The sequence below is a fragment of the Corvus cornix genome, chromosome 1, assembly GCF_000738735.6.
Source record: "Corvus cornix cornix isolate S_Up_H32 chromosome 1, ASM73873v5, whole genome shotgun sequence".
Classification (NCBI taxonomy): Eukaryota; Metazoa; Chordata; class Aves; order Passeriformes; family Corvidae; genus Corvus; species Corvus cornix.
The window spans coordinates 113711549-113774323 of NC_046332.1; the positions used below are offsets into that span (position 1 = coordinate 113711549).

Genomic DNA, 62775 nt, shown 5'->3' on the forward strand with positions numbered 1-62775 from the left:
ATTATGTTTATATGTTTATATATTTATTTAGTTACATTTATGTTTTTAAATGGTAGAGATGTCAATATTGTCAGCAGCCTGGGCTGCAGTGACAATGCCCTCGTGGGTTTCACAAGTCTGAGGTATATGGGCCAGGCAAAGAGTCAGAACATTGAATTTTAGAAGAGCAAACTTGCAGTTATTTAAGGAATCAGTGGATGGGACCCCCTGGACACCTTCCTTCAGTGATAAAGGAGCTGTACAGAGCTGTCCACTCTTTAAGAACATATTTCTGCAAGCAAAGAACACTCAATTCTTCTTTTGGAGCACCTGTCAGAACTGTGCAAGTTAAACACCTAGGGAGGCTGGTGTGACAGTAGCTTCAGATTGAATCACCACGTCGTTGCAATGCATTGCAATAAATTGGACTGGGAACATTAAATATTCATTTGGTTGTCTGCTAAAAAGCATGAAAAAGTATGTTTACCCTTTGTAAAGATGAAGAAAAAGACCCTTAGGAAGTACATGTACGTAGTTGTTGGTAACTACAGTCCACTGGGGTTTGGATAAGGTCCTGTGTCATGTTTTCAGTGATGTCTGAACATTATATTGATACTTGAATGGTTCAGAAGCTGCCACAGCCACCAAGAGCATCATCCTAATACCTGTGACTAAATCGCACAGGAAAACATAACAGCACAGAAGTCAACAATAAGTTACAAGACTGCTTTTATTAAGATACCAAAATTCCTATAAATAGACTCAGATACAAATAGCAGTTTCTACTGAGCATGCAAGGTATCAAATACAAGCAACTGGTTCACATTTAATCCTGAGGAGTAGTGCTCAGCTTTTGTAAATGGCACAGCTCCACCAAAATAAACAGGCAGATCTCTCATCCTGTCACCTCCAAGAAGTTCAGGATTGTAAGTACTAAAAACTAGAAAAATATTTATAGTAAAATAGCTGATCCTGTCACTGAGTGCAGAAGGCAAACACAGGTCACATTTGACAGCAAGCTGAGCAGGAGTTAAGAGACTCCCACATAACAAGAACTAATGGTTTTGTTGTTGCCCAAAGAAGTTGTGGACTCCCCACCCCTGGAAGAGTCCAAGGCCAGGCTGGATGGGGCTCTGAGCAACCTGGGATAGTGGAAGGTGTCCCATGGGATGGTCTTTAAGGTCCCTTCCAACCCAAACCATTCTATGATTCCACGTTCATCAGACTAAGACTGAGAAGATAATTTACAGTTTCACCACTTACAACTAAATGGATTTTTGGTTTTTTAGATCGGGATCTGGTAACTCTTATTTCCACAAGGAAAAGGCAAGTCAGTGTCTTACTCCTTACAGAGTCCCTTGAGTCTAAAGCAGAATGCAAATGATTACTCTGAAATTTATTGATGTATTTAAAAGGTATATATAAAAGCTCTAAAATCAATCACTACAACCTTTTGCAAAATGTGAAAGTCTTTTACCCAGTAATCTTACTACCTAATAGAAATTGGACTAGGAAGATAGAAAAGCCACTTTCTTGTGCTATTCTGTACCAAAAAATCAGCACTTAATGCTATGCCCACTAGAAACATTCATGGCTTCAAGCTAAGGACCAATTCCCACTAAGAGTTAGTTATAATGGTGTCCACTGAGCTTAAGGAGGAATTAGTTTGTCTATAAATTACTGAGTTAGATGTGACCCAGGCACAGCAGATTATCACTGTGTAGGAGGAGTGAGTGCAGCAAACAGAACCAAGGGGTGGTGGGACAGGTTGCTGACTCCTCTTCACCCCCCATCTTCCAACACACTCGCTGAGGTGGAGATTTGGGGCAGCAGGGAAGAGCAGCCCAGGAAAGAGCCCTGCAGGAGATGCTGACTGCATGGAAGAGATTTTTGCTCCAGTTTATCCAGCTGAACAGACTGTGGTTGTACCCAATGGACCATGTAAACTGAGCCTGTGCTGCTGCACTGGTGGTCTTGCAGCCAGGAAAAACCCAGGTCAAATTTGTAACTCTTTGTTTGCAATTGGAGAGCTCTCTCTTAGGTGGGCAGCACTGTGTGGCCTGACTGCACAATCATTAGGGTTTAATTAAGCAGAATACACAGGTACCAATTGATTTATCTGGAAAAACATAAGCTGCCAGCAACAAAAATAGTTTCTTTTTTCTTTTCTTTCTCTTCCATTGAGTCCTTGTCAATTACAGAATGAATAAAATTTAAAAACTCATGCTGAAGGACACCCTGAGTAGGTTAAGCCCCAAATCCACAGTGGCTTTTCCTTACTTGGTGGCAAATCCAATGCTTGTTTCCCATCTTCTGTATACTTAAGGCGTTGCACAATTAGGTCTTCAACGCTGTTGCAGCTCAAAGTTTCAACCTCACCCTAAGTAAATAGTTACAAACTGAAAAAGAGATCTTTATGGGGGTTTGCTGATTTACTTTCTCTAATATCTATGGAAACATGCAGCTTGTCAATATTAAGGGCACAAGTGATGCTAACATGGGCACATAGTGATGTGTCACAGTGAGAAGACAGATCTTGGAACTTGAAGAGAGAACCAGAGGTCTTTGTTTTCTTCCCTTCTATTTTATCCATGGACAAACTACCAAAATTCACTTCAACCTGGAGCTGTTGTCACAAAGAGTTCTTAGGACACCAGGGAAGAACCAGATTGCTAAGAAAAAAGAAGTGGAGGGGGGAAAGGGGGTATAGGAACCTTTTATATATGACATTAATTTGGAAAAGTCAGTGTTGTGTAGAGCAAGGAGAGCCAAATGTTGAGTGAAGACAAACTTCAGTTCTCCATGTGATGAGACATGATCCCCACTAGGAAAAAAAAATAAAAATCAAATTAATCAGGATTGAGACAGGTGATCAACTACCTCCCAAAGACAGTAAATACAGAGGAAAGAAGAGCTGAGCAGCTCCAGCTCCTAAAGGAGCCGTTAGCTGAGACTCCAACATGATGTATAAGCGTTATGAGCCTGCTAATTCCTTTATGCTACAATCTCTTTGCACAACTCCAGAATTCCCATTACTATGAGGTATTACTCAGGAGAGCAGAATGATGAATGCAGGAGGAGCCATTCTTGCCTCTGGGGAGAGACTTAGAGGTTTCATGTGTAGGTTTTAATTTAATGAACCTCGATATGCCCTTTATGCTGGGTTTTGGCTCCATGGTGGGATTTGTATCCCTGATGGAACTACAGCTGCTGGAGTTGTACCAAGGAGTCCCAGGTACCTTCCCTTGGGACTCCTGACACATCCAGCCCTTGGGAAGCCACCAGAGCATCACCCTCACCTGTAGCCATCTCCCAGGAGCTGCCCCGAGACGGATAATAGGGTGGTCTGTGGGATGAAAGACAGGGAAATACAGCTAAATGTGACTATTCAAGATTTACAAGCAGGAAGCTGGGACAGCATTCCCTGCCCTTTCCCTGTGGTGTATATAAAACATTACTGTGCTCGGTGAATTGAAATGAAATATCTGCAAATGCCATCGTGATGAATCCAGGGCATTGTCCTGTGTGAGGCCAGCACCAGGGAAGGGTCACTGACTAACTAACTCTGGCAATAATGGCAAATAAGCCCGGGAGCAGAGTCCGACCCACAGCAAACATCCTTGAGCTGTGAAGTAGCGTTAGGTGTTGTTTTTCAGCCTGCCAGCTTCCTCACTTCTCTCTCCTCCTCTTAAAGACACAAGCATGCAAATGATGGTGAGCTGCCAGAGCACACTAATTTTACAGAAAAAGTGCTGAATCCTGTGGTATCCTGGAAAAGTGTTGAATTCCCAGGTTTCAGAGGCAGAAATGTGGCAGTGGTTAAGTCTCCTCAGAGCCGTCTTTTCAGACTCTCTGCAGGCACACGTAAGCACTGCTTATGCATCATCAATATTTCAAGCTCTCTATATTTAACATCCCACTACTTTCTCAAAAAATCTCAAAAAATAATAATTAAATCCCAGCTTTTGCAGAAAGGGATAACTTCTGAAGAAAATTTATAAAGAGAGTGGTAAAGTTTCTCTCCTTTATTATACTAATCACTGGTTTAAACCCAAAAATTATATGGGTTTTTTTTTGTGGAAATGCTTATTGGTGTTTTCTAAAGTGATGTGTCATTTACTCAGACTGAGATCAAAGCCATGAAGGAAGATGAAGGACACAGTGCTGTCTTCCTCCTCTTACAGTCTGCAGTATTTGAAAACAGGGAAGAACAGCAGGAATTTCTTTCTTACTTGTATGGTCTTTACCCACAGCAAAAAGGACAGCAGGTTCAAACACTCAAAATAAGGATGATCATCTACAAGTATTTCACCATTTCAGGAAGAGATAAACAGGTAAGAAATGTAACTGATCATAGTTCAGTACTTACATGTGGTAATCTGTGAATCACTAATCATAGAACACTTGGTAGCTGAAGTTGTCAGACTTGATCCTGAAGTTGTATCTTCCCATCTTTCGCTGGTACTGGAAAATGAGAAGGGTCACAACTCCCAGCACAAAACCAAACACAGCAAGGGCTATGAGGATGATGTACCAAATTCCCATTCCAGCCTTCTTCTCTCTCTTCATACCAGATGCTAAAAAAAATAATAATTAAAAAAAAAAAAATTAAAAAAATCAAGAGGTGAAAGAAAAAAGCTTTGAAATTCCTAAATCTTTTACTGGGGAGAGAAACAGTTGCCTACAAATTGGCCAACATGCCAGTACAGAACTGTGCTACAGAAGTGTATCAGCCTTCTGGGGAGGGTGATTCTCTTGGAAAGGGTGTGAGAACAGTCCCTGTTCTCTTTTTGCATACAAGTGTAGAGTCCTTGCAGACATGAGTGTGATCTTCAGCTAAAATAAGAATTAAAGAATCAGCGCTGGTGACTTTTTGAAATGCTGCCTTACCTTCAGAAGGACTTTAGAGGTGAAGCATTCTCCTACCTTAGTCCTGCCTCCATCCATCTATGATCATACAACTGACTGGATTTGCTTTTATCATATATGTAACTGCTCTTCAAACACAGAGTATTGGGGGAAGGATTCTCTCTGTGTGCTGGGTCTCTAAGCTCCCAGCTGAGCCAGCAGAGGTGTGGCTGGGGTGGTCACTGGAGTCACCCTGGCTTGGTCACCACGGGTTCCACTCTGCACCTGAGCAGTTATTTAGAGCCAACTGCACAGCCCAAAGCTGTCTGCAGTGTCTGCACAAGTCTGGCAGACAGGGCACAGGACCTGCAGGAGACCTGTGCTCTGCTGGAATAGCACCCAGACTCCGAGGGGGAGGAAAGAACAAACACCAAGTGCCCCAGTGTGGGCAAGAGTCAAGTCCCACGTTGCCAACTGCCTCCCAAGGCACCACAGACCACAGGCAGAAAGTGTTCTCCTGGTTCCCTTTTAGCCACTTCCATATGTTTGTCCAAATCTGCAAGCAGAAACCCCTCTCCCTTTTTCATTGTGCCTCTCTTCATGTTTGTGCAAGTTTTTGTAATTCCTTCTTGCAAAGGCTCGATGCACCTACGAAAACATGCATTTGTTTGCTTACATTTTCAGGACAGCACTTGTTTTGCCAGGCACTTGTGTGGTGCCTGAGGTACACAAAACAAATACCACTGCATACATGCCTACAATTAGGAACAAGATTTGTGGCCAAAGGGCACTGCTAGCAACCACAGAGGTCAGTAAGAGCAGTGTCCAAGATACACAACACCCAGGGCATCATTCTAAGACAGGGCAAAGCAGTGCTGTGTAATATATTTAGTCTTATTTCTGAATTTCAGCATAAAACAAAGGAATAAAGCAGAACATGCACAGTGGAAATGGCAGCCTGTAGCCAGACACAGACAGAGCAGGCCCTCCTGAGGATGTGGAACAGTGGCTTTTGCTGTAACATGTGACCAGGTGTTGGCAGAGCAGGTAAAGCTTTTTCATGTTTCACTGCAGCAGTTACACCTGTTTTACCTGACATCATAATTCACGTTGTCTCCTTCAGCACAGAGATGTAGATCACTTAAAATGTGGTGTGAGTATCCAAATTGGACACAGGACACAGCAGCCAGTAGTGCTACCTTTGCCTAGAAATCAACATAGTACAACCCAAATAAAGCTCCCCTCACCAGAGGCCCTTTAGGCAAATGGCCATTTTTCAAAATTAGAAATGCATCAGGATCTCCAGCAAAAATGGGAGTGAGAGCTACTTGTTGTAAGAGCTAAACAAAGAAAGCTGCATTAATTACTTTTTTTTTTTTAATAACTAATTCAGAAATGAGCACTGAGGGCCTATTTGAACAGACCGTGTAATGGAAGAAAAATACATTCTTTTAAGTCAGAGTCAGTTCCTAGGTCCAAAAGAACATTATGAACTGTCTACTCACGGTAGCCACATGTTAAGACTCTGATACTGGTGAGCCAAAACACTCTCAGTGAGTGTTTTATGTTAATAAGTTATAAATGTAAAGCTGGAGGGGACCAGATGACTGAAAACATGAGAGACCTCAGGTGCCCTGGAAAGCATCACTCAGATTAAATGCAGAAAAGGCAGGTGCATAACAAATTAGACTGTGCTTGTCCATAGTGCTGCTGTTTGCCCTCAATTAACCTGTGCTGCACCAAATTAACCAAAGGTGCTGTGCATCAGCTGGGCTCTGCCACTTCCCCTCACCGTGGTAATGAAGTCAATACCAGGGAGCCAAAGGAAACACAACAATGAAATCTTTTACATCCTCCGATCTGGGACTTCAGAGCCCAAAATAATCGCAGGCTAACAGCAGTGTAAACACTTGGAAAACCGATTGCAATCTGAAAGATCGATGCTGCTTTCACACTTCACAATTGAAATAATTGTTTCATTTTGTGGTTGTTGCACTTGCTACCCTGTGCAAACAGCTACACAAAGGCACTTTATCTTCCCTTCTACATTCCCTTGACAGCCTGACAGTCCCTGCTCCGAGGAGGGCACGTGCTTCTCCACGCTGCCACATGGCTCCAGCAGGAATGCCTGCTCCCAAGGAATAGAGAGGGGCAGAAAAACCTTGTGTATCACAGGCCTTCAGGTTCCTTTGCCAGTACAAAATAATCTTGGCATGATAGTTATGCTGTGCCCCCCTTTTGAGGCATCTATTCGCAACTCACCAGCTGATTTACACAGGGGTCCCCAGGATGTTCTGTGCAGGGCGATGGTTTCTCCAGCCTTCAGGAGTCGAGCCCTTGCATGGCATCTCTGCAATGATCAATTCAAACTCCAAAAAGTCATGTGGCTTACTAATTAAAAATACAAAGCCTTCTGATGAGCTTGCGAAAGCCCAGTGCTACTCTCACCATCGGGCTTTTGTTTCTTAATGTTATGCTCTGTTAAACTGAAATTAGCATCAAAAGGAAGTCCAAAAGAAATGGCATCAGGGAAAAATCAGTATAAAATCTGTAATTAATCACACTGGAACACACTGCTGTGAACAGACATTTCGCACAGACAACCTTTTCATTAACTTTCTGTTTATTTTAGAGAAATCTTATGGGAGAATAAATTTATCACTAATGCCAGGGTTTTGTAAGCACTTTTGTTTGGATGTTTCTCCTGCCCATGGCAGGCACAGCAGATACTGCAACCAGCACCAGCAAAAGCAGCAGCAGCTTTCAGACCCTGACGAGCCACATGTCATTCTGAAGCTACCCACAACTTCAGTGACATGGGAACAACTAATCTGGGAACTGCAACTCTGGAGTCCCTGTCCTGTGGGATGTTGGGGGTCAGCTGCTTTAGCTCTGTGTGAACAGCACTTGCACATGCATTTTTGCACACTTCCTTTTTTTGTTTGCTACCTTATCGTTTTAAGTTGCAGCCTAAAGGTCTCTGATGGGAACCAAAACCTACTGCCATTATTCAAAAGATACTTTTGAATAATGGATACTGGAAGGGCAAAAAATCCCCAGAGAAACTGCAGCATCATACCACGATCAGCAAAACCAGCGGGTGTCTTACCAGCTTGTGTACTCAAGAATGTCTCACCAGTGTTACCAGTCTGGCACTGGAAAACCTCTACAATCCACTGCCAGCAACAGTGCCTGGGTCAGCCCCCAGAAAAATACCCATGGGGTTATTTATGACTTTGGCCTGCCCTCAAATAGCTTTCCCAGGTAGGTGGGTCTGTTAGAGAACACATTTATGGAGTTGCTCCCTGATGACAATGATTTTTTGGTTCCACATGGCCATGGAGCAGCCACGTTCCACCAAACATCTGCATGGTGGTGGCACATCCCTCTTCTTCCCATTCAAAGTCATGTTTCTTACTCATTTCTTACAACTCTTCAACTTGTCTATTTTTTTAGCTCTAAACTTTAGAGCACCTTACTCTCTTCCACAGAGAAAACAAAGAATAAATAGACTGAGTAAGAGGAAATAATACAAGATGTAAGTCTCAATTTTGTGGGTAAAGAGCTGCATGAACTAAACCTGCCCTGAATGAAGTCAGTCTTCCCCAGAGTAACAGATAAGAAGGTCAGATGCCAGACTCAGGGCACTTTCCCAGCCATTTTTACATTATTTACAAATATCCTCCGTTCTTGCTCATCTTCCTTGATCTTTGCATCTTCTGCAGCTCCTCTCCCCTTCTTTGGAAAGCCATTGCTCACCCTGTGTAGATGTGCCTGGTGCTTGTCTTTCCCTCATCACAGTTTAACCTCAATCTAAGACGCTGAATTCACTGACTTTTCATAGGGGTAAATTTTACATAGGAGAAAGAACAATGCATCATATATATTTATATTCATACTCAGCTGCAAAAACTGGAGCCATCTTACCATTGTCAGTCATGTTTCCTGTCCCTACTTTTTTTGGTTGTTTTTTTTTTTTTTTAATCTGGAGGAAGCCTTATACTTTGAGAAAGGAAACAAGCATCTTCTGGTAGCCTTTTTTAATCTTTTAGGAAGAGATCATTTGCTTTATAATTGGTTTGAACTGTGTTATTTAGAGGTAGAGGAAAGTGTTAAACAATGGGGGAACACCAAACTGCTAATGAAAACATCCTTGATAGAAAAAGAGCCAGGAAAGTTGGCAGAGGAAGAGGAGAATTCCCAAGTGTCTGCTAGTAAGAAAAAAAAGCCACCAGTAAAACATATTTTTTCTTACTTCTATGTTAGCAACACATTTTTAGATAAAGTTGTGTATCACTTACTTGGAAAAGAAACAAAGCAATGCTTTGTAGCACAGACAATTAAAAACTGCAGTTCTTATCAGGACATGGCTTGGTTTATTGCTTTAAAAAGTACTCAGGCTTTAAAAAGCCATAGTAAACTCTATTAAAGTCACAGCCCTAGAAACTTAAAGACACTGAGCTTCCTTTCCTGGCACCTAAACTCTCAGCTGAAGAAGCAAATCTGCAAAGGGAAAAAAAAAAAAGACAGAAAAATGTATAAATTTACTCAGACATTCTTCTGACACCGCTACTCTGGGAGTTCCTATTTTATGACACATCCATCTCAGCTGATACTTTTCCAACCAGCCTAATTTCATGGCTTTTTAGTCATCCCTTTGTGCAGAGGTGAAAGGTCCAGTTCTCGGGTTCCCCAGCTCTGTGCAAGCTCCATGCTTTTATCTAGGAGGATGAGGAACGGGAAGGAAGACTGACACTTCCATATGGCTGTAGTGTTTCCCCACTCCTCTCTGCTCTCAGCAGAGAACAAAGGAAACCTCAAGAGTTGTTTTAAACCCTGTTTGGAAACATTACTCCTTCCATTGTTTTGCAGGACTCCATATGGCACTGAGAAAAATATATTTTGGGGGGAAAAACGGTGTATTAGAGCAAAACACTTACAGTCCTGCAGGCACTTCCTGGTGTCTCCATACAAATACGAATCCTGCAGTGTAAGTAAACCACAGAATTGTTGACAAAGGAAAAGATTTTAATCTTAAATTGTGCTTTGCTCGAATTCCCATTTTCCAGCAGTGTGGTATAAGTATTGGGGATGGGACAGCTGAAAAGGGAGACAAAAAACACACAGAGCAGTTAAGGCTAGAGAAGGCAGGTTGTGGTTATAGCACAGAACTTGGGTTTCAAGGCTTTCCTTCCTCTAGGAAGTCAGAGCCAGACCCTCCATGAAGCAGTTCTGGCAGTGCAGTGGTGATAAGGGGCTGTCTGCTGCTTTATTCTCACAGTAACCAAGTAGAGATTTGAGAAGTGGTTGGAGAGTTGGAGAAGAAGGGAAAGAGTAACAGAAAGAAGGATTTAAACTTGGCTTCACCAAACACAAATTGAAAGAACATAATATTAAAAGAAATAGGTTTTTTTATTGAGCAAAAGGATTATCCTATATTTTAAGGTGGCAGGTGAGCCCAAGGAATATGACATTGGGGTGAGATCAGAGATCAAGACAGGAACAAACCTCCTCTTTCACCAGAGGCTGTGAAATATCATGTGTGAGGAATCAAATAACCTATTTCTTCATTGACAAGAGGCACATAAGCTCTTGGTAAAGCTGAAACCAGAGGAATCTCTGAACCACAGAGAAGGAGACAAAGCACCCACTTTTCAAATGCTCTTTCACTACTGACTGCCAAAATCACCTTCAAGTGTTTTCCTCAGGTTAGAAGCACAATTCCCTGATAAAACTGTAGGGAAGACAACAAAACTCAAGAAACTTCCACATGGCCCTTCAAAATCCCTTTTCATATCTACCTTTCTTGCTCAAAGAAGGTGTAACCAGGCCAAATGCAAAGGGACCGTGCATGTGAATGATGAGAACACACGCAAAAGGCATTTAAAATATAACATGTACCACTGACATTGCTGTACCTGTTGCTGATAAAAACAAATGACAGGGGATCCACTGAATTATTGGTTGGAGTGGCCCAGCAGTCAGTGAGAACCACCTTGAGCTTGCTGTCTGCCCTCTGCATCCCCACTTCGATCAGCACGTCCTCACTGGCAGAGACGCTGAAATTTTGGGGGATTGGGGAGTTTCCAATAAACAACTGCATTTCTGTTCTGAAGTGTCCTGATCCGTGCAAATCCTCAAAGATGGTGTAAAGTCTGAAAAATCAATGATCCTTCTTTAAAGACCAACAATTTGACTGTAAGTTTCAGCAAGTCATAAATCAGTGCCTGTGACTCCACACATTTAAATAGCGAAGGGTTATCTGCAGTCCAGGGTGTCAGGACACTGTTCAAAAGGAAAGGTGAAAATGCATCGAGTTTTCAGCTGGGAAGGTAGAGAGCATGGAAACACAAGTGGGAAAACCCAAAGGGTAGAATGTCTCAGCAATTCAGATAGGGCAGAGAGAAATGCCTGAGCGGAGCAGAAGGGGAACAAGACTATGACCTCTCTGAAAGCTCAAAATAAGGACAGTAAAAGCTTTGTGCAGAAGAGAAGAGCCAAAAAAATGAGACAGGGCAAATCTGAAGAAAAAGTGAAAGGCATGAGAAAATGATAGAGCTCAAAGAGAAGTGGCCTGACAAAGACTTTGCTGAGGAATAGAAAGGAAAATACAATCTCTGGACAGGGCTAGGAAACAGAAACTGGGTTTGGTGCCAAGAGTTGAAGCACGATGATAGGCAAGAGAGGAGGTGCACTTGTATGAAGGGAGAACACTCCCCACGAGAGCAAAGTTTGTGGTGTCACATTTTTCTATGAGCACGGCTTTGATTTTCTGTGAAGTGTGGCTCTGATTCCATCTTACTTGAAGATGGGGCTTTCCACAAAAAAAAAGTATTTGCATGATGTATCTTCTGGTTTTTCAAGTTGACCAAATAAGGATTTGTGGGGGGTTAAAAATTGCCATTCTCAGAAGCCACACAGCAGTCTGCAGGCCCCCATCAGTGAAAAGATACATGATATGTTCCAAAAGCAGGAAAATGCTGTTATTTCTACAAGGGATTGCCCAGGAAGGCAAAGAGGAGTCAGGAATTCTGACTCCTGAACCAGCAGTTCCCAAAGCTTTATTTTCACCTGTGGTTTAGCCAGGTAAAGGCCAAGCTTGTTGGAACTCCTGGCACATTAGTTGGAGTAGGAGAGAAGCACATAGCAGGGATCTCCTGAGCACAGCACTCTCAGGATGGCAGACTGATCCAAGAACTGTCACTGGATACAGCTACAGTCCCTGGGAGTTTTCCCAATGCAGCAGCACTTCAAACAGAGAGAGTTGTTCCTCACCTTTCTGCAGTGTACCCAGAGGAAGTCAAGACATCATTCTGGAACACACAGTGAATGGGACTGGCAATGTTCAAGTGGTGGGTTATTCCCTGAGCAGAAACCTCATTCCGAAGGGTGGTTTTCACTACTGTAGTAGTCATGTTCTGCAGCACAGAAAGGAGAAAGCACAGCTTGTGAACATCAGTGTTTCCAGGGAGGTAGCAGAGCTTTCCATCTTCAGGTGCTTGGGTGTTCCCCACTCTCCTGACGGCAAAAATCAAACAGATTAAACCTCCAGTATCTTTCTTGCTGCACAGGGAGACAATGAAAATCCACCAGTCTTCCCCCTTTTCCTTTTTACCATATCACAGAATCATACAATCACAGAACAGCTTTGGCTGGAAGGGACTTTAAAAACCATTAAGTTCCAAACCCCCTGCCATGGGCAGGGACACATTCCACTAGACCAGGTTGCTCAGAGCCCCATCTAACTGGGTCTTGAACACTTCCAGGGATGGGGCAATGATCATTGCTTAGCAATGGTCATTGCTCCAGAAGTGAATTTCTGTACCTAGGCATGATCTGAGCATAGCCAGTGGTTTGGGGTCTGAAGAGAGCTAGCACTCTTTGTCCCCATACCTGGTAGCAACTGAAGTATTTGTCAGCATGAGACGATGAAATTGCTTTTAAGAAAAGACAGCTGCAAAGGGAACCCAGAAGAGGCATGGTAAGTGTCTCTCAGTTTGGAAAGGCCCTTGAGTTTTGCTGCCTGACCTCAAAGAGTCCCCTTCTCATTCGTGCTTCTCATCACACACTGAGAGGTAATTTTCCATCACAGGAAGGGGATTTCTTTCTCCAAAGGAATTTCAGCAACTAATAGACTGTACACCCAACTAAGGGTCTGCCACTGCCTCTCCCCTCCTGAAAGAGAAAAAAAAGTGTTCCAGAGCTTGTTGGCATTCCCTTGATCAGAGGACTTACGGTCTCAACTTGGGTGCCACAGTCGCTCCAGCCTGCCTGCAGCACAATGTGGGTGCCATTGCTGGTGCTCACATTGCAGCCAGGCTCCCCCAGGAACAGGGAACTCTCTGGGATAGACTCCTGCTGCAAGAATCTCTTCTGGATGGTGAGGACGATCCTCTCAATTTCACAAAACACACCCACTGCCTCTTTAATGGAAACCTCCTGGGCGGGTTTGACAAGGGGGACTGGAGATGCTCGAGGAGAAACATCAAGAGTTGCCATGGGATCCATGGTGAGAGGAGGCAGCACTGTGCTGGAGAACATGGTGTCCTCCAGAGCTTCATGCTCAGCAGGATAGAAGTCCAGTGAAGCAGGGGAGGAAACACGAGTTGAGGTTTGCAAAGATGTCACAGGCAGAACTGTGCTGCTCACAGGTTTCTCATCCGTCACTGTTGCCTTCTGGCTGACGGGAAATGCTGAAGAGTGCCAAAAATAAAGGAACTGTTGTAATTTACAAGTTCAGATTGGTCTCATCAGGCAAAAGCAAACTCTTAGGAGGAAACTCACAGTTACTGGCAGGAAACTAGCTTCTTTGGTTCTTTTAACCTGCTCTACTTACTGCCAAAGCTGGGGCTTTTTTAAAAAAGGAGCCCAAGAGACACATAAAGTGCCCATCAGTAAAGCTGAAGTGCTTTATTTCCTGGCAGCTGCAATAATTAATGTGTAACACATGTACATATAGCTTTTGGAAGATCAGTACTTGCACAATACCCCCCACTGGAAGTTGCTCAACAAGTGCTTGTATGTTTTTGCCTGGAGCTGTAGTAAACTGCCCAGTTCTGGCTGGGGGCATAGAAAGGAGTTTGATAAAAAACCTGGCCTCGTTTGTGACCAGTTACTACCCAAAAGATGGGACCTTGAGTGCTTTGGAAAACCCATTTTGGGAGAAGTGTGGGACAAACCTCCTGTGGCAGCCCCATATTGCACAAGTGTCTCCTCAGACTGATGAACAAATGCAGCAATCAGTAATGGTTCCAGGAAGAAAAAGTGGGCAAAGAGGGAAGCACAGGTTCAGATCAATGTGTGTGTCCAACACCCAACATCCAGCACAGGTCTGGGGTAATTCCCTGGTTACACCCTGAGTATTCACCCATTACTGACTGAGAGAGAATCAAGATAATAAACTCAATTTTCAGGGAAGCATGAACAACGTGTCTCATCGCTCAAAACTTCCCTTAAATAATTTTAGTGGCTTAAACATAAAAATACCATCTCTTTCCCAAACAATATATAAAATCTGTACACATACATAAATTCTTCTGGAACTGCCCAGCTTCTAGAAATGCCCCGAATGAAAAAGTTGCTGATTTGCACAATAGAGGAAAGAAAATAAAGTTGGAGCTCCTGCAGAGCTGGATCTCCCAGAAACTTGCTATCACATTAATATCTTAGTTAAACAAAACTGAACAAAGGCTGGTGTCAATTGACAAATCGCTGTGGCTTCAGTAAAAACGTTCTTTATCGCCGTGGTTACAAAACCAAATATAAATTACTGAAGAAGCCTAAGAGAATTTAGGAGATTAAAGACCCATCATACATCAGCTAACAAATGGCCTGAGGAAAGAGAGAAGCCAGAGGAATCAGCTCATACAAAAAGGTAGTTTGTAATACCAGCATTTCCTCCCTGCTGCCATACAGAGGTCAAGCCACCTATCAAGTACTTTCTGTTACCTTCTCTATTACCTCCTCTGTCCCCTCTGCCTCTGCTAATGAAAATCAGCAATAATCTTGGCAATCCTGTCTATTTTTTGAGGCAAATATGAGAAACAGAACTGTTAATAGAACCTTACAGCATTAAATATTAATATAGTACATTCTCATCCTGAAGTGATCAACAGCCCAAGGGGATGCTTCTAACCCCAGGGGCCTCCTCAGTTTTTCCCCATTTCACACTCCTGAGGAGATGCTGAGTAAATGCCCAGCATGAGTGAAGTAGAAAGCTTGTGTGACTGGTCCAGGTTGCAGTCTAGTTGCTGTCTTAATTTTTACCTGGCCAAAATTTTCATTTTTGAGAGGAGAAACATGCTTTTACTTCTCTTTCTCTTTCCAAAGTCTAAAAACCAGAGCAAACCTTACCATAGGCAGGACTCAGAAAGCAGCACCAACCACTGCTCTATGGGGACCTGTCCTTGCAACAAACCCTTTATTTTAGCCCAGGTTTGAAGGAGGCAAGCACTCTACAAAGCACTACCACAAGATAGTTGTGATCCTACTAATTCCCACGATAGGTAATTTCCAGATTTACAGCTGTGAGTGTAGCAGGCAAAAAGAAATATAGAGCAGAGCATAAACATGTTTCTGAAGTAATTTTGCATGAGATTCTTACTGACAGCTTATAACAACATTCTTTGGAACAATTGGGTCGTGTCAGGGATTTGGTAATTTTTTTGGAGGTGACTTGTGAAACAGAATTCAGCAGAATTCTCTTAGTCAGGAGACTAATGTTTCTTGTTACTTACCTCAATTACATACAAAAGGAAAGAAGTTGTAAAATCAGCCATCATGCTGGGCTTGGCAAAGTGTGGGCTTTCACCTGAAGACCCACAGGTGTGTGAGGGAAACAACTACTCCCACTGCAGAAGAATTCACATGTTCATTTACTTCTTGGGATTTCTGTCTCATGGAAAAATTATCAGTGCAAAGCACAGGATAATGTGTTCTTGAAGGATTTTAAACAGTGCTAGTTACAGCTGTGTTCAGGGACCCATTTCCACTGGTAGCTTATAAACCCCTCAAGTCATGACCACTTTTTCTAACATCTGATGCCATTATGACTTTTTGCCTTTTCTTTTATACCCCTGTTGTACCTTTTTTACAACTTCTGTACTCCTAGTGCTTTTTCCCTACATTCTTGGACTTGTTTGTCAAGCTTAGGAGAGTAAACATTTTAGAAGCTTCGTATTTAGGGATCAGTGTGCCCCAGACCCCAAGGTCCTCTCCAGAACACATTCTGTAAACCAAGATAGAACCATCCAGGGGAAGGTTCCTTGGGGAGGGGGGCTCACTCGAGCCTCTCATTGGGGAATCTTCGATAGATCTGCTAATTAGTAACACCTATAATGTTATACCTGATCTATTGTGTGTGTGCACTGCAGTGTGCATTGGAGTGCATTCAACCTGGACATGTGCACCTAAGGATCCTTAAAATAAATACAAAGATAAAATCCCTTTTTCCCTCCTAACCGTGTTTGATTCTTGATTTTAAGACCAGGAAAAGGCATCACATCCCCTTACCTTTTTCTCTCTAAAACTGATTCTGGATATAGGCAAAAAGACCAGTTGGTTTTATCCTTTTGGATCAGTGGTACCTCACTTCCTACATCACCTATGGGTGTTCTCTGAAAAACTTATTGGATAGTTTTCCTCTTATAAAAGGAGTCTTATAAGGAGAGAGAAAGGCTTTTCATCCATGTGTTTGACAGATGCTTTCACCTCAGAAGATACAGATTAATAATAGCCTTTGTCATCTGTCTAGTTCTGAAGAGCTACTGGGGCACAAGCTGCTCCTTACTGTGCATGGAGAGGCTGCTCCTGTCGATGGTGAAGTAGGAGCTGTGTTCCAAGGCCTCACGAAAAGTGGTGATGACGTGGTGGACATCCACATCTTCTGCAACCAGCAGATTGAAGCTTACCACTGTTGTCCCATTAGTAACACCCGTTACCAGCACTTTAATCAGACCAGCATCCATCTGCTGAAGCACCTCAAGGGGCAGAGATTTATGCACCTGGAATAAAAACAAAATGTATGTGGAGGTGGGCAGATGGAGCAATTACATTTCAGGCTGTGTACACTGCCCAGAAATGAGTGTTGTGCTTCCTTCTCTGGAGAAAAGCAGCAGAAAATTGACCTTTCGGTTTGTAACATTTTCATTCCAGAGCAGCTGAAGGATGTGGTGCATATTTAAGCATGAATATTAAACAAGCCAAGTGATTAAGCTATCTCATCTGTCATTTGGCACAAGACCTTGCCTCTGCTAACAGAAAGGGAGGGAGGAGGCTGCAGGGACGCTCCCATGTTCAGCCTCTCACAACGCCTCTGGGGAGAGGAGCAATCCGGTACAAGGAATTGCTGGTGGAAGTAAAGATTCTCCTGACACTCCACACTGCCTCAGAGGGCTCTCTCAGCCCAGAAGTGTTACAACTTAGAGCAGGTAACCTTCAAGCCTTGCTTTAAAGCTGATTTCTCACCAGAGCCAAGCAAAACCCACCTCTTTTTAAATGCCCAGACCAGGGTATTAAGGGGGCAGATGGGGGCTACACTGTGGCCACCTCCAACCACATCTTCCTCTGCATGATTCCTGCAGGAAATCTCTGGAGCAGCAGGGCTGGATTTCAGCCATGAGTTTAAGGCCAAGTTTATTTCAGTGGTAATGCTCGGGGATGCCAGCAGTGATTCCCACCAGGAAGAGCCCAGGGAAGAGGCAAGCACTAGGAGGCATCAGGAGAAGCATCCTTGTTTGCCTTGCACCCACACACAGAGCCTGGTGCATTTAATGCTGGATTCTCACAGCTTCTGCACCCCTGGTGCCCTGCCTGCTGTGCTCTACCCAGCCCTGACTTCCCTGCTGTCTGATACCCAGCCCTGAGGTGGTGCCAGGATTTGCAGGTGTCCTGCAGCCCTTTCCTGAGCCCTTTCCTGAGTCACCAGAGCTGATGTGTTTCTCGTGCTGGGTGCCAAGGTAACATGGCACAGAGCAAACCCCACGTGTGCCCCTGGAAAGGGCTCCCATGTGCCTGCAAGTCCCACACAGCAAAGCTTGGAGTGCCCCACGGAGCACGCAGGCAGAGCTGGGAGGATGGAGACAGCTGACTCCTGTCTAAAAACCTGGGCAGAATGTAGGCTGGCCTTGTCAGACCCAAAATCTCCCATTTCACTAAGACAGGGCCTCTTGGGCTCCTTTGACTCTTTCTTTCTGCTGTTTCACAAGCAGGTACTGGAATTTGGAGGTCAGACCTAAGTTTTCAGCTTTCATAGTTTTTGTCTGAAATTCTCAACATTAAACACAGACAGCTGTGACATCCTCTTAGCCCACCCTGATTTCATCCTCTTTCACTGTCTATCCTGAAATTTCATTTCATCAGTTCTTTTTTTTCACAGAATCACAGAATCACTTAGGCTGGAAAAGACCTCTGAGATCATCGAGTCAAACCTTTGGCCAATGCCCACCTTGTCCCCAGCCCAGAGCACTGAGTGCCATGTCCAGGCCTTCCTGGGACACCTCCAGGGATGGGCACTCCAAACCTCCCTGGGCAGCTCTTTCCAAGGCCTGAGCTCCCTTTCCATGGAGAAATTCCTGCTGCTGTCCACCCTGAGCCTCCCCTGGCACAGCCTGAGGCCGTTCCCTCTCCTCCTGTCCCTGTTCCCTGGGAGCAGAGCCCGGCCCCCAGCTGGCTACAGTGTTTGTTTGTTTGGTTTGTTTCTGTCCTTATTCCTATTTTTCCTCCCAAAGCAGGACTCGGAGCTTGAAAAGCGTCGGGGCACATTCACAGTATTTGTATTTAGCCACTAGGTGACACTACAAAACCCTTTAGCCAAGAGACTCCAGGATTTCCCAACAGGTACCACACCCTGGGTTGTCAAAATAATGCTTGATGAAGCAGGGCTAGAAAAAAAAGGGGGGAAACTGAACTTTTGGACAGAAATATTCAATATATAATACCCTTGAGTATGGGGTTTTCTTACAAGAGAAATTATCTTCAGGTCTGTCATTGTACCTGCAATTTCTGTAGCACACAAAGGAAACCTAAGCAGGGAATGCACTGATAGTCTGGTAACTGGGAATAAGTCAGTAAAAGGTAAATTAATTTGAACAGAAAACTGCATGAAGCCTGTTTTTTCACTCAGAGATTAAAAATCCCTCCCCACTGCCTGTGGTTTGGCTGCACCTTCAGGAAGAAGGAACCAGAGCAGACATCTGCCCAGCCACCATCACCAGCAGCTTCCAGGATGTGGATGTGGGCAAACTCAAACTAAAAAAAAAGGGTGAAATTACACTGGAATAGTGAAACTTCCTTAATCCCTGTACCAACACTCATCCCATATTCAGATGGCTTTAACTGCAATCATTTTAGGTGCATTCAGCTACACAAACATAGGCTTTGTGCCTTCCAAATGAGGTGGTCACTTTCATAAGGCATTATCATTTATTAGTTTCACACCTCTTGTCACTCAGCTAAGTTTAAGACACCCAAATTCAAAACAAGCTTTCCACTTGGGAATTTATTGCACCTCAGTGAATGTGTTTTCAACTCAAACCTTTTGCTTTCCCGACTGATTTTCTTGAGGACAAGCCATGGTACTCTTTTTGGGGTGTTGTAAAACACAAGCTGAATGAATCCCAGGACTTAAATACTCTTTTACCTTTGGCCATGTTGTTTTTTAAGTTGCATTACAAGGAAGGTGGTGGAACTGACCTGGACAATGACAGTGCAAGTTGTAACATCAAGTTTTTACCGCCTTCTCATCTACTCATTATTTAAAGGATGATGTTTCCATTTGCTGTGCTGCCAATTTAACCACATGGCACTTAAGTGCTGGGGCTAAAGAACATTATACACATTAGGATTTATAAATCCTCTGAATTGTAGATGGTGAGTCCAAAGTTTAAAAAAAATCTCTGCCAAACTGTATTTAACTGGAACCTGAGAGTGCTTTTAAAGCTCATAAAACTTTCCTCATTTACGTTAAAAGACCCATTTCTGGTCCTCATAACCTGAAAAGAAAATATACAGATTTTTCTGGTCTCCTGAATTTTCTTTGGCATCTAGAAATGCAATATTTGTAATATTATTTACAGCAGCTATGCAATTATAGCCCATATACAGTGGCTCAGAGGTGGAAGGAATCAACACTAACACATCTCTCCAGCTGATCCACAAAACCAGAGTGCTGGGAAAAGGAGTTAGTTCCTTATAATCACAAGCAATCACTTTCTGCATGAAAACTTGAGACCCAGGTAAAACTGACAAAAAACTTCGTTTTGTTCCTTTACGCAACCATTTTACAATTTTTCCTAACTACATTAGTACTCCTGATTTTCTGGACTAAGATACCTGACTGAACGAAGAAAATATATTAATTTCAGTCCATTTCAATACTGTGCTGTTCTGAAACAGCCTCGGGCAGAGCCTGGTGCTGAATGAGAGCGAGGTCAATGGAGAATTGCTCCCTTTTCACTTTGCTAATCACGTCACTCTCGTTTTGTCACAGTTTTTCTGATGTGACAGCTTGGGGCCAAAACAGCTCCAGGAAAGCTGTGCTCTCCTAACACACCCAGAAAGGTGCAAACCAGTCAGGACCAGTGGGAAACTGATGTCCAAGAAGGATAAATGGATCACCCTCTTCCCTCCCTGCAGCTGTCTGTGACCCCAGGCTGGGCTGGCCTGTGCCCTGTGCCCCTGTGCCAGCTGTATTCCAGTGGCACATCGTGGCTCTGTCCCCAGTAAGTCTGGGGAGGCTTCTGCAGGATTTGAAAATCCATAAAATTGCCAGTGATGGATTTATCACCACACTTATCAAGGCCTCTGAAAACACAGACAGTGAAGGGGAGATAAGGAAGGCAATAAAGCAGCCCAGCATAACCAGAAGTTTTCCAGGCATGGGTGTGTTTGAGGGAGCACCAGAAGGAGCAAACTTCTGATAAATTCACTACAATATTAGATTCTGTCAAAGGCAATGCCCGAGAATCCTGAGAGGGTTAAAGGCACAGCAGATATTATGTTGTGCTTTGATATCCTGCGCTCTAGTTAGAAGTGAGGGCAGAGGTGACTTTTCAAGAAACCACTCCCTTTCCAGATATGGGGCTACAAAATCCAGGATGATTACAAGAACTCCCAGCCTGGAGGTACTGCTGCAAAAGATAACAACAATCATTCAGCTAATTAGTATAGTGCTGTTCAGGGCAAGGGTATCAGAGCACTCTGTGAGTTCCATTAACTTTCCACCACACCCCTGGAGGAGATCAATAATTCAGTATAACCAGGCATGAGAAGCAGAGGACATGGAGGCGCCAGAGAATCCCAAAATCCTGATCTCCCTCTAAAGATTCACACTCATCTCAGGCAGTCAGGGGAAGCCAGACCCTACAGGTGTGTCAAGTGACACACGAGTTATCCAGGCTTTGGGGGAAAAGACCATACACGGGGTTTTACTGAGACAGGTAACAGGTCACGTCCTCCTTCCCCACTTACTTCATCAACAAAGAGCTGTGCAAAGGTCTGATATTCCTCACTGCTTGTATTGCTAAAGCCTGGAAAGTATTCCATGTTTGTTATCCAAACTGTGCCACTAAGCTTCTGGAAGGCTGCAAAGTAAGAAAAAAGACAATTTAAATACGTGTTTTATGGACTGTAGTGCATGGACAGGTGTGTGACAGTGTCCAGCATTCCTGGCCACACGCATCAACTCATAGCAGCAGAAGGCCAGCCCTCTGAAATGTAGCCAAAACCCCAAAAGTCTAAAAAGAAGACATCCAGCATCTTAGTCTGCCCTGTCAGAGCCCCAGATGATTCTCAAGAAAGGCACTGACCTCCTGTAGGTCTTATATCTGCCAGCTCTGCCTTGGATGCTGCTCTATTTGGGCACTGGAATTGCTCTCCCAGGCTCAGCTGGTTGTCCCACCAGTCCCTCCAGAGGGAAACCACTGCAGCACCAAGTCCTCCTTGCAGCCTCAGAGGAAGGCTGGGTGGCTGCCTGAGCTTAGACATCCACACCTTGGACAGCTGTGGTGGGACAAGATGAATCCCAACTGGGTGTACACATCCCCATTAATTCACAGCTGCTGAATGGCATTAAGGCAGACTCAAACATTTTAGTTTCTTTCCTGATTTCTCTGTGTTTCCCAATATCTCTGGGTTTGGCATTGTTACTGTGGACACTGGAGGTGATCAGAGATGAGAGAAAGGGCTTCTCAAGGCATGGCTTGTACCCCTGGCATCCATTTAGTGATGACTGCTATCACCCAACACTGTGACCATTGCCAGCAAATTGCCTTCACTCTGCCCCCAGCTCCTAACAAATCATCACTCCTGGCACAGCAAGACCTGATGTTTCAATGGTTTATATAAATATAGGATAGTCTTCACCCAAAACTTCAAGAACTCTGCCATCTGGCTAAGGATTCAGTTTAAAATCGTGAATCAAGTTACCAGTCTTTACTTTCTGATGTAGCAACCTGCTTTCCTCCCTGCACACACCTGAGTGCATCTCCACAGGATACCAGGCACCAGGTTCCAGCTCTGACACTGTCAGACTCCTATATTCAGTTTTCATCTCCCATTTTAGCTGCTTTCCTTGAAGCAGCAGGAATTATACAGCTCTGCATAAGCTCTGTGGATGACTTCACATCAGAGTTCTACTCACACTGGAAAAATAATCATTTGAACTGGGACAGATACTGGAGAAAAAGAAATAATAATCAGGTAAAGCTTTGCAGAGGAGGGGAGAAATGCCTGCTTGAAGCAAGCCACTGAAGGAGGGTTCCTTTATCCCAGCATAATTCTGATCCCAAAGGAGCCCTCACCACCACCAGTCAGATCAAAGGATTTGGGCAGGGTTTTTTGCCATCGCTTGTCCTGTCACATGAACACAGGTATTTAGGGGATAAAACACATCTCAGGTGAGAGGGGAAAATGTTCTGAACAATTCTCAAATAATAATAAAACCCCTGGTATTTAAAAGACCAGACTACGAAAAATTGCCTGAGGTTGAGCCTCCAGGTCAGAGATGATGCCACAAGGAGGAGCTGCATATGAAACTTCACCAAATGTGGGCATTTGCCCTCTGAATTTGCTGCCCTGGGCTAGTGAGATGCCACTCTGGTGGCTCTTGCTCTTATTCCTTAGGCATAATCCCTTCACAAGCTTCTTTCCCAGCAAAAGCTCTTGGATAAATATTTGACTCATAAGGAATATAAAACAAGTTTTTATAAACGGAACTTTTTTTTGTGTAGAATCCTTCCGTTTGTTTTCCAGCTGGGAGAAAACAACCTTTATGGGGGTTTTTTGTCAGTTACGATTAGCAAATTTTATACTTAGAACAAACAAACAAACAAACAAACAAACCCCAAACTCACTTTGTTTTCATTTAAAAAAAACCAAACACATTTTTTTAGGAGGAGACAAGACAGGAGCTGAACAGGGCATTGGCACAGCTGCCCAAGGCAGGGCAGGGTGGCAGGAGGGGAGCAGGGCTGGGGGAGGAGAGAGGCTGGAGAAGCAGCAGAACTGGCCTTACAGGGCTGAAAAAGGCATTTTCCAGGGAGAAAGGAATGAAGGAGAACCAGAAGTGGGGCTGGATGAGTGGAGACCACCAGGAACACGAGATCACAGGGGAGGGGAGAGAAAAGAGCAGAGTGAAGTGTGACTTGGGATCAGAGAGATGTGGAGGGCATGAGAGACACAACAAAGACAAGCAGAATCAGAACTGATAGAGCCAAACTGAATAGTGACACACTACAGAAAAAAAATACATTTAGTGATGGGCAGAGACAGCAGCTGTCCTATCCCAAACAAAACCATAATTTTAAGACCAAATCTGATTCTTTGAAATATGATTCAGCTCCAATCAACAGAAAAATCCCCTCATTAGCTGCAACACATCTGCCCAAACCCAAACAGATGAAACCTTTGCCAGCCTGGTTGCTCTCAATTACAGCTCCTGAAACTGTGTCTCACAGGTTTCCAGGCAGCTCCTGCCTCACAGGGGATTTGTGAAGGACTCTGATTAATCATCCTCTGCTGAGAGGAATGGGAAGGCAGGTCCTTTTCCTCCCCAGCTGCCTAAGTTAACTCCATAGACAGCTGCTGCTGCAGTGCCCTGGTGCCAGAGGCTGCAGGAAAAACCAGGATGTGTGGCAAAAGGATGAGCAGCAAATGTTGCCATGAGCCACTCGCAGTGCACTCTTTGATGTGCTTCCTCCTCTTTGAGCTGAAGAAATGTAACATCAATAAAAGCAACTGCTAAATTGCCAGGAAGAGGAATCGTTTTCACAAGCTGATTTAGAAAAGAGAGAGTGCCAATTCCTGCAGAAAATATCATTGATATAGAAAAAATTGCAGACAACAAGAAAATTATTTTGACATTGAAAAAATAGTTTTAGATGCCTTTTTCCCAACTCTGGGCGAGGCTTCGCTTCTCCCCCAGCTGAATTCCCACATGTGCAGATCCCGTGGGATGTGTACTCACTGTGGTCCGGGCTGGGGGCTGCAGAGGTGCCAGGCAAAGCAGGTGACCCCAGGGCTCCAGTGTGCTCCTCAGACCAAGAGCTCTTCTCTCTCCCCACCTCTCCATCTGCTCTGAGAGTGGCGTTGAGGGTGGGAATGTTCCCTGTGCCCGGCAGAGCTGTGTCAGGGCCACCTCCTGTGTGAGTCCTGGTGGCAGCAGAGGCTGTTTGATTTGGAGACAGCCAAACTGAACTGAGTTGCTCTTGCCTGGCCGTGCCCATGGGCACATTTGGGAGAGCAGCCTTGGCCACGGAGCTTTGCTGTGATGGACTTGTGGCTTCTGTGCCCATGGCCAGTGCCCCGCTGGGTGTGACCCCCGTGGCCGTGGGGCTGCTGTCCCTGCTGAAACCCATCTGTGGGGCCAGACCTTTTTTCCCAAGGGGTTGGAGGGGCACTGGTGGGACTGTGGGATGCTTGTTTGTCACCCAGGGGCAGCGCAGCAGGGAGGAGTGTGACGGTGCTTGACTCCGGGTCTGCAGCAGCCACTGTCCCGGTGGTGGCAGTGGGAGCAGGGCCTGCAGGGCTTCCTTCTTCAAGAGTAAAGTCTGTGCTGTTTCTTATTTCAGGAGCCATGGTTTCAGTGAGAGGATCCACAATCTCACCTGCAACACAGTAAACACTCCTTGAAACGGGGCCTCAAACTGGGTGAGGAGGCACCAGGGCCTGGCCTGAAAATGGCCCCAAGGCCACTCAAGCACCCGTGGCAGCATTACAAAAACAGGTGCTGGATGTTCATGAACGCATTGCAGAATTTGTGATTTTTATGGGGTTGAATCTGATTTTTATGGGCTTGTGCTGACACAAAGAAGCAGAGTTGATTCCTGGGTCTCCTGGGTCTGGTTGGCAAGGCCGTGGATCAACTCAACAGGAGGAAATTAGCCACAGACATAGCAAAGAGGGAAAAGTACTCCTTGAAGTTATCAGGCTTATCAAGGAGGATCTCAGGGAGATTTCATCTGAAAATATAATATATATATATAAAATAAATAAATAAATAAATAAGTAAAGTTACAGATCAGTCATATATAACCCCTCAGGCACAGACTGCAAAGGTGCAAGAATATGAACAGATGCAATAAAAGCAGATGTGAAAACCCACAACTTATTCCGATGTTTCATGGCAAAGAAAAACCACATGCCAGCCTTTTTCTCACCCTCACAGTTTCTTCCAGGTTGGGATGGATTGGTATCCATGGTTGTCTTGCATCTGCACAGGTAGGAGCCCATCAAATTGATACACTCTGCAAACACAGAGCAGTCATTCTCAGCTTGGGAAGCACATTCATCCCAGTCTGTGGGGCCAAAACAAGAACGTGGGTCAGAGAGCCTCCCTGCTGGCTGCATTAAGCTAGAAATAATCATTAAGTAGTCCTTTTTAAATGTATTTATGTGGTCTTCCTTTTTCATCATTTACCTGTCAGCCAAGTTCTGAGTGATGCAGAACACTATGTTTTGTTATTCTCTTGTTCTTGTACTCTGAAAAGTATTTTCTCTGAGTAAAGACTTTTTAAATAATTGTTTTTAGAAGTAAACACATTTAAAGTGAAAAAATGCTCGAGGTTTGTACTACAATTTTATCAAAAGCACTCACTATACCAAGCTCTGTGTACAGCACCTCCAGATGTATCAGGTAATTAATAGATCTGTTACCACTAGCTACCAGCAGATACAACGTTAAATAGAGACTTAATCCAAATAATCTTCTGCTTCAAATAAAAAGTAAATGCTAGTAACTCCCACGGGAAGCACTCTTCTGTTCTTAACAGAGGAAGTGCTAAGGGCAAAATCTCTTTTTATACAATTTTTCTTCTCAAAAGTTGTACTGTAAAACTGTGACCCTCTTTCTGGTAGTATCAGAAAAGACATCCTGATTCATCAATGCATGAAGATGCTCTAAGGGTGTTCCTTATGTTTGATTTCAGCTGCTCAGAATCAGTTAGAGATGCTTTTTCACACAGTTGTAGACCTATTTTATTGCTGAGTCTCTTCTCCTTTGAGGAATTTATATCTGGAGTCTTGTGTTGCCATTCACACCCTGTTCCAGAAAAGTTGCAAAGGCTGAGTTAGTCCTTTGAACAGGAACAATGCCAGTGAATCCCAGGTGAGCCCTCCCTGTGTGACTCCCTCGTGCACTCACCTTCGCTGCCTCAGAGCCCTGAGAGAGGGAGAGCAGCAAATGAGGCTAAAAACCGTGTCTTGGGACAAATCATTCTGATCAGAGCCTAGAAAATTGTTCTGAATAACAAATTAACATTAAGTCCTCGTCCTGCAAACCTGCAGATTAATGAGGATGGTTATTTCTCTGAAACAAAGGAGTGCCCCATTCCCTGTGTATGCACATACATGCACTCATCTTGCTGCTTGCTTTTCCTGCCTTCCAGCTAGTATTTCAATTCTTTTTACTCTTTTTGTCATTGGGTAATTGCTGTGTCCATGATAGTTTCCATTAGACAATTTCATGTGCCTGTGGCCAGCAGCTGCCATACTACATTCCAGCCTAAGCCACTTAGAGGGAATGCAGAAGGGTGCGGGATCGACTGAACACCAGAGATGAAATCTCATGAATTCCTTACTGCGCTATGAAGTAATTGTGACTCTTGCTGGCTTCCAACACCATCTGAGAGATGCTAATTGCCAAATCATTTACATTCACTGCCTCCATTGTCTCTGAGGGTTTCCTTTCTCCTCACTTAGCACGGCTTTTTAAGCAAATTCCTTCACCTCTGATGGCCACGTTCAATCATGCATCGAGTCAAAACATTGGTGCTGACTGGTGCATCACTTGTGCATGTCCACACACACACACACACTGCACTTTTTTCCCCTCTAAACCATCACATCTCAGCCAAGATGTGTTTTGGATTCTCTTTCTGCGCTCTTGGCACCTCTCTGGCCTTTCACCTTTGGCACTTCTCTACACACACACCTCAACCAACAGTCTTAGTCCAAAAATTTTTTTAAAAGCCACCTTTGCGTACATTCTGATTACATATTATACCTGTAAGGGGTATGTGCAAAGGGTAAAAATCTGTGAATTCCCTCCCAAATGATGTTGCAGATGCTAAAGATTTGTCTGATTTCACGGGGGACATTCATGGAGGAGAAACCCAAAGAAATCCCTCTGGATTCAGGGAGTACTGGAGCTGAAAACAGTTGTTGGCTAAGGGATTATTAGTGGTAGGCGATGCCTCTCCAGGAATTGGCTCCTGGCTGGTACTGAGGATGTGACATTGTGCTAGAAGGATCTTGGGCCTGACTCAGCACACATCCCTTTCTCTTCTCTTACCATGCCCCACGCAACAGATTTTATTGTTTCTCTTCATCATGGCAGTCAACTTAATAATTTATGAATCTTCGAAGAGATCTGGTCCACTCCCTTCTGTTGTGCTGTCCCTTCTGACTTCTCATCCCTGCTTTTGACAGATAAATGGACTGTCACTAAACCAAGCACAAAGCCTAGTGGTGGCCAGGCTGCAGGGAGGATCCAGGGGACAGGATCTGGGTGGGTTTATTGCCAAAGGTCATGTCCTGAGCCTCTCCGGGGTCAGGAAGCAAAACACCCCATTATACAAGTCCTTCCTTCGTGTATTTCACTCCTTATTTTCCACTTAGGAAACTCACGTTGAAGAAACTCTTCTTTGGTTAGACCTAAGAAATAAACCCCTTTTTGTGGTGGTCTATTTACCCACTGCTTTTCTTATTCCACATTGTTCCTCCCCTTCCCCTTGTCCCTAGCCCCGGCCACTCCCTCGGGTTCTCCCTGTTGGTTCCTGTACCCCAGCTCTGCCCATGTACTGCCCCTGGGCCCCTGAGAAAACCCCTCTGCTGCCCGACCACGAGGCCTCTCTTGGGCACTCTGGTTCTGGGAACCAGCCAACAACAGGAAACAATAAAGGTTCCCGATAGAGAGACCCTTCTCGCCTCCTCTGCCATCACTGTGTTGCAGAGCCCAGCTAGCCAGAGCAGGAGCTCAGGGAATCCAAAAGGACTACAGGAGGGCAGAATGTCTGCCCTGCCCTAAGCAGCCCAGCTGTGCTCTCTGGGAAAGCTGCAGCTTGCTAAACCAAACCTAGGACTGCAACACCTTTTCTCAGCCCCTAAGGAGGAGTGGAGGTGTTGGCTGTGCTCCTGGATAACTGTGGAAGCCACTTGGTTTTCTGCAGCTAAAGTGACAGTCCAGAGCTATTGCCTTCTTCCTCCTCAGCCTTTTGGTCCCAGGATCAATAGCATTTATAAAGTATTTTGGCACACATCAGCATCTTGCAGTTCAGTCTCTGTTGCCACTGTGATATTTGTAGGCTTCGAGTGCAATTTGTCTCCTGGTTTTTTCCTGTCCTGTTCTCCTTAACCTCCGTATGCTCTGCAACTCCAAAGGGAGTTTTTCCTGCTCACAGTAACTAAGCTTTTAAAGGCTTAATACACAGAGAGAGAAGAATAACCCATTCTGTTGGCTTAGGCAACTTTCTGAACTCTGCTGTCTCTGCCAGCTGGGAAACCTGAGGACAGAACTCAGTCCTTTGAAGATAAAAGTGTTGATTACTGAAGATCAAACAAAGGCCTGGTTTAATGTAAATTCCATGCATGTTTCTTCAGTCCTATTCACAGTAAGGACATTTGGGAATGTCTCTGGCTGGGTTTCTAGAGTGAAGATGTTAGATTTCTTTTCTTAAACCCTGGCCCAGATACAGTCCCCCAGTCTTGGAGCACAACACTGTCTAGAGGGTGTGTGTATCTAAAGGCTACAAATATTCCACAGTAATCCTGTCTGCCATTCAGCACCAGAAGATATGGCAAACTTCCAGCCAGGGACAGAGAGGAGAGGGAGGAAAATGAATAGGGAAGCCCAGGGCTCCACTTGGGTTAAACACAGTGAGGGGAAGCAGTGCCTGCAGGTACCTGGGGACAGCCAATGTCCCTTTGGCTGGCCCTTCTGGGCTTATGGATAGAACCCCTGGAAGAATTCTCGCACCATGGTTTTCTCTTCAACTAACCACATCCTTTGTTTCTCTATTTTGTGAAGAATACTGGTGATACTGCACGTGATCAAAACACAAGCCTTGCTTTCTTCTTTGAAAAAATAATAATAAAGATTACCTTCTACTGCAGTGTTTTGCTCATCCACCACAAGCACAGAGCCATTGTGCAGGTAGGAAAGCACTGGGGCAAACGTGGAGGCATCCACTGGAAACTCAGGATCCTGCACGGTGATCCTGAGCCTCACAATGATGCTTCCTGCTGCCAGGGATTCAATCTTCATTTTCAGCTTCCCAGATTTGTACAAGGCAGAAATATTGGGTGGAAATGAATTCTCAAGCTGAACAAAGGGAGAGAAGCATTGAGAATGAGGAAGCCAACAGGTACCTCTTTAAATATTTATATAAACAGAACATAGAAGATGCTGTAAAAAGAAAAGTTTCAAAGTGTTTGAGAAGTCTTATTTTTCAGAGATTACTGTGGCACAAAGTAATATGAGTCTCCTTGGTGCAACCCTGCTGAGAAGGACTTGGGGGTGCTGGTGGATGAGAGGCTGGACATGCCCTGGCTGTATGTGCTGGGACCCAGAAAACCCCCTGTGCTGGGCTTCACCAAAATCAGCCTGGGCAGCAGGAAAGGGGGGATTGTGCCCCTGTGCCCCACTCAGGTGAGACTCCACCTGCAGAGCTGCCCCAGCCCTGGGGCCCAGCACAGGAAGGATGTGGAGCTGCTGGAGGGAGGCCAGAGGAGGCACCAAGATCAGAACAGCTCTGTTGTCAGGAAAGGCTGAGAGAATTGGGATTGTTCAGCCTGGAAAACAGAAGGCTCTGGGGAGACTTAATTGTGACCTTCCAGTACCTGAGGAGAACTTACTGGAAAAATGAGGCAAGACTATTTACAAGGGCCTGGAGTGACAGGACAAAGGGGAATGACTTCAAACTGACAGAGAGTAGGGTTAGATTAGATATCAGGAAAAACTTCTTTACTGCGAGGGTGGTGAGGCCCTGGCACAGGTTGCCCAGAGAAGCTGTGGATCCCTGGAAGTGTTCAAGGCCAGGTTTAACAGGGTTCTGAACAACCTGGTCTGGTGGAAGGTGTCCCTGCCCATAGCACAGGTTTGGAACTAGATGATCCTCAAGGTCTCTCCCAACCCAAACCATTCTGTGACTATATGATTCTATGACACCTTTGAAAACTGTATCCATCTGAGCACTGGTCCCACAAACCAAGTTCCACATTTTGGCTCAAGGGAGCAGAATTCCCCCTGGACCTGTTTGCGTGCAACAGAGCTGAACTGTTCTGGTAAGTGCATGCAGCAGAGCCTCTATATGTCACATACACATTTTATTTACAAGTGTGGGCATGGCTTTAGTTCCCAGGGAGCATTTGAAGCTCCCCAGTTCAAGTTCAGCCTGCAGCTGAGTCCAAAACCAAAGAAATCTCAGGATGAGAGACCAGAAAAATGGAGGTGGGTAACTTAAAAAAAAAAGTGTTTGAGACAGCCCAGCTTCAAGGCAGTATCACACTTACATCATGGTTAATTACCAAACCAGTGAGCAGACACTTCAGCTGAACAAATGGCATTACTCTGAAAGTTAAAGCTGGCACACTGCTGTCAATATTTGAGCTGTGCAGGAGCTGGCAGTTTTACCTTACATGTCTAGAAGGCAGCTCCTTGCTTGAGCCTTTTGTTCCTGCATACACCTCAGAGCATGCCTTGGAGCACGAATCACAGAGCCATAAATCAGCACAGCTTTGTTCCTATTCAGCCAGAGCTTGCTCAAAAAGATTCCTACAAACAAGCTGTTTAACTGGTCCAGGCTCATATCAGGGTAGGAAGGCAAGAAAATGAGGAGAGAAGAAGTGAGAAGGGGATGTTGTGCTCCCCAACACCCAAGGAGGCAGCAGCAACACAGATGGGTGATGCTCCTTTTTCTTCCCAACCCGATGAAGCCCATCAGGTCTGCATTAATCTCAGAGAAGACTCACTCACCAAAATCCTCCTACACAACAAAAGTGAACACTTCGCAACTATGGGAAATAAAACCACGTCGGGAGGTTCAACTTGCAATTTCTTTAGGGCAAATGCCTCTTCTCTGCTGCCCTTGAATGTAAAGCTCCATTATTGTTTTGGGGTTTTCTGTTGCATTTAAATTCACACATGATTATGAGTCACCCTTTGCTTTGGGGAAGCCTTGTTTTGGATGGAGATCCCCCCAATTCCACTGTATGGGCCCTGTTCTGTGCAACAAAACTGTAGGAGATTGCTCCAGCTTTTTTTTTTTTTTTTTGGGAAGCTGAGAGCTGGTATTAGACTTCATGACTCAAGTTTTGTTTCTGGCTGATTACACCTGACTGTGGACAGTGGCAACATGTGTGCAGGCAAGGAATGGGGCTGGAGAAGAAAGCCTGGTCCAGACACTTTTCCTAAAAGAAGAAAGAGCTTTGAGAGAAGTAAGACATTTATTGAGAAGACTGTGCTGAAATGAGTGCCAGGAATGCCATTTCAATAATCCATTAAAAAGCCTCAAGTTAATTTACTGGTAGTTTATTGCCAGATTAAAGATCCAAGGAAAGGAGCCTCTGTTGCATGCCTGCATTTATAATTCCTTCACTCTTCTGTAGGGGAAAATTCTCACTGGCTTCATTGCTAACAAGGCCAAGGGCTTGATCTGTCTAGTCAGTTGAATTTTGTTTTAATTATAAAGAAAGGTCACAGGAAACAGTATGATGATTTTGAGGGAATATTTCATCCAGGCATGAAGTCCTCTGTTTGATTAAATCAATTGTAAACTGAAAAAAAATCTGCATCACCCAGAGATATTTTCATTTTACCTCTGTAAGCAACAGTCTTGAAAAGTCCTCATATGCTGAGCTGCTGGAATTATGGAAATCATCAGTGAAGTTGTAGTTGAGAATCCTCACAGTAACAGCAAATATCTTGGCCTCTGTAGACACAACATTAAAACACACTGACAAAGTAGGAAAGGATTCAGTTAAAACTGATGTAGCCAGAACAAATGTCTGACGATGGAAGAAGGGAGGACAAGATTGAGAGATTGGTATTAAATCAAAAAAATAAAGCCAATAGGGTCCTACAAGCTTCTGATACATTGAGAACATGCATTTTGTCAAGCCTAAAGAGATATTTAGGTGCCTAGTTGCAACTGCATGAGAACTGGGTGTACACATACCTTTATGTGTGGGTTTACACATACCTGGGCCTGGCCCTATGCAGCTCCTGCCTTGAAGTTACACTCAGGGTTGAATTGCCTGTGGGCTCATCTCTGGCCCACCAGTCACAATTTTTATTTATTTTCCTGATCTTGGTAGTGGGGATAGTAAATACATTCTTAAACTGAAAATACAACAAAAAGCAGTGCATGCCCCTTGTCTGTGTGGTGAGCCCTGACAGATAATGTACAGAGCACAGGAGCCAAAACCAAGAGCCAAGGAATCTCTAACTGCTTTGTTCTGTATAAACACCCCGAGGCTGTTACTCCTTGGACTGATCCTTGGAAAACTTTTCTTTTTTTCAAGGGCTCCAACTTCATACTCTGAAGTTCAGCCCTCTGTTTTCATAACCACTAGACCTCCTACTTTCCCTCCACAAAAGGAGTAATTCCCTTCTGACCCAAACTGGAGTCATCCCTCATCTGATCAAAGGGAAGGCTCTTAGGGATAAACATGAACAGCAGCATTCTCACTGTGGTCAGGAATAAATAGTTCACTGCTTGCTTTTTGAAAAAAATGGGGAGAGATTTATTTCTTTATTTGCACAGAGGCTTAGGAAATCATTTAAGACTAGGGGAAAAGCAAAATTATGTTTGATCAACACACTAGGGCCTCAGGAAGCTACCATCACCAGTTAATTGAACCGAACTGGGCAGGTAGTCTGCAGCTTTCTTACTCAGCCCTTGTAATTCCCTTTAATCCTCTATTCAGCAGAATCTGCCCTTCCTCTGGGCACTCTTGTTAGCTCAGCTGAGCCCTTGACAAACTGGTTGCCTGCATTTCCCACTGGCCACAGCCATCAACCAGGAAAAAATGAGGCCTGTTGGGAGATAGGTGGCAGCAGAAAGCAGTGCCAGGCACCAAAGAAATAAATTTCAAAAAAATAATTATAGCTTAGCCTGATATCTGTAATAGTCTAATCAGCTCCAGCACTGCTTTATCAACTAAGGCCAAAGTTCTGCTGCCTGATATTCTGGGTTGGATAAATGCTGGAGTAGATGAGATAAAAAGTGCTGAAGAAGGTGGGAAATGTTGTTCAGTGAGGAGCACAGGATCACTGCTGAACTGCGAGTGGGGATGGAGGGAGGAGAAGGGAGGAGAGAAAATGTATATATATTTTTAAATCTTTTTTTAAGTGTTTCTTTACCTGTTTTAACATTTTGACAGGAGATGATGGTTTTTCCACAGGCTTCATAACTGATCTCTACTGAATACATCACACCTGCTTCCAGGTGAGACACATCCATTTTTATTTCCTCTGTCTTCAGGGTTTGCACAGTCTCATTGCCCTTGAGCACCCGGACTTGGAAAGTGTGGTTCAGAGTGGAACTCACAAGCCAGGACATTTCAAAGCTGTTGCTGGTAACGCTGAGGATTCGATGGTTTGTAACTGCAGAGGGATCTGCTGCAGTCCCAGGAAGAGTTGGCACAGAAAAAGCAACATTTCTCCTTTAAACTGTGCTATTCTGAATCCACTACACACAAGCACTTTGACAGTCAATAGGGTAAGGTCCTCTTTATGTCAGGACAGAATCTTCCCCTCTCACATTACCACGTCCCCTCATGACTGATTTAGAGCTTAATCTTTTTATTTCCTTCTAGTATATGCATTTCCACTGAATCACAGAGTCCTAGAATGGCTTGGGTTGGAAGGGACCTGAAAGCCCATCCAGTTCCACCTTCCACTAGACAGGCTGCTCAGAGCCCCATCCAACCTGGCCTTGAACACTTCCAGGGATGAGGCAGCCACAATTCCTCTGGACAACCAAATCTCCTCCAAATCTCCAGTCACACAAATAACCAACCAGTGAGCTACAGGTGCAAGCAACAGGAATAAGCTTGGAAGAGTGACTCTGTGTACTCTACATGTGTTGACACCTGCTTTGCCTCCTGTCACTTTAATCATCAAAATGCACCTGTTCAGGCAAAGGTTGCCTGGATTTATCCTGGAAAACCCACACAGTCCCCAACTAACAGAGGCTGGGGGCAGAGTGGCGTGCAGAACTTCACCTGTTATTCCACTCCAGTCCAGTGCAATCATTGTCATGTCAATGGGAAAAGACAGGGCCCTTCAGAGATGATTCCTCTCCTGGGAGGAGGAGGTGTCTAAACCGGGTAGGGTGAGTTGCCCTGCAGCAGAGCCAGTCTGTCTGGTGAGAGAGAGAGAGAGCCCAGCCTAGACACTTCTGCTGGAGAGAGCTGGGGCCAGCCAACATGAGCATCACACCCCGTGCTAAGCCAGAGACCAGGGCATGCTGCTGCCACAGCTCCAATTCTTTCATGCTGACGGTTAGACTAAGAAAAAAAGGTTGTTTTCATAAATTGCTTCAATAGAACACAGTTATTTCCGGCACTCTGAGCCAAGTAGCTGCCAAATGCCTCAAAAGCCACTCCCCCCTGCACTAGAGGGGCCTCAGTTTAATTCCTCTGGCTTCATCTTTGGTCAGAAGTTGTGGATGAAGATCAAGAATATCCAGTCTGTCTCTCTGAACTCTCAAAGAACCACTTAAAGCTATTTCCTCCCACAAGAAGAACAGGGTGTTGTTAAAAGGATTGTGGTAACTCTTGCCTGAAAGGGCTGGATCATCCGTAGAAGCACAAATCTACTGAGGTTTGTTCCCATCACAAATCAAGAAAACATTCATTAAAATCCAAGGTTACTTACAGCACCCAGCATTTGTAGATTGGTTGGTTATGGACAAGAGATTTGATTTCCTTACAGAAGGAGAGCTACTGCCAGTGTTAACAGCATTTACTGCTGAACTTGGACTAAATGCTGCAATGCCTAGGGGAAAATTATATTATCAAAGAGTTAGAGTATTTCTAAGAAAGCAAATCCAAAATAATACCATTCATGTTTTCCACATGAAGAGCAGCAATAGAAGTAATATAAATAGAAAATAAAAGTATTATCACATCACAAAAGCATGAAGTAATACATTACCTTAATTTTTGAGATTAAGGGATTGTAAAATTGTTTTCTAACTAAAGCATCGAATCTGCAAGCAGTTATTAATCTCATTAGCTTAAAGCCTATTAGCAGGCCCATTGATGTCTGTGGGCTGTAAGTATATTTTGCTGAACTGGTACCACAAGGAATTATTTCAGCCAGTGCCAAACTCCAGCTGCTTGCAGCAGAGGGCTCAGCAGCAGTGCAGCAGCTTGGGGTGGGACCATACCACCACTGAGTCTGGGCTGCAGTCAAAACAGGAAAAAAGAAAATAGTAGAAATAATGCCATTAATTGTTTCTCAGGAGGCTGGGGAGGTGCACTGACAACAAGTGACTTGCTCTGAGAAGCAGTCAGGGTCTGGAGTTAACAGGTTTTGGCAGGTGAGTGAGGACAGCTGAGGGTGAAATAGATGAAACAGCAAACTGTGAAATTAATACCCTGCTCTTCAATCAGAAATAGGTAACAGGTTTATGTGGCATTTTCTCCCAACAGGAGGAGAAGGGGCACTCATGTTCCAGAAATCCCAGCAGGTGCCTCCTGTGAAGGAGCACAAAGTCCTGCAGGAACATCCTCAGTATTTCCCAAGGTGAGACCTCCATTTCTTACCTTCCTTTCTTGGGCTCAGCTGGTGAGGGGTGACCCCGGCATGTTCATGCTGAGGGTGGCAGCTGTAATGACCCTCCAGGTTTACACAGCTGCTTTTCTCAGGGCAAGCATTGAATTCAGCATAGGAGCATTCATTGACATCTAGGAAGAACAGCACACCTTGCACATATATTGAGAGCAGCATCAAGATTGATCACATGTCTGACTGATGTGTGTAGATCAGGCTCTGGGTACGATAAATTCAGTGTAAATCTGCACTAGTGCTGTTAAAGCCATTCTGGATGTTATCACCCTATCAGTTTTTACCCCAATTCTTTGGAATTGAAGGACAGTTAGGGGCAGCTCTTGCTTGCACCTGTAGGATGCCATCCAAACCTGAGATGTCAGCACAGGAGGAAGGAGAACTACCCAGTGATTTCACTGAAAGCTGGACTGAGTAAATACAGAATAAGAAGAGTTGAAAATGGTGCTTATGAACCACTGCAGAAGTGAAAATGTTCAGATAAATACAGAGCAATAAGTAAATTGACAGAATTTAAAATTAATCTATTGAAATGTAGTATGTAGTAGTATGCTATAGTAATTAACAAACTATAAATATGACTTGTTTCATGCAAGCTACTGGAAGTAACATGGCAACAGAGTCCATCTGCTTCCCAAGAAAACAGATTTTTTTAAGAGCCTGTTTAATACAACTAATGATTGTGCTACAAATATGCACCTATTTGCTTTTTCACCTGAAAAACTATGTTATTGGGAGAAAATAAATTTAATTGAGGGTTCAGGAGCATTCCCTTCCAAACTACTCACTCCAAAATAATCATCAACTCTCCATCTGCTAACAGAAAGGTCAGGGCCATGTTTGCAAAGTTTGCAAGGTCCTCTATGCTATCTTTGAAAGCAAATTAATGGTCATGTAAATGAGATCCCAACCGAAGAGGGATGAAAACCCCTAAAATATGACAGAATTACAATCAAGGACCTTGCACTTCAGCGTCAATCACTTCATACACGCGCTTCACCATGGCCTTCAGGGAGGAGGAAACCTCTGCCAGAGGAGCTGGATGGTGCATTCCAAGGAGAACCTGGGAGGCCACTGTCCCAGCGTAGGTTTCCCCACAATTACTCTGGATGTGGTGCACAGAGGTGTTCAGGTGCTGCAGTGCACCAGCAATCTGCAAAACAGGGCAGCAAACACTGGAGCACCTTGTTCCTTTCCCAGCACATGAATTATGGAATGGTTATTATCATAATCTGAGTGTAGAAAGAAATTCAGACACCATGGCAAAGTGGTAACAGTTAGGCCTGTATTTATGCAAGGTGAATTCTTCTTATTACCCCATTTCATAACAGATTTATGTTACAGGCATGCCAAGCTAAGGGGGGTGTGGAGCTGAACTCAAAATGCTTTGGCAGAAGGACTGAATAGAAAGAAAACGAGGAAAAGCAATAGACTCAGGATGAGGGGTGGGATTCAGAGCCACAGAGAGACGACAGAGAGACCAAACCATCCCAGCTGAGAGTCAGGAATGAGAGAAGGGACCAGCTGGGCTGAGCATCAGGAGTCAGTGGAACAGACAGCAGGACACTCTGAGAAGAAGCTTATTGAACAGCTCCACCTCAATTCCCCATTTCTTGAGTGCTTGTCTTTCACATAGCTTGTTTTATTCCAAGATATAAAAGCCTTGGTGGATCCTTGTCCTCTACTCCCTACTACACAGCAACAGGACCAGGCTTTCTTGCTTTTTTAGGATATGAGAAGGGGAAATCAAATAGGAGGAAGAATTACACCCATGCTTTTGTTAACATTTCTATTCTCCTGCCCATCAGTGCCAGCACATCATGGCAGATAGGTTTGTCTCTGGAAAACTTTAACTGGGAATTCCATATCAGAAAACATCATGCTTTGAAGGTCTTGAAGTCTGGTCCCAGTCTGTCATAGTCCCAAAACTGAACTGAGACAGAACTGGAGCAAGCACCACCTAAGCAGGAAAAACCCCTTTATTTCAGCATGTCTTTAAATTGCCCTGGTAAGAGACCTGAAAAATTTGCTAAAGAAGCTGATAAATTCATTATACTTGAGCTGCTTAAGGACGCAGCTGGCATTCAGTAATCAGAAATACAGAAATAATCAGAAATAGGGCCAAAAAAAATCAATGTGGCAGAACAAAGGGGGAGCAAAGAGTGGCCCCTGAGTAACAGAATCATGGGCACAACGAGGGAAGCGTTTGTGTTTGTACATACCACGGAGTGCAAAAGGCGGGAATGATTCAGAAGGTGGGAATCCACCCGGATTAATTCATTAAAATCCATTTTCACAAGCACTGTCACGTTGTACCAGAACGTCCTCCCTGCAGTGTAGGAAATAAAACAGCCAAGTCATCTGAGGGCTGGTGCTGCAGAAGGCGACAGAGCTTTAGGGAGTCTCTGAGGAAACAAAGCAAGATTTAACTTGGCAAATGTGAAGGGCCCACGAACAGCCACCAGCTAGGGCCTCGTTTGCCATATGCCACAGGCAGAGGAGCCAGCCAAGGGGAGGGAGCCAGTGAAGGTTTGCTGGACCCACAGCACCCACACACCACTCAGTGCTCACGGGTGCAAGCGCTGAAGCTGAATATCCTGGAATTCAACCAAGGCAGATTCCCGTATTTGTTTTAGGAAGAGCTATGGTAACAGTTTTCCTGCCCACTCCCACCCTCAGAAGGGAAAATTAAGGATATTTCTATTAGAAGCAGTGTTGAATTTATCAGTAACATACCCTCTGGCATGGGATCCACACAGCCTGCTCCTTTGGAAGAACTGCAGCATTTTTTCAGCCCTGGACATTCAGTATCGAACGTGCAAGGAAAATCAGATGTTTCCATATCCTTCACTGGACAAATACCAGGTCTTGAGGAGAATACGCTGGATCTATTGAGTGCTAAGTAACAAAAACATTTCTGAGAACAAAAATACAGAAAGTTGTTTCCACAAAATTGTGATATTTAATTTATAGCAAACACCTCCTCCTCATTTTAGAAGCACGTCTGTTCCGAGGTTTTAATGGGGAGAAAACAGCAGCCTAAAATATCATTATTTCATTCCAAGGGTGTAAATATTCTCAGATTTTTCTCTTGTCCATGACGTTTCTGTTACAGAAATTTTGAATTTATAACTTTCCATTAATAATTATGGATGGATGGGTGGACAGTTACATTTCTAAATGTGGAGACACTGAAGCACTGGGAAACAGAAAATGTGCCTGATGTCAGCTGTGACTAATCCAAATAATACATAATGATAAAGGAAACAGGTACTGTCTAAGATAGAAATTGGGAACTTTCATTTAACATTTTGTGGCACAAATTTAACCTTAGTTGCAGTAATTCTGTTCCAGCTGGCCACTCCAGGAGGTTGGTAGCCCATGCCAGAGAGCCTTGCAGAGAGGGCAGCTAAGGCAGGAGGTTGCTGCTTCCCAAGCCAAGGGCAGACAGTGGTCCTGGGTCAGTGCCAGCACAAAATCTCTTCTGTGGAAAGAGAAAATATTTCCAAGCCCTACAAACTCATTTCTTTACCCACACTCTCAAACACAGCTCCAAGTAATGCTCAGCTCTGGTCTTTCTAATCAACCTGAAAGAATTCTCTTTTCCATTCATTTTGCACCTACAGGGTTTTGATCCTTTACTGGGCAATTAAAGTCAGCCAGGAGAGAAAGGAACCTGATTGTTGCAATAGAAACCGTTGTGGTGCAGGAAAACCACGTTTGACGTCATAAAGCCCATAGCAAGTGGAAGGTTCACTGCAAACTATAAATCTATCATGAACAGTCAGTTCTGTGGCTTTCCAATTTCTGTTATCCCAAGGCTCTGAATGAGAGTAAATGTGAGGTTTCTGAGAAGCAGAGGGGATAGTGAATCTAGCGCTTTTGGCCTCAGCAAAGTAACCTTCTTAATGAGGGAAATTATCTTGACTAATCAAGATTTAAACTAAATCTACATTACTTGCTGCCACATGCACATTCCAGGTCCTCCTCTCTCTGGGGCTGGCACTACAGGTGGTTCCCCCAAACAGGTCCTTCTCCTAGAAATATCCCTCCTGATTTTAAAAGCCCCATTAAGGTGATACAGCCTCGGTTGCCCTTAGCTGAGTCTCACACGCATTCCCAGTCTCCTGTGATTGCTCCTTCTCAGCCTCCTGGGCAGGGAGCTAAGCAGCCTCTCACACTGGAGCCTGCACAAACACAAGCACCAAGGGATTGCCCTGTGTTAGGAAATTCCCTGTTCACCAGTGCTCCTTACTGCTCAAACCAGGTGGATCTTGGCAAGCTGGACCCAGGCTTGTAAATTCCTCCAGCTCTGAGACTCAGGTGCAGTTCAAGCAGGTTTGAGGTTCAAAGCAGCTTTTTTTCCCACCTGGGTCTCTTTTTTTGGTGTGTTTAACTGCAGTGTAAATGGTTTAATGAGTCACATGCAATCTCAGAAAACACTATTGAATCCTGGCTGGGTGCCACAGCAGATATTTATCTGAAATCAAAAGGTCATCCTTTTCGGATCAGCGGAAGCGGAGATGGATTCACTTCACATTTCTGCCTAATTGTACCAGATGCACTTTGGAAATCCAATTTATGCCCTCCTCTTCAATCATGCTGGGGACAGTCACCTACCAAGCAAGCACTGAGGAGCAAGCCAGCCAACTCCTCTGTCATTTGGATGAAGTACAGGCTTTTCTCCTCCGTTATTTACATAAATGTATGGAAGCAGAACTGCAGCTTAGCAACCAAAGGTCACTTGCCAGCCTGCCCACTGGAGAGCTGCTGGATCTGCTGTGACTGCAGGACGGGCCATCTCCCAGGAGAGTGATGCTGAGGGACAACATTAACTCAGCCATAACCCCTTCCCTCTCCCTCCTTCCATCTGGAAGGGATGGTTTCATCCAGAAGGTGTGGCAGAGCCAGGGACCAGCACCCTGCATTTGTCTCAGGTATCAGAAGGGGGAGGCAAATCTATGAAATTATAGAGAAAGCTCCTGGGAAAGTCTGTTCCAAAGGCAGGCTGGCAGTTTTCATCATACAACCCTGGTTTTGGGGTCTTTGAGCATTGGTAGGCTTTGCTTGCTCAGATGGACATTTTCCATCCTGATTGCCTCTCCAGGGGCTAACAGAGTTTTATGTTGGTCCAGCATCTGACAAATACTTAGCACCCTTCTTGGATGGGACTTTTGCCTTGGAGGGGAGAAGGCTGAGGGGGATGTGATCAAGGTTTACAAAATCCCAAAGGCAAGGTGAAGGCAGAGCCGGTTTTCACCAAAGCCCACAAGAATAAAATGGGTGAAAGAACTCACTTCTTTACCCAAACGGGAGGGAACTTCTGCAATTTGTCAGCACAGGGCGTGTGGAGGCAGACAGCTTCAGTGGGCTCAAAAAGGGACAAGGCAATTCCCAGAAGGGATTCCCATCAGCAGACACCACTGGGAACAGGCAGGGACACTGACAATCCCATTTCTGCAGCTGCTGGGGGCACACAAGGGACCCAAACTGCAGGGCAACCAGAGCCACCTGCTTCTGGGTGAAGTCCCATAGGACATTGTGGCACCTTTCCCACGCCAGGCTGAAGCTGCAGTGCTGCCCATATGTGGCACCACTGTCCCCTGGCTTTCAGGACAGCTGTGCCCCAGCTCCTGCTGCTCTGGTTACAGTCAGCATGGGAACATCTGTGTGCCAGCTCTGAAAGGTCCCAGCACTGCTGAGGAGCTGCTTGGGCACCTACAATGAACATTTTTTTACTTTGCAGACATTTTTCTGAAAACCTTAGGAAGCTGTGCACACAAAGCACACTCCGATTAAAGCGTGACCTTAACAATGCAAATCAAGTGCTCTCAAAAAACTCCACACTTAAAGTTGTCTTGGGCCTTCTTATTTCAAGGTATTTTTGTACATGTGTGCTTAAAGACGAGCCTTCATCATGTGCTGATGCACTCTTTCCCTCCCCAGCTGGGGATCAGGCAGGGTTAGATGGCAGATAAGGAGCTCTCTGGTTTCATCTTATGCTGGAAAGTGGGCAGCAAGCCAGTCACAGGAGAAGTAACCATACCATCCATTCAAGCAGCTGGAAACAAGCCTGGAGAATTGGATCCTATCTCTACCTAAAAGACAAGATGCAGGGAGAAGTTTTGTATGGTGAAACAACCTTTCAGAGCTGTGGGTTTCACAGGTCCACAAGCTTGACCTGCAGCCCTGTGCCCCAACCACACATGTTAAAAGCAGCACTAAGCACCATGAAAATCAGAATAAATTTATGAAAAAATTAAAGCTGCACCCAAGGTGTCTGAAAGTGGGTCTGAAACCAACACAGAATGGTTTGATCTCAGTTTCTCTGCAGCACAGGTGCCCATCTGTGAAAGACAGAGAAGCTCCCTCTCTTCCCACAGGCTTCATGAAGACAAATTGCTGCCTGTGAATTCCCCAGGATTCACCTTAAGAGGTGATAAATAGTTCTCTACTCAGTGAGAGGCTGAGCAGAGCACTGAATGTGGAGGTCAGGATGGCACACTCTGAGGAGCTCCTTAGAGGGACTCCATCATCCCTGGGCACAGGGAAATGTGGTCCTTGGGGCACTACAAAGCTGGATGAGATAATTACAAGAACTCACTAATCTGCAAGCACGGGCACAAAGAGAGAAAACGAAGGCTGTTTTGTTTAATTCTACCTTTAGAATTAATTCCAGCACTTCCTAACTTTTAGATACTTAACTTTCCAGCTGTTATTTCAAAATGTCAAAGTCATTTGTGTATGTATCTGTAACACTATCCCAATGGATAGACACACAACTAGTGAGAAATACCACAGCAACTTGACCAATGATCTGGACATTTTTTTCCCCCAACAGTAAAGAAATAATAAAAGCAGGGCCTGCCATATCCCAGGCAGGGGTAAATGTTTCCTTCTAGGAAGAGAAGGTGAACAGTGGCCAGGAGCAGGTTGCTGTGAAAGGTCGTGGAGACCTTTCCACTCCTGGCAGGATGGAGAGCACGTCAGCATGGATAACATCAAGAAGAAAATAACAGTAGTTCAACAGCGTGCTGTGCAGTAATTTCTGCAGTTCCAGTTTCTCTTCTCATCATTTATTTAAGACTGTGTCTAGACAGTGCATTACCATTCACAGAATTTATGACTAATGCCCTGAAAAGCAAAGATACCGGAATAATGTAAACACGGAAATCACCTAGAAGCCATACAAATCCTTAAATGGTTTAAAATATTCCCAAATTAACTTTGACAGGAAAAAGTGTCAGGGTGACCACAGTATTTCATGGACAAACTTGCCCAGTGTATCAACAACATGGCAAGGGCAGGGTGGAAATTCTGCAGTAAGAGATTTACAGATTTGTTCCTGTTAGATGAAACAGAATCATCAACAGCTCTCAAGCCTAAAATATCCCTAGAGATGCTTTTAAGAGACATAGATTATACTGGGAGAAAAATATTTCAAGCATTAACAGGATGCTTTTTTTTTCCTCACAAGAAGATGGTCTTGATTTTCAGAGATTCAGAAACACCTGAATTTCTTGTGCAAACAGTGACAACCACGGTGACTCTTTCACATTTAGCTGGCACAGCTCTTTCCTTGTACTACAGCATTAAAAAGCCTTTTTCTCTGGTTACCTCAGTCTTGCCATTTGATGCTTACAGGCACACATGTATGCACATGCCTGTATATCCAAAAGACTTCACTGAAGTAACTTTTCAACCATAATTAGACATACTGGAGACTTTCCCCAGCGTGAAACTGATGCTTGGAAAATACAGATGATCAACAGCAGGTCCTTTGCCTGTCTGATAAATCTGCTTGGACACACAGTAACCTGCAGCTCAAATTCTGCTTTGCTGAGACTCCACAACAGCCACGGAGCCAAACAGTGGCAGGATACAGTAAATTAAAAATAATGCTTTAATTTCTCTTCTCTAGCAAATCATTTTAGGAACAAGTAAAACACATCGACCACTTCTGTGTTTGGTTCCTTCTGTTAAAGTCCTGCTAGATACAATATTCTACCCGTGACTGTGGAGAAAATGCCTGGGGAAAAAAAAAAGTTTGGAAGTTCTTTTTCCAATGCTCTGAAGCAAGTTAAATGTGGGATGAACACATTGCTCTTGACAGATCCCATGACAGGACATATAGCTCATCCCCCCTCATGCCACATTATGATTCGGTGCAGGAGCAGGTTTGGGGACATTCCCACAGATCTGAGTCACCCAAGTCTTATGACCCAAAACAAGGGCTAGGGCTGCAACAGGACCTTTCCTTTCAATCTGGTGTTCCTGTGTGTGATTGTGGAAATGCCCAGGGCCCTACTGTAGAGTGGAAATAGAGAAAATGCAATGTCATACGAAAATAGGAGACAAAACTATGTCCTGCAGAACTTTTCTGGATGACAGAACAGTTCAACAGTTTAGATAATTCAAGATGCCTGTTCAGCTTAAGAGCATCTAAATTTATCCATTAGAGAAAGAAAGTTCCTTTTCCCCAAGGAATCCCCTCCATCTACATCTCAAGTTCTGATAAAATCGGGAATTTCTGGTTGACAACTGGTAACCCTGATGTGGGAAGGGGAAAAAGTTTCCATCTTGAGACAAAGGTGATTAAGTCTTCCTGAGCAGTCTCATTAAGACTCAGATGTTAGATCAGATCCACCAAAAAGTTCACCAGTTTTCAGACCTCCCACATAGTCCCAGGTAACCACAGAAGCCCTAAGAAAATGGGTCCTAGTGCAGTTTTGGTTGGAAAGCATCTGGTACCAAGTTGCCCTGAGGTCATAGGTTGTTTTAAATTTGAACCAAAACTGGGTTTGTAATCTGGGAACAAACCCTGCTCCACATCAAAGGAGATGTTATACCAAGTGCATCCTGAATTAGCTTTGAGGAGAAAGCTCCTGGTGTAAATGCAGGCAGGCTCAGAGCAGACACTGCACCAGGCAGTGAGTTATTGCTCTTGGCCAGGGATAGTGGCCTGAACCCAGACAGGTAATGAGCCCTTGGAGGGGTAACAAGCAGGTGCCTTCCTCAGGCTCCCCTGGAAGTTTAGTGAATTTGTGACTAGGGGTGGCAAAGAGCAAGAATGAGGAGCTTTAATCTGCTATGTCTACTCCTTGCCACGCTGGACAAAGTTTACTGTACATTTTTGCAGACTCATTTACTTCAGTGAATAGGAACCTGTGGCCTAGGACTGAATTAAGCCTTTACACATCTCAGCTGAAGTGAATCTTCTTCCCTAAGAAGCATTTATTTCCTCTCTTAATCTGACTAAAACTTACCTAGAGAGCAGTAGAGTCCAACTTGTTCATATCCTTCACAGCAATCTGTGAGAGTGATGGTTTCAGGGACTTGGACCATGTGAAACTGTGTTCTGTAGTGTGTCCGGGGACACACCATCCACGGGATCCACCCTCCACAGGATGTGTTCTTCTCATAGGACTCCTGGTAGGTAACCATTTTAAACACACTTTTGGTCAGGGTGTAGTTGCACAGATGGTACCCAAGCAAAGAGAGCCCTTTTTCTAGGGGAGAGAAACAGGAAAGAAAGGGATCAGCATTAATTTGTCACCCCGGAGCAGAAGTTCCCTGCAGTATCCAGTTAAAAACAGTGTTATGAGAAAGCAGTGACAGAACCAACACAGATGAATGATTTCCAGGAAGGCTGATGTTGGGAAGAGCATCACTTCAAAAAACAGACACAAGAAAGAATTGGTAGTGACTGCTTGTCATAGGCATCACTTTGGTCATGAAAGGATGCAGATTGGCAGAAAATTCAAAGAGTTCTTGGTGCCTTCAGGTTCGAGGTGGAAAAAGGGCAATTTAACTCAAGTTAATATTAAGGACATTTACATATGTTAATTTAAATTAACAGTAGAGCACAATAGGCACTTTCAGGGCAGAGTCATCCCAGTACTTTAAATGCCCGCTCCAGCCTCCTGCTGCCAAAGCCTTCATCACTCCCCCCTGTTATGAAGGGAACAAAGGGCGAGGAACTCATGGGCAGATGAGTCACAGTAGATGTCTGGAATAAGACATCCTTCAGACATCACCCTAGGCTAAAACTGGGTACTCATACATCAGTGGGAAGCACTTCCACGTATTGACACAAAAGGTGTTCCTGGAGATCCTGTGCTGCCTCTCTGCATTTGCAGCAGGCCTTGTTGATCAGGCCACTGGAAACCTGCAGTGCATCATTGACTTCGAGTATAAACAAAGTCAGTGATAAGGCCATTAACGACATCATTTCACACAGGTCTGGGGAAGGGACTCAGCTTCCAGAGTTCTGAAACCATTTCTGATGAGGAGTGAACTCGTTACATGCTGTACTTAAAACTGAAATACTTCAGCAGGGATAGGGAAAAAAACCCCAACAGCAAACAACAGAAAGAAAGCCCAACAACAGCAACAAAAGCAGATGGAGTTTAAGAATTAGCAGTAAGCAACCTACAGTCATGTCACAGACATCAGGCTGGCTCCCTAATGAGATGTTATAGGAGCCAGAGGGGCTGAGTCACCCTGTGTCCCATTTGGGAAACAGATCGGATGGAATTAAAATGCCTGTATCATCCTCTAGCCAAAGCAGAAGAAACTTTAATAAATATGAATTAGCTGCAGAGATTCAAATATAGCAGGACTGTTTTTTTCTGAGAGCTCTGAGGGCACCGGGGTCAGCCAACAGACAGACTGAAGCTAACACAATATACACAACAGGCATACAATTAAAACATTTACAGCTTATCTTATTTGTACAACTTATCTCCTGCCTGAAAAGATGAAACATGTTAAAAACAATTCAAGAAGACAAACCAGAATTGTTAGGCTTTCAGGAATCCTGTGCTTTTATCACATTTAGCTTTCCAGCTAAACAAAAGACATTTGTGCAATTTGAGCAGGACTAGGAAAAGAGCTTTGGACTGGACAATCCATTTGTAGCACAAATGGGTCTAGACATCATGTCTAGTCCATGTTTTCTTCTGGGGACAGTCCAGAAGAAAACATGGACTAGACATGATGTCTAGATACGGCCCCTGGAAGCCCAGCCCTGCCCTGCCTCACTCATCTGTGCATCCTCCTGCAGCAAAAGGCAGAGCTGATGCTGGGTTGTGCTCCAGGGAGTGCATGTGAGAGCCAGAGACCTCCCAGCAGGCTCCAGGGACTCTGTGCTGCTGCTGGGAGCAGGTCAGCAGGAAAATACTGAGTGAAGGTATAGCTGGAAGCCCCACTCCCTGCCTGTTCCTCCTGCCCAGCCTCCAGCAGGGCACCTCTGTGTCCGGTCCCTGAAGCTCTGGGAGAGTGGCTGAAAGGTCTTCACGTCCCTGAAAGGCACCAGGGCTGCTCTTTGTGCCTAAGTAGGGAGTGGAAGGAGGTGGTCAAGAGGGGCAGGGAGTCATCCAGCCTGTCTCAAAGCCTGGCTCAAAGCCTGGCTCCAGCCCAGACCCTGCCTGAGCCAGGAGAGGATCCCAAAGGCTGGGATGGAGTACTGCCCAGGACCCAGCTGTGGCTGTGCAGGAGGAGATAGAAGGAGAAGTGAGCCAGAGAAAGGAAGGTGGTCTCTCCCTCTGGCTAACTTTAGGGTAACTCTCTGGGAGAAGGGGAAAGGAAAACAAACATGGGTTCTGGAGCAGAAATCAGAGATCAGGGGGTGCTTTTTATTCAATGCATTTGATCCATTAACACCTCACATGAGGCACAAGTGCCTGAGAAGAAACAGGCAGCTGTCATTGCATTTTGGAAAGCATTCCCTTGCCATGTGTTAAGAGTGATCCAAGAATACCTTTCTCTGCAAATGCTTCTAGGCATGTAGGTGTGGGGGGGGGGAAATCTTGCTTCAGCTTTTTTATTTGGCTTTTTTTTTTTAATTAGTTTGAAACCTGAATGGCAGAGTGGAACAGAAGCAATACCTAAATAATTTTGGTTACAGCCTTTCCCTGGAGAAAGTGCACAAACATCTGTTGTGACCAGGGAAGGAGGGAGGAGCAGGACAAATTTTATTCTATGAAAATGAGAAAGAGAAACTCATGTGTTAAGGAACCAGACTGTGATAGTATAAAATCACATTAGAGGAGAGTAGGGCAGGTAAGAAGCAAGAGCTCAGCCTTGTTCCTCATCCCTATGACCCCTCCTTTTCTCCAGAGCTCACGTAAAGCCTGGCAAGAGCAAAGCAGGGACTGGAAGGGAAAAACTGAGTAAGGAGAGCACTGAGGATTCGTGTTGTCCGTGCAGAGCTGAGGCCACAGCGAGGATGTAGCACTGGAAAGTTAAAAATTCCAGTGTCAGCTGAGCTGGCTTAGTCTCTACAGCAATGTGCAACATAAATACAGGTATGAAACTGAGAATAAGATGGTGTAGAATTAGACGCAGTTTATAATTGGAAGCGACAGCTGTCAGAGCAGATATGAAGTCATATTTCATACTTAAACATTAATAGTAGGTATATATATATGTACACACACTAGGTGTAGAATGAGGCTGCCAAAGCCTAAAGAGAAGCTTTCAGATAAGGTTAGGGTGGTACAAAAAGATGCCCTCAGTGGAAGAAGCTGGACTGAAGGTGGCAGGGAAAGGTGCAGCACCACCAACCTTTGCCCCATCCATCACTTCTGTACCGTTCAAAACAAGCTTTGACACTCACAGAGTTCAATTATTTTGCTGACAGCAGTTTGCTGCTGAGCAATGTGGCTTGGATCAATTTGGGCTCTTTAGCAAATTGGCTTTCTGTTCTCATTACTCCCGTCTATGGGATTATGGCACAATCAAATGGAATTAAAATGCACTGGCTGTTGTTTTCAGTGACTCAAAGCTGAAGTCAGTGGCACAGCAGAAGGCAGTCACCTGCTGTTAGTATGGATATGTTACACCTATCATTTCTGGATTTTACAATTTTTTCCCAGAGACCACCAGCTTTCAGCACCATCAGGGAAAATATCTTTTTTTTTTTAATGTTAAGCAAGAGCATAAACAATTAAAGCAAAACCCTTTATTAACAGAAACCAATACTGAGAGGAAAGCCTGGGAGCAAAGGCTGCACAATAGTAGGTTCCTTAGAACTCAAGGTTAAACCCAGGTCAGAACTGAGAGCATGATCAAAAAACAGCAGTAAAAAATGCTTCACAGCATTTACGCCACAGACAGAGCTGCAGTTCTGGAAACTTCACCCCTCAAGTGATACAAGAACCACTGGGATCTGCAAAATCTTTTCTCACTGGAGAGCAGCAAGACCAAAAGATAAGCCCCTTTCTTATCTTGACATAACCTTAAACGTAGTCTGTTGGAACAGGTTCTTGGAGGGCAGATTCAAGTTCACTTTTGAAAAACGAAAAAAAAAAATGGATCACGGGCTCGATTTTTCTCCAAATTCCAAATTTTAAAGTCAACACTATTTACTTTAAATGGCACTAGGATGGGGGTTCTGTTGGCCCTAATCATTACAAGCCTCTTTTCACCTGTGGCTTTGACAGAATAACAGAAAAGTCTGCAAGGTTCTAAAAAATATGGTTTATATTTAACTGAGACTCACAAAACCACTTAAGTAAAGAAAAGCAACAAAGAGCAGCCAAAATCACAGTATTTTCTCATCTACATAAATCAAAGCAGAAATGAAGAGTAAATTAGGAGTTCATTTAGCAGTTACAAGTGGGTTAGGGTTTTTCAAAATTACAGCCCACACCACAGATGATATTTAAGTATGTCTTCTACAGCCTCACTTTATGCACCTCTAGGAATTTGCCAGGCACATTACTACATCATTTCCTCCTAAAGCTTATTTTAAAGACAACTTTCATTAAAAATTTGCACAATACTGAAGACAAAGCAGAAATTCTCCTTGTTTATTTCTGGCACAAAGGAAAAGACAAGGATTTTGCCCGAGGATGAAAGGCTGGAGACAAAGGTTGCGTTTTTGCTTGGTTAGATTTTCTCTGTTTAATTATCAACAGAGGATCCTTAAATGGTCGCTGGGACATTGCCAGTTCTCCAGAGAGGGCCACCTTGGCTGGTTTATTTCAAAGAAATATCTATCCCACATCCAAACTAAGCTGTTCTCTGGCCAGTTTTGCTTCACTCACCTGTAATTTCATCTCCCCTTCCCTGTCGTGCAGCAGCCCAGAGGATGAGAACAGAAACAAGAGTGATCCTGGCCATTGCAGGGCCCATCCTGGATAAGTCTTTCTTATCCCTTTGTTTCCAAGGTGGTAGAGCTTGGTTGTCCCTACAGGTAGGCTTTTGGATAGGGGAAAAGGGTGCTCTGGGTTTGTTACCTTTTGCAGGGAGGTGATAACTGCTGGCAGCAGAAACAAAGAGGCTCTGCTGGGAATTTTTCTGCTTCTCTCTCCTTTGTGTTCCCTCTGGGGAATCTGCCTCTTCTGCCTGTTCAGCTTGGCTCCCCTGGCCTGATTTTGAGAGGAAGGCATTTTAAAGCTGCTGGTTTAGTCCCTGTTTATCCTCCAGAGCACTCACACCTTAAACTCAACACCTCAGAGCCAGATTTATGCACCTCAGATATCAGCTATAAGCATCCTGAATTCAGTTCCTGTCCACACATCAGGTGGTACTTTGAAGGTCTTTAATTCTGTACCTTGAAAGCAAACTAAGAGTAAAAGCCAGTATCTATGCCAGTGTTCATTCCTGAGTTTAAACTGTTTGTCCAGTAGCTTTCATTGTGCCCCTCATTTCACTGCAATTTCAGCATCTCCTAAGCCAGAGCAATGCCAGGCAATCAAGAACCTTGTTAAGCAGGGTGTGAATCAGGTCCGAGAAACCAAAAATCCTTTTTTTTTTATTGCCTAAATAATGAAGGCACATTCCCAAGATAGATGTGCCTCCAGCTTTCCAACACACGACAATAACTTCAGTGCAATGTCACTTGGCTCACGCAAAGACAAGGAGTGAACACGGGATGATATTTTCTGAGGAGCTGACACTAAAGGATGGAAAATCACAGGTACAGCTCTTGGAGCTGAGGCAATATGTTCAGAGAAGCACTTAAATACGTATCACAGTGTTGTAGACAATTCCATGTGGATGAAAGGGATCTGGAACCACAGACCCTCTCATTTGTGGGTGTTCAGATAGGAGAGCTGGGGCCTTTTGTAGCATTGAGGCACTTCTGAGCTGTTCTTCCAGCTTGGAAAATCAAGTATCAAGCTCATCAAGGGGAAAAGAAAATTAAAAGGAAGAAAAACAAAGGAAAAATAAAGCTTGCCCAGGAAAAAAAAAAAAAAACAACCAAAATCAGTTGTAGAATGCTTCAATAAAAATTAAAAAAAAGAAAAAAAAGAAAAAAAAGAACTGATTTGGAAACATTTCTGCTCCAAGGAGAATGTGCTTCTTAGCACCAGGATGTATCCACAGATGCACCACCTACATCTCCTGTCAGGGAGGCAACAATGAGCCCCTGGCTGCAGGCTGGGCAGAGGATGCCATCTGACTTAAAAACCCCACTAATAAATAAATAATCAAAGAAGATTACTTAAGTCAGTGAAATTCAATGTTTAAATAGAAATATTTCTCTTTATGATCTGTATTTTTTTTTTTGAACAATCTAAATTTTCTGGGAAAAATATCTTGGTTGAAATTTTTTGGCTAGAACTGACAAAAGCCAGATCTTTAGCACTTAGAAATTATTTGGTCCCTCCTATAAAGAAGTGTATGTCTTGTCCAATTTCAAATATAGGTAATGCCAGACTGGCATGTGAATTGGATTGCATCTGAGTTGAAACTGCATTGCAGTAGTGAATTAAATGGTTCCTAAATACAGAATGTGCAGAACCACCTTTTTCAAATAAATAATTGAGAAAAGTCAGTGAATGGTTAATCCAAACAAGAACTAGATACAGAAATCATGTGTATTTCAGGATTTATCTCGCAACTTGCAAATTCCATGAGGTTCTGCATGCAAGTCCATGATTTATATCTGCATTATTTCTTCAGTTACAATCAGCTAGGCTCACAGCAATTTACTTTTTGGCAATGCAGACACTGGAAAAGACCACTTAGGCAATTAAGGATGCATCCTGTGTCCTGTCCAGCCCTTTCCACATCTTCCAGCCACATTCTTGTCCTGTGTTAAGTGCAGCAAGTTGAATATGATGTGCTGCATCCCCTGCAGCAGTGCTTGATCTCTGTACTACCGTGATGAGTTGCACTTGCTCAGCGCAAGCCAACGCAGAGTCTCCTGCAGGGAAACTACAGATTCACCGATATTTTGGATAACTGACCATCTGTACATGCATGGATGACTGCATATAACTACCTTTTTAGTAACCATCATTGTATTTCACAGATAAATTTTTGGTGTTTTCTCCCCTGTTCCTTTCAAGTAGGTGTTGTCTGTTTCCCAGGGAACAAAGGACAGAAAAAGAAGAAACTGCCTCAAGCTGCTCCAGGGAGGTTCAGGTTGGACATCAGGAAGAATTTATTCACTGAAAGAGTTGTCAAGCATTGGAAGGGGCTGCCCAGGGAGGTTTGGAGTCTCCATCCCTGGAGGTGTCCCAGGAAGGGCTGGAGGTGGCACTCGGTGCTCTGGGCTGGGGACAAGGTGGGCATCGGGCACAGCTGGGACTTGATGGGCTGAGAGGGCTTTTCCAGCCTAAATGACTCTGTGATTCTATCTCAGGACTCCAGCAGAAGATTCGCACACTCTCTCTTTGGTGGTGAGGAAGGACAGTGGAGAGAGGAACGGAGAAGGAGAAGAAGAAGATATTCTGTGGAATAAAAGCCCTGTGTGGTGCTGCTAGTGAGCTGGGCTCCAGCCTGGAAGGAGCTCATCCCAGTCCTCCTGGCACAGTCATCTGGAGCTGATCACTTCTCCTGGCTCTGTTGTTTATACTTTCTGCAGTTATGTTTCTAATGTCTAAACTGATCTAAAGTTTGCAATTTATACAGGGAAGGGCTGTGCCAATAAAAGCCACATCAAAATCCATTTGTGGATAATGTTACAGGATCAAGAAGCAGATTATTAGAGATGGGATTTGACTCTCCTAGACTGTACTATCAGTAATTGAAATATTGTGGCTGACAGCAGGCTTCCTCATCATACTTTTTGGGCATTTATTGGTTTAGACAGATTCACTTCTGATTTAATTAGTCACTTAGAAGATCTTGATCTTCTCTAGACAAGGGGTTTGACACAGAAAGGTCATTGCTGGAACATTTCTTTCTTGCTTTGTATTATTTTGTCTATAAAGCAATCATTATTTCAGATGCAGAAAATGGTCATGACATTTCAAGACAGACTGATCTGCACGAGGGGAACAGGACCATGGGCTCATTGGGAATATACATTTGAGGAATATATCATTGGGAATACAACAAAAACTGCTCTGTGCTTCAGAAGCCAGCACATCTTCCTGTAGATGAATAGGATCTAAAGCTTGAGAACTATTAAATCATTTAACCTAGAGTCATGGAATCATAGAGTGGCTTTGGCTGCAAGGAACCTTAAGGATCATCCAGTTCCAACCCCCTGCAATAGGCAGGGACACCTCCCACTACACCAGGTTTCTCCAAGCCTCATCCAACCTGGCCTTGAACACTTCCAGGGGTGTGGCATCCAAAATTTCTCTGGGCTACCCTCAGAGTAAAGAATTTCTTCCATATATCTAATTTAAACCTGCCCTCCTTCAGTTTAAAATCATTGCCCCTTTTCCCCTCACTATTGGCCATACAAAAAAATGTCCTTACTTTTTATAAGCCCCCTTTTGTCACTGAAAAGTGCTCTAAGTTCTCCCCAAAGCCTTCTTTTCTCCAAGATGAACAACCCTGGCTCTCTCAGACTGTCTTCATGGCAGAGGTGTTCCAGCCTTCTGATCATCTTCATGGCCTCCTGTGGATATACCCTGAAATGTTCACAACCTTCTTATGTTGTTGAGCTGGATGCAGCATTCCAGGTGGGGTCTCACGAAGGCAGAGAGAAGAGGCAGAACCACCTCCCTTGACCTTCTGACCACTCAAAAACCTCTTAAAATCAGCTGTCAGTAAATAGCCAGAGACCTCACCCAGGCTCCTACAGTTTCAGCCTGATTACAGCCTGTCAGTCTGAGAAAGTCCAGGCTGTGGCCACAGCAGACTGTGGGAATGAATGGCGGTGCCACCAGTCCTGAAGATCTCACTGCGGGAATGAACAAATCCAGGACAGGAAGGCAAAGGCAAAACCATGCTGCCGATGAAGGTGACAAGAAGTTGAGAGGAGACCTGATTTCCACCTGATTTCTGCCCCATGACTGCATTTTGTGGTGCCCAGTGAATTTTGTCTCACCATCAGGGCAGTCTTAAAAACTGCCCCTGCTGTGGCATTTCAGATACTTAGCAATGTTTGAGCTCAAGCCAGTCTTTCCCTTAGTGGGGCAGTGCTAAGGTTTCTTCCCTCTTCTACACTAAACTTCCCAAAAACTGCAGAAACTTGTCTTTGAGCCTGCAGCTGATCTGTCAAAACTGGCTTAAATCAATCAGCAAGGCAATGTTCTAGAAGAGTGGAACAAGCTGACTTAGCCAGAAATAACCTTTTAGCAGCCAAATACTAAAAAGCAATCATTCCTGCCATCAGGAGACAAACTTTTTCCTGCTTCTGAAAATGAGTACATATAATGGACACCTTAATGCCTATTCCCTACAGAGAAAAGAACTTCTCAGGACCTATTCAACTCTCAGAGTTAAAATGCTTGTCTGTGATTCCAGGGACTTGAATTCCCTGCCACTGCCACAGAACTCTTGTGCTGTGAGTCACACAGGTCAAATTTGCCACTGCAAGGGAGCCATGGGGACGGGAAGGAGCAGAAATCCCAGTATTTCAGACCTTGTAAAAGTCACAGCTACTATACTATAAATGTGCTTTCGTTTATGTTACCTGAAGAGAAAGTAGAAGAGAAAAAGCGCAGTTTTGCCAGCGTATTTTAGGTCTATGTTAGGATGGACACAGCTAAACTGGCAATTTCTTGAAGGGGTCATTGTTTCCCTGAGCTTCAGGCATCCAAAGAGTGGAAGAGTAGCACTTGTGGTTTTCACTGTTGCATTTGAGAGAAGAAAGCATTAAAATGAAGGGACACACACAAATGACAGTAACAAAAAATCACTGAAGCCCTAGGAGCTCATTAGCTGAACTGTGCAGGCAGAACGGTCCCTGACAGCACCCAGTGATTTGTTCTGTCTCACCAACAAACCGTTCCTCAGGAAAATCTTTGGGTTTTGTTGTTTTTTTCTTTTTCCCTGAACGCGCACAAACTGTTTCAAAGTGACTCATGAGGAAAAAGTTCTTATTGGTAACAGGAGGAAAAAATATGAGTCAGGCAGAGGTCACGCCGAACCTCTGCCTGGCCCTGCTCCTCCAAGAGGAGGTTGTGCAATCTCAGCATGGGGAAGCTCTTGTTCCCTCCAGCACTTTGAGGGCAGGGTCCCATCCCCAGCACGAGCTGGGCACCAGATGAGACTTGATCACACCTCATGCATGAGTTGGGCACCAGATGAGACTTGATCACACCTCATCCATGATTTAGCAGTGCTGCAGGGGAGTAAATCCCATCTGAGATATTTTGTGGCTTGCTTCTTGTTTTTAGCTCCAAAAGCAGGCGTTTTTGAGGGAAAGCAGCCTGGGAGGTGGGAATTGCCTTTTGCTATGGAGGTTTATTGGGAGAAGAGTCAGAGGGTCTCCTGCTCGGCATCCCAGCGTGGGTTACAAGGGCCAGTGCACCTGAAGGTCCCATTCAGGGCAGAGGTCTGGCCTCTGCCAGCAGCTGCTGATGGGACTGGGCCTCTCCTCACTCTGCCTCGCTGGCTGAGCCATCAGATCCCTGCAGCAAAGGTTTGGGAATGGGCACTGACACCAATCCCACTTCCTTGCTCACCCAATGCCACAGGGCTCAAGAACAGCAAACACCAGCGACCAGCCCAAAGATTTGGCCCTGCTTCACTGGCTTGTGCCCTTGCTGCTGCCTGTAACCCGTTTTTGACTGAAGGCACCTGCTGCTCCTCTTGGAAGAAGGATGACTTCACCTTTTTTATCCCTCCACATCCCATCTGACATACAGCTGAGACACGGATGGGAAGGACAGAGGACTGTGCATGCAACTGGAAATTCCACTTGTGCATCTGTCTCCTGCACACAGATGCAAAACGTGCCTCTGTTCAGCAGATTTGAAGCACAGAATAAACCAACCAAAACACACAATCTGCTTTTTGCTGTTGGTCAACAGAAGATTTAACCCTCACTGCCAGCTAAGAGTCACAGAGACATAGATCCAAGTACATGTTTCTGGTGATTTTCCTAAGGCGTTTCAGAGGCAAATCTTTAGTCCAAACCCCAGGACTTGTTTCACAATTTGTGTCAGAGCTTCTATTGATGCATTAAATTTAAATGTTTACAGGAAGCTTGTCACTTTGAAGGACCTAAAGGCACATTGTTGTGCATGCTCCTGAGCCAGCTCAACTAAAAGCAGAGCAGCTCAAGGAGGAGGAGGAGCCTTTCAAAGCAGAAACACTGGATTTAGGGAACCTAAGATCAAGGCATGGGATGGCATCCTGCTCCTACTGTGTGAATACTGAGTAAGGAATTCAGTCAGATTTGCAAAAATCCAGCACATTTTAAGCTGGTTAGAAGATACAAACATTTAAATAGATTTGCTTAGGAGAAGGAACAAAGTAAATTGTTTGGGGGAGGTGTATTGTTTCTTTTTTCCTCCCTGTTAATACCTGTAATTGTGACTAACCCAGAACAAATACTGGATTACTCAGTACAAAGGAGGTGGGGAGCTTAAGTGGGCAGAAAAGCACCAGATGACTGAAACAACGAATTATTAAAACCAATATGAAATGAAAGTTTGAGGTACAAGGAAACTTCATCTGCAAGAAAAAGAATAAATGTTTTAACCTAGCTGCCAAAATGTAACAGCCAGAAGAGTTATGAACCCATACCTGTGTTTCTGAGGGGATTCTGAACAAACAGAAAATTCACTGGTGGTTTCACTCACTGTACACAGTGAGGAAGCGCTTTTATTTTTTCTTCTCTTTTTTTTTTTTAAAGAAGATCCTGGCTGGCTGTCAAGTGGAACTGTTGCTTTGAAATTTAATTTTGGGGGTTTTTTTAGATTGACATTAAATCATCCATGAGATTAAAATCAAAGCGTCTCTGGGCTTTCCATGGCCTTGCTCATACCTTTTCCCTAAATAAAGACTGCAGACTCCTTGTAAGAACCCCTGTACCAGGTGTCTGTCAGGAACAAGCCAAGTCTGAACAAAAATCCAGCCTTGCCCAGAAGGCAGTGCCGGGCTGATCCGCCCTCGGAATTGCTCAGCACAGGAGGCTCCTGCTGCTGCTCTGACTCTGCATTTGGACACGTGGGCATTTGCCATGGTTTCGCCCACAAGTCACTCTGAAGCATCTGTTGAGCTGAAGCTGCTGCTGAAACAGAGGAGGGCAGAGCTCCAGCTTGCACAGGGCTCCCCAGCAGGGTTTATTCCATCAGCACCTGGGAATTAAGCAATGGAAGAGTGGAAGTCCAATATTAACCCACAGGTCTCTCATAAGGGTGGCACCTTCAGGACTGCATCCTCGGAGCAGGAGTTTCACACCACTCTGGGGAAGAGCCTCTGTCTCCCAGGAGCTTCTCAGCACTGAAATTTCCACTTCTGATGCCAGGAAAACTCCTGCTCTTTCCACACCCTCTCCAATGTGCAGCCCCTGCCTCAGTTAGACAGCACTGTTGGATTTTCCAGGTACTCAGGAAAAGAAAATCATTTGTACCTCCTAAAGGCATCAGGTGCTGACACAAACATCGCCAGCTTCTTTACGATACCAGAGTGCTGAAAGGAGAAGCAGAAATGTAAATGCTTTGGAATAAAGATTACATATTGCATCACTGGCTTGGTAACCCATAGCAGAAACCATCAATCACCTTCTTTGCAAAGCTAAACAGGAAAAAGAAGAGATGCCTGGCAAAGAAGTTCCTTGTTTGGAGCTCAAAGAGACTTCACACCAGTTTTTGGCATTCTCAGGTGAAGAGAAATATGTGGTCATGCACTGTAAAACAGCAGGAAAATAATTTTGGTGATTTTTCTCCCCACAAAAACCCCAACTAAAGTTATCTCTCTCTATTTAACCAAAAGAAAAAAAAAAAATCTCACAACAGAACTTATTTTGCCAGATATTGAGAGCTGATATTTAAAGCTCACAAGGAGATGATTTTCAAAATGTTTATTGGCTTGAGAAAGCAGTGGGTTATTTACTGAATCTGTTCTGCACCCTTAATTAGCACAAATGCCAGTAGGGGAACTTCCTGTGTGCTTTCCTTTCTGTGTGCTGACCTTCTGCATGAGAAAAAATCCCTAGTGAAAATAGATTTTAATTCCCTCCTTGAAATCAAACATTTGGCTTTGGTTAAGGAGGCACACAGCCCCGTCCTTCATGATATTTGGACTGCAAGAGCTCTGGGGCAGGGAGGATTTTCTTTGTCATTCGCTGCTGAAAATGACAGGAATTTCAGTTTATGGACACAATAATGCTAATGCTGCCACTGAAGGATGATGAGAACATGACTGTTGTTGTGATTAACATTCATTTATCACTAAAATGCCAAGTATGAATATCAGCACACATATTTCATCACTCTCCTTCTTTGCAACTAGTTTCTATCATATTCTAAAAACTACTCAGTATTGTCCTATGTGAGAGACAGAGCTCACAAATTGATCTAAGGCCTCAAATTCTTACGGAAAGGTGGGAGCCAAGGGTGTGTCAGCCTCCTCCAAAAGGCAGCACTGCTGATTTAATTATCTGAGTCAGTGAAATCAGCTTAATGAGAGATAAGAGAACATGTGTGCATGCCTTAAAAAGAGGGAGGCAATTGAAATAAGTTTGCATCTACCACATTTTTGTTTGGTTCACTGTTCTTCTCAGAGATCTGATGGGATGGATGGACTGGGACCCACTGGCAAAGTCACAAAAGGCTTTAGGGCAGTCTACAAAACTTCCATGCCTTTCCTGCAATTTATTTCTTAAATAAGAATGCAAAAGCTTAGCTGATGATGAGGATAAATGAACACTTTGCCTAAATGCCCCTGTTTCTAACCAAAAGGAAAAACACTGAAGGGCAACATCATTCCCTGCTTGCAAAAGATCTGCTTTTGATAGACCTTGTCCTTCCAGAAGCAAAAAGGACAAAAATACTTAAGACAACTTTAGGGACTGGAAAAGTTCACAGGATGAGCCCTGAGGGCTTATAAACAGCAGCAGATGGGTAGAACCTTAATCATCATTCTGGGAAAATCATCCTGATGTCAGTGCCGGTATTTGATGCTTCCTCAGGATGTGGTGAAGATGTTTCCTTACCAGCAAGGTGGAAACTTCACATTGTGGTAGGACACACAAAAGTATCCTCATGGTAACAAGGATATTTTATGGATAACAAGGGTCCAGTAAGAAAGGATTTATCATATGATCCACAACTAAAGCAACATTTCCATGTCAAAAATGGCACGGCTGAGGCAGTTTTGCACTCTGAAGAGCTGCAGCAAGTGCCAGGAAACAGCCAAAAACTCAGCAAATTACCTGGAGTTTAATGCGGAACAAAGGATGATGTACACCTGAAAAAATCTGTGTAATTCTCAGATCCTTGAGGCAGAAGGATTAGTCAGAACATTTTTGCTTGTCAGATGCTGCTGAAACACCCACCAAGGCAGACATAATCAAGAGTAGGCAAAGTCAAATTCCACTAATACTTGTATTCCCTTTCCTTCTGCTGCACCAACAACAAAAGTGGGAAGCCCAGCTTCATTTTTTTAAAAGCAAACATCCACATTTTGAAGAATCATGTGCCTACATTATGCAACTACCTAGTCCCTAACAAAATGGGCTGGTTTTCTATGTAGGGCTGTCTAAAAATAAATTTGAGAGGACTGTTTTCCCAAAAGGGCAAGGGTTATGCACATAACTCAGTGTCCACTTGGAAAATCTCTTCCGCATTCCCACGAGCAGCACTAATGATTATCTCAACAGAAAAGGTTTTTTCATCTCATTTACTTTTAGGACCTCTTCTGCCTTTCCCCTTTTCACATTTCTATCCATCTGAATATTAATGTTTTGCTCAGGTTTGTTCCTTTAGATGTCTCTGCCATAATACACATTTATTTTTATATACATGCATGTCTATACGTGTATACATGTACACACAAACACGTGTGCTTTGTATATATAAACAAATACATATAGGCACAAAAAACCCCACGTGTAAGTGGATAAACGCATCCATGCAAAGATACAACCCTTGCAAGAGGAATAGTGTTTGATTCAGCACTGTTAATATTTAAATTTAATATGATGGAACTGTATCAGCCTGTTGAAGCTTTCTTGGTCTTTCAACCACGATTATTACACTCTTTAAGCATCACATTTTTTACTGAAACAAATGTGATAAGGATGAAAAAGAAACAAAGAAATAGAAACAGTGGGTTGTAACCGTGTGCAATCCATGAGGAGGGAAATGCTCCCTGCACGTTGGGTGCTTGAGCTGGATGTTGTAAACACCCTGTAGAAGCTTTTATCTATCAGTTTACTTTAAGCCTCTATCCTTAACAAGTCTTTACATGTGCATCATAAAGGCAAGTCCCATAGCACCTTATTAAGCTGTTTATTCTTTCCAGCCCTCTGCATTCAAGCTAAATCACATTACGCAATTAGCTGCTATGAAAACAAGTGGAACTTATTCTGTTTTCCTGTGTTGAAGGAGCAGTTCAAAATCTGTCCTCTTCAAAAAGTATTTGACAGATTGAGTTAGGATCAGTTTGATGTCTGAATTATTTTTCCTGTACCGTGAAATGAAGCTGCTGCTGAGGCTTTGCTTAAAACCACCAAGATGCTGCAAAAAAATCTGTGACTCGAACAGTGAATTTTGATGACTTAGACAACTTCATCACCTTTCCCACAAGAAGAAAAGAATTAATTATTTTTAAGATGTGGGAGTGACAGGGTGGTCTTGACATGCCACAAAGTTCAACTGGTTGCATATTAATTTTTTTTTTCTTTTGAAAAGTCTTGCCTCTAAATTTCAGCATTCAAGTGATTCAATCGTTAGAAACTTCTGCTGGCAAGCAAAGGGCAGCACATCTCTGCTTGTGCTACATGACATTCATCTGTATGGGAAGAGGAAAGAGACAGTTACCATGTAAACAAAAGAAAAACAAGAACAAAATCTCTCTGGCTCTGTTGAGCTCATCACCAGCCAAGCCTAATTTTGATCAGCTCTCCCTTCATCAGCAGGATCCTCTCCAATGGAACTGACCGTAAAAGGAAATTTGGGGGTTACAGTCATCACAGGGATTGACCAAATGTTAAAATACCAATGGAGAGAAGAAACTCAGAGTTATTTCAAACTGTTGATTTTAGCAGGCATTTGCTTTCTAAATGTGTAATAGGTGACTGTCACCAGAATAGCTCTGGATGATTTATTTCACGACCTTCTTTGTGGAGTCAGTTCATACAAGCCTCTTCCCAGTGTTAATGTATTCCCCCAAAAATGCAGGCTGGGCCTATCCCAGCTCATAAGAAAAGCTTATCCCAGCCCAAGAAACCATGGAGCTTTCTGTCCCCCTCTTAGCAGTATATTCCAAGAGAGAAAAAAACAAAAACAAATATTCAATTTATCTTTTTTGTTGCTGGGGCTTAATTCAGTCACAAAAATATCCCAGTCCTACAAGTGATAGCAAATACTGTTGTTTGGGGGGGATACAGCAGCTTACTTGCCTGAAGGATATTATGAAATTTGAGTCTTCAGATTCTTCTATCAAGCACAGGACATCATGGGTGAATAACATTCCCTTTAAACCATACCAAACATACTGTATGGTTAATAAAATGTCATCTAGAATTACATAAGAAAATTCCTCAGTCCTCCATGAAACAAATGGGTAAAGATTTTTGCTTGCCATATGAAGACAGGATTATTAAAAACAGAGTACATAAAAATCAACTAAAATTTAAATTATGCTGTAATAAGGTGTTTAGCGTAAGTTCAAGCTAATTCCCACTGAAAATAATAGGGCTGAATTGAAAAAACACAAGTCTCTGCATAAATATTTCTGGAAGTACAGAAAGAGGAATGGAAACTTGGTCATAAATTTGCCAAGATGAATAGAAGGTGTCATTAATGTTTGCTCTCTCTGTATGAGCCATGGGTCCTTCCTCTTGGGGGAATCACAGTGGAAAACTGTAAACAAATTTTTCTGCACAGCATCATAAAATAAACTCCCAGCTCTGTATTCAGTGCCAGAGACATTGCCAGGCAACAGAAAATTATTGCTCTATCTTGAGAGAATGCCCTGAATTTATTATTTTTAGGTCATCTGTTAGTGACACAATGCAAAGTTTCACCCAGGTTTTATTCCAGTGAGCCCAATCTTGAAGCTAAACAGATGTCCAGAAATTTGAGCAGTTTAAGACACTCCAATCTCTTTAGTTCACCAAACTCTGTAGCTATTGAGTGACAACAATCAGTAGGCAGCTTAGCAGGAATTAAGAGTGGGCTGTGCCTGCTCAACATTACCCTAAAATATTACCTGAGCATTACCTGAAGGGCTGCTCCATTTGGAGATTCAAGGAGATCTGAGGGGGGAAATTCCCTGCTGAAATTTTCCTACAGGCTCTGGACACACCACCACACCTGGGGAACATGCTGGGCACATGCAGCAGCTGT

General features: G+C 44.0%; 1 protein-coding gene across 1 annotated transcript; it reads right to left on the minus strand.

Annotated features, from left to right (window-relative positions):
• Window positions 1–720: 720 nt before the first annotated feature.
• On the minus strand, window positions 721–45616 carry LOC104686365 (uromodulin-like 1). Its single transcript, XM_039555763.1, has 20 exons — window positions 45382–45616; window positions 38852–39013; window positions 38338–38444; window positions 37076–37268; window positions 36094–36234; window positions 35201–35320; window positions 33683–33937; window positions 32137–32249; window positions 29422–29641; window positions 25482–25619; window positions 24290–24883; window positions 21295–21407; window positions 16616–16829; window positions 13063–13520; window positions 12103–12245; window positions 10746–10982; window positions 9768–9927; window positions 7090–7177; window positions 4349–4556; window positions 721–2803 (listed from the first exon to the last, which is right to left on the minus strand). The coding sequence occupies exons 1-19, from the start codon at window positions 45557–45559 to the stop codon at window positions 4369–4371; spliced, it is 3822 nt and encodes a 1273-aa protein (XP_039411697.1). The 5' UTR covers window positions 45560–45616; the 3' UTR covers window positions 721–2803; window positions 4349–4368.
• Between the last annotated feature and the right edge of the window lie 17159 nt (window positions 45617–62775).

Bases quoted from the DNA above. Each gene is read 5' to 3' on its own strand.
- LOC104686365 (XM_039555763.1), bottom strand. From the start codon at position 45,559: ATGGTTACCTACCAGGAGTCCTATGAGAAGAACACATCCTGTGGAGGG. The intron at 35,321-36,093 runs GTAAGAAATGGA...ATTTTCCCCTAG, and splicing joins GCTGAGCCCAAGAAAGGAAG to GCATTGCAGCATTTAGTCCA. The intron at 24,884-25,481 runs GTGAGAAAAAGG...TCCTGAAATAAG, and splicing joins ACCTGGAAGAAACTGTGAGG to AAACAGCACAGACTTTACTC.